The 72,089-nt window shown below is 40.5% G+C and overlaps 2 protein-coding genes across 3 annotated transcripts; one reads left to right on the forward strand and one right to left on the reverse strand.

The window, feature by feature from the left end:
- The first annotated feature begins 21,277 nt into the window (after positions 1 to 21,277).
- DBX2 (developing brain homeobox 2) lies at positions 21,278 to 40,319 on the forward strand. Its single transcript, XM_052668934.1, has 4 exons — positions 21,278 to 21,904; positions 31,787 to 31,882; positions 36,514 to 36,701; positions 39,383 to 40,319. The coding sequence occupies exons 1-4, from the start codon at positions 21,403 to 21,405 to the stop codon at positions 39,698 to 39,700; spliced, it is 1,104 nt and encodes a 367-aa protein (XP_052524894.1). The 5' UTR covers positions 21,278 to 21,402; the 3' UTR covers positions 39,701 to 40,319.
- Positions 40,320 to 47,463: 7,144 nt separating this feature from the next.
- Positions 47,464 to 51,473, reverse strand: LOC128073539 (prolactin-like). 2 transcript variants are annotated; one of them, XM_052668585.1, is made up of 5 exons: positions 51,402 to 51,473; positions 51,106 to 51,269; positions 50,919 to 51,026; positions 49,697 to 49,876; positions 47,464 to 47,860 (listed from the first exon to the last, which is right to left on the reverse strand). In XM_052668585.1, the coding sequence occupies exons 1-5, from the start codon at positions 51,430 to 51,432 to the stop codon at positions 47,666 to 47,668; spliced, it is 678 nt and encodes a 225-aa protein (XP_052524545.1). In that variant the 5' UTR covers positions 51,433 to 51,473; the 3' UTR covers positions 47,464 to 47,665. The 2 variants fall into 2 exon arrangements, with proteins under 2 accessions (XP_052524545.1, XP_052524546.1); XM_052668586.1 differs by lacking the exon at positions 50,919 to 51,026.
- Between the last annotated feature and the right edge of the window lie 20,616 nt (positions 51,474 to 72,089).

A 72,089-nucleotide genomic window follows, 5' to 3' on the forward strand; every position in this document is an offset into this window, starting at 1 on the left:
CAGAGAACCTCCAGATTATAGAGTCACCAAGTTGATGTAATTAGATGAACTGCTGTAAGAATTTACCTTCAGCAACAGCAAGGGAAGTAGGACTTAACAGTAACATTTGGAGATTTTGCTCATTTGTTTGCTTTCAAAGGCAAAAGTTGAGTTTTGACCATGAATCCAGTGTCTAGGATAACATTCTTTGTGCTTGCCAAACACCTAAGTAGAAGCAGTTACCTTAATTAGGAGAAGAAATGGGGTCCATATTGCTGATCATAGCACTTTGGAAATAATCTCCAGGAGTCCTAAGTGCTGAAGTGAAGTAACCATATTCAACGTATTTTGTATTTCACAATCTTCCTCCTCAAACACACAAAGAAATGTTATCTCTGTCTTCACTGGGACAGATTGGCACTTAATCTGACTCATCAGAGTGCAAATCCATTTGTAAATAAAATGAATTCAGACAGCATGCAAGCGTTATTCCGGAGCAATTCAGATCTTTGTTTTTGCCTACAAGGGAAATTTTTCCAAGAGCTATATAAAAAAAATAAAAAAGAGCTAGTGATGTTCCAAGTCCTGATGTTGTCTTTCAGAACCAAAGTAAGGCTTCTCTCCAGCACAGTACAAAACAGATTAGATGTTGGCACAATTTTGCTTAGAGTGTGGAAGTAAGACACTCTCCTGCACTTAGCTAGATGAGAAGGTATCTACTAATACATAATTTGCACCTTCACACTAGGAATAGAAGATCAATTTCCAATCAGTAAAATTTTGAGGATTTGCATAGGTCTGATGCTGGAGTATTTATTCTTCACCTTTCCATTGCTTTTACTTCAGTTCTATCCAAACAGGTAACTCTTGGTTGCCTCTACTCTTGGTAACTTTTGTGGGCAGAGCTCTTGCTAACACTGCTGTACTGAAAAACTGCTGTTAGTAAGGATACCCATGCACTATTTTTGAGAAATCACTTTCTTCCTGTAAGAAATCAAGCTAGTAGAAGACAAGAAGGTTATTTGTGATTTCATCAATTACAATGCAAACTTCAACAGATGCAATGTTTGGGTCAAGGATACACTTGTATCCTTGATTATTAAGAGTCAAGTTTGAGTCAGCCTTACAGTACCCACTCTTCACCAATCAACAAATGCAGCCCAGGATTTTGGTGGCAGCTGGGAGACAAACCTGGCTGCAACCCTGAATGCTTCCTTGCCAGCTGACTTGTCTGTTGGCACCAGTGTGCAGCCTTGTGTGAAGGCTAATGCTGGAAATGCATTTACTGTGCTCTGTCATTGCAAAAATATGTAATGGGATAATGGGTTATCAGTCTTTTTCTTCTGTCATCTTTGTCAGGTAGAAGATTGTACTATGTCTGCTGTTGAACTATTGTAAAATGACATGTGTTATTGATCTAAATATATTACTATGAAGATGTACATTAGACCACTATATCATTCCTACAAAGCTAGAGTTTTGTGTGCTTCTGGCTTTTGGATCCCTTTTCTGTTCTCTATATCACCAGAAGACCACCTATACTAAGATCTGCTCTGGGCCTTGAGAGCAGTTAAAATACTGCTTTGATTGCTGGGTTGAGAAAAATTTCAGCTACAAGCTGAGTGATACATGAAGTAATACATTATTGGAATTAATGTTCACACTGTAAAAGCAAAGGACTTCAAGATCCAAGACACACAGTAATGTATGTTCTCCAGTGCGTGTTCCAGTTGCTCTGTTTGCTAGATCTCTCTCATTTATTTGCATCAGTGTAAATCCAGGTAAACAATGTTTTTGGAATTTAGAGTAAAGCAAGATAGAACAGCATCCAACTAAGTGAGTTTTATTAACAGTAGTAGCAGTATAAATACAATTCAGGAGTTATTCATTTCCAGATTCCCACAACTACTGCATGATTTGCACTAGGCATCACGAGACATGCAGTCTGATTCAGACTGCCAAAAATGAGAGCACAGATTGCTACTGAATCAATGTATCTCAAAGCTGTTACCTGAAATGCCACCTGAAAATTGATCTAGAAAAGTTCAGTGATGAAGCAGAAAGCAGTCTGAGCCTAATTGGTGATTAACATGGAAATGCCATCCCTTTATTTGCCTCTTTAAATAAGGCATCCACATTTTGTGCAATATCTCACATACCATTTGTTCAAGAACTGAGAGAACAGGTTTCAAATCTTCCTCTTAGTTTATGTTAAATGAATTCATGATTTAATGCACAGTGTTTCCTTGCTGATTTCTCTCACTGATCAAAATTGCTTGTAACTTCTAAGCATTTTATTTATACATATTTATACATATTTTACATACAATATTTGATTTTCGTTAAGCTTGATTCATGATTGAATTATTTTGTTGTAGTTAGTTTTCCTGGAGTTGGATTTGTTTCATTCAGATTTTAATTGATTCTGAACTTCTGGGTTAATAATGTTCAATAAAAAGACTCAAATTCCACAGAATTGTTTTCTTCCATGGCTGCAACATATGTTCACCAGCTATGGATGATCAGAAGGAATCTCTGATGATGAACTTGAAAGTCATGATCTTCTGATCTGTCCAATTGGAAATTATTACTGCTCAAATAAAGTTTTCTTTTATTTTAGAAATTTTTGCCTCTTTCAGAAACTCACCAAATCACTATGTGCATCTACACTTTACTTCTTCTAACAATAGAAAGTGGAGAAAATATAAGGTCCTTATCTACAAATAAAATTCAATATAGGGCAATTTCAAATAGAGTGTTAAGCACTTCTGGGCTTACAAATGTATAACCACAAAAAAAAAAAGCTGAATAAATATTAAATAAGCTACTGAACTGCTGATCTCTGTTGCTCCTAAATGTCTGTATTTATGCACTTGCTTTCATTAGAGCTTTCATATTAAAAGGAATGTTGGAGTCAAGAAGGCTCAGGCCCACACTAGTTCATAATTTAGCATGAGTTATCACTTAGCTTCATGAATCAGATGAAACATCATTTGCAAAAACAAGCATCTCAGGGCAAAACTAGAAGTGAGAAATCTCATTCACTTTCCAATAAGATTGTCATGAACTGATCTGCCAGTGCTGGAATCACAGCCACTGAATGCATAAACTGTTTGCTTCTCATATGCAAATATTCTCTTACTTGATCTCAGAGATTAAGAGAGGCTTTCTACATGTAGGTTTCCAAGGTCCAAAATTAATGAGAAATTCTGATTAATATTATTGGCTAGATATGACATTTAACACACATTAATGTAATCAATCATTTAGGGCATGTAAGTAAATTATGGTGATTATAACACAAGGATGCATTGCAAAGTTATTTCATACATGGGGGATTTTCAAAGTCCCACATGATGACATTGATATAGTGCTACTACTCCGTTATAATCTTTGTATATTATTTAAGTGTAACAAATACTTCATTCATTGCCTGCCCTAAACTTTGCATTTGGTGACATTCTTGCTGCTGTGTTAATATCAGGTCTATTAAGCTGGACCTCATGGTCCATTACCCTTTCTTTAGGCCTGACCCCATGAAGTTTAAGGGTCTTGAGCACAGTGTGAAAAAGCAAAAGGTTTCACTCTCACCCAAGGAGCTCATTAGGACTTTATAGAAACACAAAAAATACTCACACAGTACCAACATTTGCACTGAGGGATACTCACCAGACAAACAGCCTGGTGTCAGGAGGAGCTCATTGTTCTCTTTTTCCAGGCCTGCACACCAATTTAGCAGGCTAGCTAAAGGGATCGCTCATTTGTAATCCAGCATTTCAGCCTTTGTAGGAGAGATTCATTTGCCAGCATCTTTTAACTTGGCTTCCTTGAAATTCCAGTTCCACTCAGAATGGTACTTTTGAAAGCACTGAAATCCATCGGGTAGGATGGCACTTACAAAACACTATAGTGGCATTTGGAGGCTGTCATTGTTTGTCATTGCTGTTTCAAGGCAAGTAAACAGTAATTCACAGGATGTTCTTAAAAGGCTTTTCTGCAAATCCCTTATTGACTAAGGGCCAGGCTCTGTGTTGCTTACCTGCCTTGAATAGTGCTTCTCCTCTCCTAGATTTCAGCTGAGTTGCTGAAGGAACAGGGCACAACAAAAGATGTGCGAGGCTGTAAGAGTCCAACCCTAACCACTGTAAGAGTAAACTAGTCTCTTGCCATCCATCTGTCTCTCTCCCTGTCTCTACAAAGTTTCAGTATCCTGGAAAAGGCCCCAGGTACTATTTACTATATAACAGCTCACCATGGATTTGGGTTCTGAATAAGACATCTCCCTCTTTTAAGACACAGTGTTGCTAAGGCTTTTGCAGTACTCTGAGCATAACAATGTAGGTAGTGACTCAATTGTATTTTGAAATGATTTTTAAATGGTGGTGTTTTCTTTGAAAGCTGGTGCTCACGGCCTCAGGCAGTAGCAGGCAGCTCACTGGGTGGCAGCCTTTAGCATCTTATTTAGAATGTGCATAGTTTTTTAAAAGAGAGTTATAACAGACTGGCAAACCAAAGGGATTTTTATGTTTGAGGGAAATGGGAAAGTTCTGTAGGTAATTTTGCCTGACAAAGATTGGTTTTAATACTTTGTCATAAAGCATCTTTCCATCAGAAGAACTTATTTAAATTCCTGGTGACTGCCCACATTCAGGGTGTAAAAAAAGGACAATTGGCATTAAGATAACTTACAAATTTGCTGCTGACCAGAGGTGGGAAGCCAAAGTAAGGGAATTGCTGTGTGTACAGAGCTGGCATCTAGGTGGATTATTCCTCCTATTTCCTGATGCTGACATACATTATGCTATGAAATCAGTGGAGAAACACTTGCATTTGTTACTCTGTTTTAATATATAGGCAACACACAAGCAGTCCTGCACTACATCTGTGGATCATCACTGTGAGCAAAACTAGTTCTGTTGATCAGTTGGATGTTTCCTTCTCTAAAGAGCCACTATGTGAGTTAATTTGGCCCCCATAATGCATAAAATACAAACAAAAAAGTATGCGGAGAAAACAACATATCTCTTCAGGTCCTTCAAAGTGGGCTTGGGGGCACTAGCAGGGATGTTGCACATTTGCTGACATACACATTCATAGTCAGTAAACGCTGCCTGGAAATCCAGGCATGATTTATTGATGGTCATTGTAAAACATACAAAAACCTGTTTGAGAATCATTGCAAACCAAAATCCTGGGGTCTCCATAGCTACTGATTGGTAACTTGTAGCTGCCATGCCATCTTCATAAAATCACCACCTCCTCCTCACACAGATGACAGCTCTCAGCATTCCCCAGATCCACCCCCAACTGTTTCATCTCAACTCACATTTGCTAAGCCAAAGTATTTAAGATAACTTTGAAAAGAATTACAGGGGGAAGAAAATAATGGGTTAAAGGAGAAATCATGTGCCTTACTGAAAGGCAGTTAGAAGAGAGAAGGGAATCGCTGAGAAAGGTACAGTGAGGTGAGGGGATAGAAGAAAGAAGAAACCACAAGTTGCCTGGACTACAGCCAGCACGAATGGGAAGTTCTGAAGACAGTGGTCAACTACAGCTTCACAGCATCTTATACAAGGAGGAAGGCCAAGGAACCAAAAGCAGACTTGTCCCAGCAATTTCAACATAGCCTTGAACCGCAGCATGTGCAAAATATCTCCTGTGAGGATGCGTGTTCATGCAATATCATGGAGATTACGTTGCACAGCTTTTCACAGCAGATTATGTTAAGCTGGTATTTCTGATAGTTGGATTGGGGAAGATGCAAAGCATGTACACAATCTATTTTGGCATCTCTGCTTTGAGGTTGCAAGGGAAGAGGGCATGGCGAGAAGCAGCACTTTTAGCAAGCACTGCTACTTCTGCAGTGAATGTCAGGCTGTGGTGTAGGATTTGGCCTTTGGCCTCCAAATCTATTTAATCAAAAATATGGTCACACCACTATAACCACAAAGGCTCCTTGAGCTATCACATCAATAACATCAGATTTTCACTTTGTTCTCTCAGAAGTGGTGCAAACAAACAAATGTAGAAGCTGTTCTTTCAGCTATTGTTTCTTTTAATTACAATACAGAAATAAAGCTAGGTCAGCAGTTAATTGAACTGAGTCCAGTTAAAGTCATTGCTCTTCAGCAGCAAAATTATATGGCTTGAAGGCTCACTGTATAAAACATAGCATAAAAATCACTCGTAGGTCATTGACAATTTTATGTTTCCTGTATGGATTCTTTTGGCATTCTTGGACACACAGAGGCTGGGCATTATTCTATCAACAGTTTTCAGAGTAGCATTTTTACATCTGATTTGATTGTTACTCACAGTAAGCCACACCTTTACCCCAAGTTCTGTTGTGATCATGAGAATTCACTCTGAGATAACCACAGACGAGCCCTTTGTGAGTCAGAAGCTAAAAACAAGTACTTGATAAAACAAAACTACCAAGAACATATTAAAATCTTAGAGAACAGGACCTCCACTGCTGTGTTTTCAGGGTCTGTGCTCTGAGAGTACTGCTGAACTTCAAAGTTTTCTTCAAACTTACTTGAAATAGAAATTGAAGTTTCTTAGCGCTATCACTCCACAGTCGGAACTTACCTAGGGATAAAGAAAACTCATACTCATTTTTCTATCTGCATATACAGCTCATGGCACAGTGGACCTTGTGTGGGTGACCTCTGGACTTTAATTATATTAGATTATAATTATATTAATATAGACTTTATATTATAGACTTATATAATATAAACTTTAGTTATTATATTAATATAGACTTTATATTATAGACTTTACTTATATAATATAAACTTTAATTACATTACAGATAATAATGTAAACATAATATATTAAGTGTAATATAGTAACAGTAATTATGAAAATGAATGGGGCAACTCGAATTGGTGTAATATAAATTAGGGCATTTCAGTGTTGCCTTTATAAAAAAATAAACAGCATGCACAGAACCAAGACAGGATCATATGTGAAAATGAATGAAATGGAATGAATGAATGAATGAAATTCCATACAATGGTAGAAAAACATTTGGTAATCAAAGACATGAGATGAGCATTGAAAGAGTAGTAGGCCACTTAAAGGAGAAAAAAAAAAAAAGGTGGTATCAAATGGCAAAAAATCATAAAGGCATGTTTAACTAATGCCAAAGGAAAGGATGATAGCATCACATCTGAAAAGAAGGAGAGATTTATTGCATGAAGCAAAAGGGGGTTGGCAGAGGCTCTAATAAGGGCAGATGATGCTAGGATATTAAGAATGTCTCTTCAAGCAGAGATAAGAAAGTGTGCTGAAGCATGGGCACAGCTCTGCTTTCTACGAAAATACCAAAGAGGTGACTGGACTTTGAATAAAAGCAGAAAACCCTTTTTGTAAGATACCAAGACAATAGTAGGAAAAGCTCCACATTGTCAATAGCTGATAAGCTATTGCCTGCAACTGTGAAACAGAAGATCCTGTCATATGATCATCAATATTCTATTCCAAGTTGCTTAAAAGAATAAAAAATGGCCTTTCTACTGAGGATGACATGAGGACAGTCAGCAAACATCATATCCATAAACCCTGCAAGGAGTCTATCTGATGAGCAGCAAAAGCAGACCTTTTGCACTCCCAACTGGAATAATAACTTGGGATATTATTATTTGCCCCAAATGAAATTTCAAGCATATGTTGCCTCTGAAACAAGGAGATGATTTTACTGAAATGTTTCATTTTGATGACAGTGATTCTATCATACGAGTTAGTATCTGAATGCCTTTAGAAACCAATTGTCTTTACTAGCAAAACTTGTTTTCAGTTTTGTTAATTAACTTACTTTAATATTTTCAAATGAGTATTTTCCAACCCTAGCCATTTTGTTAGAAAGTGTTTATCTAGCTGTACTTTAATACTGAAAACTGAATGATTCTTACATGGCACCACTGAGATGTTCATCCTTCTGCAGAGTAAAAAAAAATAAAGATAATTAAATCATGTGAGTGTGTGTGAGAGAAAGAATAGATGAAGTAATTGTATGCAGAGGTAGGTGCTATGCAAACACCTGGCTAGATTACAATCTACTTTAATTGGGTAATTGATCACATCCTTCTGAATTCTATTTTAATCAGCTGGAAACAGAGGTTAAACAGGGGTTACTGGGCATAGTGATGTGCTTTTAGATAGGCAAAGCAGAATCAGAGTTTGTATGCATAGGACAGACTTACAAAGAGAGATAACTTATGTAACACACAGTAAGCATTGCAAAAGGCTGTTTGCTGGCAATTACATTTCTTTGTAACATGAGGGTGTCTCTTAAGTAACTTCTCGCTGTTGACCTCAAGTCTCAGTTAACTAATCTCTGCTGTAGTGCATGCAATCCAGGTATAAATTGTTATATTTAACAAAAATAAACAAACCAACAGAAAACAAAACAACACAAACCCAGAAACTTAAATTCTTTCAGTAATTATTTAGAAAGATAATTGGGAAACGTATGAAAGGTATACACTAGACAGCATGGAAATATAAAGGGAAAATGGTGTTTAACTAATGTAATTAGCTTCTTCATGGGAAAGTCAATGAAAACTGACAGGTGTGAAGTAGGAGACATCCTAGGTTGACTACAAAGAGGGTTTTTAATTTAGCATCACATAAAAGATTGATATGTAACATCATCAAATATGGTATTGATGGTGACATTTTACACTGGGGAAAAATGGTTCCTTAAATTAAATAAGAGAGCAATATTAAGTGGATATAAATTGAAGGACATCATAGGAATTATAATTAGGTACAGAATATTTGCTGTAAGTTATAAACAGTCTGTAACAGACATGCATTTATATAGGAAAATTGGTAAGGCTTGATTTATTGAAGAGAAAGAAAATAAATGGTTGAAAGTGTTGGAGAATAAAGATATTTTAGAGTAACTGTCAAAATTTATTCTCCTATTTCTGCAAAAATAAACTGAAAATATTTTTTGAGTAATAGCAGAAATTCAATGCTGCTTGTCACTTGTGAAAATTAGGAAAGTAAATAGCTTTTTTGCTGTTTCTGTGGAGAGGAAAATGTAACTAAATATCTACAGCTTTGCATGTTGATTTGGCATCACACTGAAAGCAGACTTTTGAATACTAAAGTCGTTGAGTGCAGGTAATAACAGAGTGCATCTCACAGCCTTGCACACTGTGATTCTACGAATCCCATCAGCCTGAAGATATACAAGGTATAACAGCAATCTTTAATGACACCTTAGCAGTATTGACACATGCTTGAAATGATGTTTCGTATCAGGAGAAAGTCATGAATATATCAAGACAAAAGCACTGTTTCAATTTTAAAAGAAATAGCCTTAAAATAAATTATGATCTTTGTACTAGTTTTGGCTTATGATTTTCCCAGAGAAATACCCAAACTGGGTAGGATCCAAAGCAAAGATGAGACAGAACTTTAATTTTTTAGATTTGACTTCATAAAACCTGTGTGCAGCCATGTGGTTAGTATGGAAAATACTGACATTGGTTTGTGATGCTTAGAAAGTAGTTAATTTCCAAAGAGAGTACCCTCATGCTAACTGCAGTCATTCTAGCTGTGGTTAGTTTCATAGCTAGAATTTTACCCCTATGCTTTCAGCCAGATCCTTATCAAACCTAACCTTCAAAGTGTAGAGAAGGCCCCACTGTCTACAGAAGTAATCTACCAAACTTCTTGTCAGCCTTAGGGCAACTACCAAACTTGTATTTTCAAGAGCTACTAAATGCTTTAAGTGATCCACACTGTTCTATGGCCCCTGCCCACGGCCAACCCTCATGGCACAAGTTGTATCCAAGTGCCTACCCCATGCCCTAGGCTTCTTTGGGAGCCACGTTCAGTTTTAGCTTTGTCTTAATCTCTAAAGTTCTGCTTGGTTTGGCAGAATCTGAGTGTGTACAATGGATGGACAACCTTAAGTTTAAATACAATTACTAAAGCCACTCTGAGCCAAAATACATTCAGTAGCAAAGATTATATCCTCTTTTTTTTTCTTTTTTCTTTTCTTTTTTTTTTTTTTTTAATGCTCTAGTCAAGAATATTGCCTTTTTTTTTTTCCTTTTTTTTTTTTTTTTTCCTTTTTTCTTTTTTTATTTAAATGTTTTAGTCAAGAATATAGCTAGGTAGTCTTAGGTTGGTGCAAAATTTAGAAGTGATCCTACAGGAGAACATGCAGAGTCACCCCCAGGTCACAAAATAAAGTTTTCCCTAATGCCATCTTTCCTGCTTACATAACACTTTTTTTTCACTGGGCTGAGTATAAGAGGCATGGACAGTGACACATTAGATCAAAAAAGATTTTGGTGTATTAGTTGTATTTTGCTATCTGCAAAGACAGGATCCCAAAATTTTTACCCAGAAGATACTTAAATACAGAAAGACTGCAGATCCTGGTCATACCCCAGTCCAAGGATCCCTAAGTTAGGGTTGTAGATGTTCTCCAAAAAGATCTAAGAGGAGCCTTTCTTCACCACGCTCTCTCCAAAAGTCCACACAGTAAGGAGTGTTACATGGAATAGTCCCAATTGCTAAAAACTAGTTTGATCTTGCAACATAGTTTACATAGACATGTTATTAAGAACTGTTCTTGAATCATAGAATAGACTCATTGGATAATTCAAGCTGGGAAGAACCATATGAGGACTTCAGTCCAATCTCCTGCTCAAAGCTGGGTCACCTCTGAGCAAAGATCAGGTAGTTCAGGGCTTTATCCAGTTGGGTCTTCAACCTCTGCAAGGATGGAGCCTGCACAGCATCTCTGGATAATCTCTCCCAGTGCCTGACTGCCTTCGTGGGCAGAAAGTTCACCCTTATATGCAGTCGGAATGCCTCATGTCAATTTAAGCCTTGCCTCCTGCTCTCTCACCATGAAGGACATCTCCTCCAGGTTCTGCTGAACTCACTCCAGGTTGTCACTCCCTTCTAGCACAGCTGTGACCAAAATTGGATACAGTATCTAGTGCTGACAAATGAGGAATAATTCCTTCCCCCAATCTCAAGGCTGTGTTCCTGCTGCTGGCTGTCCCCGCTGACAGGGCACATGGCTGGCCTTTACCTGGCTGCCCACTGGACCCCAAGAGCAGTCACCACAAAACTATTCCCAGATGATCCCCTATCTGGGTTTCTGCAGGGGACTGGTGCCCAGGGGCAGCACTGAGCACTTGTCCTCTCTGAATCTCATGTGGTTCCTTTAGTTCCTGTCATTCCCCACCTTGTCCTTTTGGCCTTTCCAGAGGATGGATGCGACAGTTGTCTTTTTCTAGTTGTTAGGGACTTCTAAGTCTGTAGGACCTTTCAAAAGGGATTGATAATAGAGAATCATGTTTTATACATGAGGACACAGTTAAACGCAATTTGTTCCTATTTGCTATAGGAAAAAAATTGTTATCACAATGTTAGAAAGATATCGCTTTGTTCAGACACCTCAAATGCAGAGAGTGAAATTGTGGCTCCCTGGAAGCCTATGGCACAGCTCATTCTGTGTGTGAAGAGAAATGTAACAGCATTAATAGTTCTGTTAGGAATTGAGGTTTCCTCGCTCTGAAGTGTCTCAGTAAAATGAAGCTGTATTTGTCAAAGCAGTCAAAAGCGACTTTTATTTTTTGGAAATATAGCTGTGTTTGCTCTAAGTGCAACTGAAAGCCCCCTGACATTCATGGAAAGACCATAGTTTTTTAGATCAGATATTTAATATGCAAATTTTTGTAATTAATTAGCCATGTTATTGGAGGGAAAAATCCATAATCTGCAGGCAGCTTCCATCTGCCCTCCCATTATGAGGGCTAGTGCTGCTCTAACTCTGTTTGCTTTTTACCTCTGATATTTTGCATTAATTAACTGCAAGAGCAGATGAAATTCTTGGGAGAGATTAACTTTAAATTGATGCAACTTGTCATTTTTTCTAACTAATCTTAACAAACCACGCAGATTTTACTGCTGCAGGAATGCTTGAGCTCTGAACATTTATTTTACTTTGTTTAACTCCCCAAGTTACTTTATCTGAAATTGTCTTCCTACCTGGCAATCAAAGAAATGGTGTGTTCCTGTAGGGATTAAGTCAGGAAGCAGTTTTTAACAACAACAAATTGAAACGTTTACACAAGGAAGTGTTGCTTTTATAAGTGATGGGAAACTTCAAATTTGATTACAAGCAACCTTTGGCTTCCTATCTGTTCAACAATAGGCCATGTTGTTAAGGGCAATTTCCATGCACAGCATGTGGGTCCCATTTTTTCATCCTTAGACATGGTTGTTTACTGTTCAGAACTGTTTATGCATTTTAATCAGGCTTATTCAGCAGCCCTTAATAAATCACTACCAACTGAATGTACCAAAACAAGAACTATTACACAGGATTTGTTCCCCTCACGCAGCATTTGCCGCCCTTAGGTTCCACTGGATATAAAAATAAAGAGTCAATGGGTAATTGAGTCAAAAGAATAAGTATTAGACATATGATTTTAGTGCCTTTTGCTGAGCCGTTGCCTCCAGCAACTTCCGTTAGCTCCAGGAGCCTGCCTTTAAATTCAGCCCAGGCCAGAATGACTTAACAATTGGAACCTGCCTTCAGCTCATGGCACTGAAAGTCTTTTTGATGGGATGAAGCTGACAGCCCAGTTCCTGCCTGGCAGACGTTCACATGAGACAAGACTGAATTCATATAGATAAGTGCTTCAACATTCAGGTATCTGAGGCGCTGGGAACAGTGGAGAGAGTGCTGTGGGTGAGAGGTTGGTATACACCAAGAAATGTGTCATTGCTGTTCTTTGTCTTAGTAGCAACCAAATATATTTCTTTTCCATAGTCTGGTGAATAAAAAATGTTCAGAGGAATTTTAATAAATTGATAGTGTTCTGTGATTGCTCTCAATCATTTAAAAAAATTCAGAAATAAAGCTACTTGATTTTAAATAAAAGAGCATTTAGTCTTACAGATTTTTCCAATGCTGATTTACTGGCTTACTTCACACGAAAAAGAGGAGAATTTTACAGGCCTATAGATTATGCACAGCAAAGATGGCATGGTGCCCTGTGCACATCAAAGACTTATGCCTGAGGAAACAAAAAAGGTAAAACAGAACAACAAAAAGGGTTTCTAACACACAAACTGTCCCAGAAACTACTACTGAAATGCAATATATAATTCTGGAGATTATTTAGTAGGGCCCTTGCCTCTCTCTGTCAATTTGCCCTACTTAAGAAAAGGGGAGAAATTAGAGTGGCTAGATTTGAGCCCTATTATCTTTGTCTGAAGAAATCTTTTTCATTTGGGTCAGTGTGCTTGGTCAGGCTGCCTAGTCCCTACGCTGCTTATAGCAATACAAGCTTTGTCTAGCAGTTCTGCAACATTCACACTTACTCTCCTGCTGGACCAGAACCCCCAGGCAGCTTCATAGTCCTTCTCTTTTGCCCTCACCCCCCAAATTGTCCATGAAACAAGCACTTATGCTTGTTTCTGAAGAAGCAGGATGCTGGGGAGAGTTGTTTCAGTCTGCTATTGTTTACCTTGATAAAGAAGAGTTCTTTTGTGAGGAGAACTGCTACAACACAGCAAAATTCTGATAGCTACATAGTGAGATTTCCTACCAGAAATTATAAGGCCCAGTTTTCCAAAAGCTTAACTAATATGACAATTGTCTTAACTTCACTGGTGCTCAGCTACTATGACTGGCATGACATGGAGCCCCTCAGCCAGTTGAATCAGGGAGGCTCAAACCTGTCAGGAAGACCAAAGTGAAATACTGCGGTATTCTTCAAGGTTCAGCAGAACCTTGGTTAGACTGACACAAAAGATGGTCCCCAAATTGTGCAGTTACTAATACCAAAATGGAAATTGTGCCATTCTTCTTTGTTACCAAGCAATAAGTAGGTAACCCTCTGTTTCTTGTACATCATTTACAAAGCATGTCCAGTTTAGACCAATTGAACTCAATAATCCTTATGGGTCCCTTCCAACTTGGGATATAGATTCTACGACTCATATTCTTCTCTTTGCTGTGAGGTTAGGTATCTTTTCTACATTATTCTGGTAACAAATTTGCTTCTCTCAGTAAAAAAAAAAAAAAAAGAGAGAATGGTAAAGAGAAACAGCCCAGCAGTTCTCATGCAATGGTACCTTGAATGAAACTTTTGCTTCACTAACGGACAACAAAATTGCTTTGCAAATGTTTGATTGAGACCTTGCTGTCAACATTTTCCTTCTTTCACAACTGCAGAAACTATATGGTGCTTTTCTCCACCTTGAAACTTCATTATGTGACCTAACACTTCTGTTAGAAAGTGCCAGAATCATTCAAGTCAGCCACATGGGACCTCACCAAACCACGAACCTTCAGTTCTGAGGGTGAAACACTTCTGAATGCAGTAGACCATGTTCATACACTCCGCTGCATTATGTTACAAACTTTAAAAGAGACTGATGATGTCAATGAAACCAAGAGGTAAATGTAGATACAACATTAATTCTCTGTCATTTCTGTGTTAACAATCACTTCTAACATTAAAGGAACAATGTTTAAAAAAATTACTGAATTTGTCCTTTTCAAAGCAAGTATGAAGAAGGTGCACACTTCCTACATTATCTTCCATTAAGATACATCTTAATATTATGGTACCTGATTCCTTTTTCAGAAGCATTCTCTCTTCTTATTATGGTTAATCTGATTTTGGAAACCATTCACTGAAATGATTACACAAATCTCGAACTGCACCACTTTCCTAAGTTGTCAAAGGTACACAAGAGAAGTTGTATGAAATACCTAAGGCGCTCAGAAACACTCTGCTTTTCATATCACCAGATACATGAAGTATCAACACTGCTGTGTGGAGAGCAAATCACACCCAGGTATAGAAGATGATGCTGGACAGACTATTGGATAAGCTCTGTATTTTACATCAGCAGAGCTGTAAATACAATTTATTCTCAGGAATACAACTTGTCTTTCAAGAACTCAATGTATATTTTATATACTTCATTTTGGATCCTTTGTATCAGACTGGGGCAGTAGATCCTGCTAATGTCTAATTTAATGTGAATTACAAGTTCTACTATATACGCTATCTTTCATGTACTCTATTTTACTCCTGGTATGTCACAAAGCTGAAAAGGAAAACAATCTAAACTGTGAAAATGAAATTTCCAATTAAAATCCTTTAGGACTGCAGTTTTCCATGTGTGGATTCTGCAAGGAGAAGCATAGCTATAAAGTTTTGATCATAACCTTATAACTAGCTCTCAGCATGAGCTAAAATCATGCATGGAAGTCAGGGTGCATGCTGCAGTAAGAATTGGTGCACATCTGCAACATAGCTTGACAGGGAATCAGTTCCTTTTTCACACTTCAGCATTTTACTTCTGTGTGTTTTTTTGCAGCTTGCTGAGATCTAATGGCAAGACAGATTTGACGGAAATGACTTCAGTCATTTGAAACTGAGCTCTTGAAGCTTTTTATGGAATTGGATTGAAAGAATGCTAATTCCATCTGTGTTTGTTAAGAATGATGGTGATTCCTGAGCACAGCAGAGTTTCCTGGTGAACAGTTAAGTTCAGCTGGGATTGCTGTGAAATGCTTTAGCTAAATCTAGACTTCTCAAAGGCCTGACTAACCTGGCAAAGTTTATATTGCTTTCAGGATATCAGGGCTGTAAAAAAAAAAACACAGCAGGAGGTAGGAAGAGAAGCAAGTGTCAGGGAGAACTGCCTCCTCAGAGATGAAAACGGCAGCAACAGGGTGCCCCAAATCTTGTAATGTTGTGGGCTGGATGCCAGTTCTGCTCCTCCCTTGAAAAGCAGCCCTGGCTGGCAAGATCTGGAATCCTTGCAAGTGGCGTGTGTGGGCAGCTAGAGAGGAAGCCATGCAGAATACCAGCCCACCCAGGCTCTCTTCTAGGCTGCCCCTCACTGCTGCACACACAGCAAGACGGCAGCGGAATTTCTTAGTTCGTTTTCTGAGCACTGTCTGTGCCTCTAAATGTGCTGAAAATACTATATGACAAATGGAGAAAATGATGGCCTGTGATAGGACCAGAGCGTGCAAACAGAAGTTTCCTCTCTTTCTTCGCCCTGACTTCTCTGGGAAGAGATTCTGAAGCCTGTGTGTGGGACAGCACATCAGCATGTGGTACCGGTGATACTTCTCCAGCAAAGCCTGGACAGTGCAAATCACAGCAGCATTTTTCAGTGTGAGATGTGCTGAAGAGGTCAGCTTCTGCCAGGTTAATGCTTCAAATCATGCAGCTGTCACACTCTGCATTTGAAATGTGTCCTAAGCTTCATTTTAGAAAATGCAGCAGGTGTAAATCAGAACAGTTTAGATTATGTAGAAATAAACTCAAGGTCATAAACTCTTCCTGCAGAGCAGCACCTGTGCCTGCTCTACTTCTGTCCCCACTCTTCTGCAGTGTATCCAGGCTGGAGTTCTCCAGAGTGATTTGCACCCAGGTTAGCAAAACAGGACAGTGAGAGGCTATCCCAGTCCAGGATATTCAGCCTACCCAAATACCATTATCACTGAAATGTCAGTGGAGTGATTTTTGAACAGGGAGGGGAAATTCAGAGTAATGGCTAAAAGCTGATAGCAGCTCTGCACTGATATCACAGCCTAGCCTATGCTTGGCAAGCTGATACTATTTTGCAGAATGCACTTTTCTGTACTGATGTCTACCATGCTTAGGTTAGACAAAACAATATGGGACATCTATTTCTAAGTGTGGAAAATACATCTCACTTACAAAACGGCAGATAACTATGTTACGAGAAGTGAATTCTGATCTTTATGCCCAAGGCATTTAGTAAGAATTTCAGGATCAATCCCAGGAAGCCTGTGTATTCTCTTGCAGGCTTCACACTTCCTCTGGCTGGAATATGTCACTCCAAAGCTTGCAAGCAGAAAAGTAGAGAGCATATGGCAGTATTTTTACTGGAAAAGCTAAGTTGGAAATCGTTAATAACTGGTTTAAAATAGATGTCTCTAAAGTGGCATATAAGGAATCCAGTAAAATTACGACTGCGTAGAGCTGCCTTTGGCATGCCCAAGCAAACAGAGCATTAGAATTACCTCATCTCTGTCTCCTGCAAGCGTGTGTCTGTTTCTGTATCAAGATCCCTGTTCTTGGCTATACCGAATGAAATGGCACTAATACAATCACAGTATCTCAGGCTGCCAAGGAGGAACACTGAAAGCATAGAGGCAGACGGCTCACACCACATGAAGTCTTCAAACCTACAAGTAGCAGGTGTGCTAAAGTTTCTGTGTATCTGAATTTAATAGAATGTAAAGAACACCTGAATGACTTATTTCTCTTCTTAAATCAGCCTCAGACATTTTATCCACTCTGGCTGTAGGCACATTTCAGAAAACTCAGTCATAAAAGAGCATAAAAGAGCAGTGTGAGTTTGACTCAGAGTAGGTAGGACTTTCCCTGTTTGCATGATTCTTTTGAATTCCAAGGCTTCTCAGCTGCTACTGTCACAAGGTCCTGGAAAGTGCATCTTCTCCTGAGATAACCATGTTGCTTGTTTACAACATAGTTTAAGTAGTAAAATAAAAGAGCATCCTTTGAGTACATTGGAGTAACTCGCTGGCACTGAAACCTATGCCTCAGCAGCTTAAGCCTTCAGCAAGTGTCTTAGCCAAGAACATTCTCCTTGTTAAATAGGGCTTGCAAGAAAATTAAATCTATGTAAATATGACAAAAAAAAAGAAAAAGAAAAAAAAAAGAAAAAGTGAATGTTGACTGAATCTGGTAGAGTGTAAAATAAGGAAATGAATAAAGAATTGTTTCTTTGGATTTTGTGGTTGATTGCTGCAGCTTATTGACTAGTCATATACTTGGCAGTTTTAGAAGCAAATCAAACATGCCAGCAAACCAGTAAGAAATTACTGGAAAGAAAGCTAAAAGAAGTGTCTGACTGCTAATATACATGCATCCAGTTAAGCAACTGAAAGGACAGTATGAACTAAAGCTCAGCTTAACATGAGTTGGGGCTGAGAAGGAGGCGCAAGGGAGAAACTCGCTGGCTCAAGGCTGGAAATGTCACCTGAGAAAGAGCAGAAAAAATATAATGGGGGACACTTTGATTTGGTTGCATGGACTTTGTGCTCAATACATTAAATACTATGCCTTGGCTGTACCCTGGATTTACAGTGAGAAAGGCATAACAGAGTGCTGGGCATTTCATGCATGTTCATATCCATTAGCTCTGCAACCTGAGAAGTGTATCTTAACATTTTCCAGCCTCCTCAAAACAAGCCAGACTATCCAGTTAAGGAAAACTTCTGATTGAATCTGGTTAAAGCAAAAGTAATTTAATAGATTGGCAAAATTCAAATAGCCTAAATACCTTCCAAATTTGCTGGACCGAATGAAATGAGAATACCACCTCTACTTGCTGAATGTATCCAGGTAAAAAGCACGCACTTTCCAGCTCTCTGGCAAAGGATCTCCTTGTCACAGATATCCAGGCTGTATTCACTGAAAAGGACCTCGATTTAAGGATACCACCTGTTTTTTACACCCATATTAGTTCAGGTTTGAATGAGTAATTTGTACTTTTTTGCACTGATCTCTCCAGCTTTGGACAGATAATAGCTCTTGGGCCTGACTGTACCTTTTTCTCGCATACCCTGAGGACACAGAGAACTCATAACTGCTGCTCAGCAGGGCTACAGAGCTGTGCCCTAGGGCAAAATGCTCAGAGGCTTCCCTCGTTTAAGGAGTTAATTCAGCCAGTTCTATGCTACCACCCTTACTTAAGCTATCTCAGCTGGTTTTACCCCTCCCTTGGGAATCTCTTGAAAAAATAATTTTTTGTTTGACTGTATTATTTGCAACTTGGAAGGGCCATTTCAGCATTCTGTGGCCCTGCCTGTGGTGGGGGGGTTGGAGATTCATAATCCTTGAGGTCCCTTCCAACACGGGCCATTCTGTGATTCTGTGATACAGCTGTGGAACCAGAATAAGAGACAGGAGAGAAGGGAACTGCTTAAATTCATCACAATGACTCAGTTGCACCTTGGAACTAGACAAAACCTGACATGAATTATTAACTGATTGTGTGGAAATTGATCACTCTCTTCCACTAAGCAGAGCTGTTGTCAAATTCTACAAGTGTTGTCCTTCTATTTCACGGAAATGTGCAAAGTGTTAATCAGGCCAAACTACACAGCTGAGATTAATACAATAGTAGTGACTTTGGCATGAGAAATTGCTTCAGAGGAAACCAAATCCTGAGCCCTCACTGAAGGCTGCTGTCATTAACCATATTTTGCTTGGTGAATACCTTTTATTCTTGCAGCACAGCTGGATGGACTAACTGCACTTTCCTACGTGCTGAGTTATGGTTCCCAGTGTCTCAGGCCTTTGGGAACTCTGTGAGAATTTGGTCAGTGAAAGGAAAGACAGAAAAAATCCTTAACTGTGAATAAATTTATGAGACGTAATTAACACAGCAGCTACTTGAAAAGTTTGAAAACAGGTGCTCTCCTGCGAGGACTTGATTCTTTCTCTTAGGAACATGGTAAATACATATCCCTGTATCTTACTATTACAATGTTACATATTTGCTTTGAATATGCTGTTGGCTGCACTGGGCTAGAATCTGTCCTTTTCCATAGCAAGAGGCAACTCCAGTCACAAAGTACACGCAGGTAAAGTACTTGCATTAATATCCAGGCCTCACAAAGATGATGACCTTCAGATCTGCAAATGTAAGTGCTTAAGCTTGAGCTGAGAACATTCACAGTAAGGGAACTATATGTGTTTTTTGTTCTTATTCTTCCTCATACTTACAGCCACTGCTGAAGACAGAAGATGATACTCCATCTCCATGCACCTCTGGCATGGAGCAATTCTATCATGTTCATCACAGATACCACTGTCATGGTGCTGATGGAGGAAACGCTCAAATTCTGGCAGGACCAATCTACCCAAGGACATGAAGGGAGGCCTGGGCTGAGTGATGAATTCACAACTCACAAGTTATCACCTGGCATCACAGTAATTCAATCTGTGATTGAATCTGTCAATGATAGAATAATAGAATTGTTCTAGATGGGACTCTTTCAGGTCATCTAGTCCAACTCCACTTCAGTGAACAAGGACTCTCACAGCTAGATCACGTTGCTCAGAGCAATGTTCAGCTTGACCTTGAATGCCTCAAGGGATGGGGCATCCATCACTTCCTGGGGCACCCTGTTCCCATGCCTAACCACCGTTCTTGTAAAAAACTTCTTCCTTATATCCAATCTAAATCTCCCCTCTTTTAGTTTGAAACTCTTGTCCTATCACAACAGACCCTGCTAAAGAGTCTGTCCCTAACTTTCATATAGCCTCCCCTTTTAGCTACTGAAAGGCTGTTATTAGGTCTCCCCGGAACCTCTCTCTCAGCGTGTCCTCGTAAGGGAGGTGTTCCATCTCTCAAATCACTTCTCTGGCCCTCCTCTGGACATGATGCAACAGGTCCACATCTCTCCCATATTGAGAATGCCACATCTGGACACAGCACTGAAGGTGATGTCTCACCAGAGTTGAACCATCCTTCCCATCTGATGTCTAAAGATAGAGTTCCACTTCTCCAGCTGGCTGCAGTCACCATAACCACCCTGTTACAATGTGCAAGGCTACTGCTATACAATAACAAGGGACAGATCTGCTTCAGAAGGTTCTGCATAGAATATCCCTGAGACAAGCGAGTTAGCACCTGCTTGAAATAAAAGGATTTCTCTGCAAAAGAGGAAGACGACTCCAAGCCTTTGGGAACAGCATCCAATTTTGACTTCCCACATGTGTGTTTTCACTGGAAAATGATACATCTCTGCCATGTTACATGTTTTTTAGGTAAATAAATAAGAGGAAGATACACAAGTAGAAACAGAGCCATTCCTGCCAAAAGATGTTTATGCCTACAGAAACCATCGTCCCACATCTTCGGGAAAATATGATTAACAGCACTGTGCTGATCTTAATCAGATTTATTGAGACAAATGTTAAAAATCCAGCGGGGAGGGGGTGGGGGGGGGCATTAAAAATATATTGAAAAAGCAAATCGAAATACCCAGAGGGAGTGAGCTAATGACCGTCTTCCTATTACCTCATGAGATCAGGAGGTCGGCCGATCCGGCCGCAGCGCTGCGGTCAGCACCGCGGCCACCTTCCCCCGCCCGAGCCCGGGGCCGCGCTCCCCCCTGTCCCCTCGGCACAGGTTGGCCGGCAGCCGCGGGCCCGCCGCCATGTCGGGACGCCGGGGGCGCCCTGAGGGGTGACATGGCGGCGGGTAGCAGGGGGCAGCCACCCCCGCGCGAGGACGCGGCCGCACCGCTCCCCGCCCTGCCCCCCTTCCCGAGGGGCTGCCGGGCCGGGCGGCATTGTTGGCCGCGTCCATCACTCCCCGGCCCGGCTGACATAATGAATGCGCTTGGACACACCTTCCAGCCCGACGGAGAGGCGCGGCGTGCCTCCCCCGAGCGCTCCGCTCACCGCAGCCCTCCCGGCCCCGCAGCCCGGCGCCCCGTCCCAGCCCAGTGAGGGGCCGCGGCGGCCGGGCCGGGGTGGGCCGGGCCGGGCGGCCCTCGCTATGCTGCCCAGTGCGCTGTACTGGGACCTGGTGGGCTCCTCGGCGCTCCTCAACCTGCCGGCGGCGCCGGGCTTCGGCAGCCTGGGCAAAAGTTTCCTCATCGAGAACTTGCTGCGGGCCGGCGCACCGCAGAGCCCTGCCCAGCTCCGTCCCCTCCCCGCCAGCCCCGTGCCCCTCAAGCTGTGCCCCGCGGCGGAACAAATCAGCCCCTCGGGGGGTCCCTATCCGACCAGATGGGCTTTCCAAGTGCTTAACCCCTCGGCGGCGGACGGCGGCCGCCTACCAGCGCGGGCTCCGGCGGCGGACAGAGGCGGCGTCTTCCCGCCGGCGGCCACAGGTGAGCGCGGGGACGGGGAAGCGGGCGGGGCGGCCGGGCCGCGGCCAGGCTCTCGCCATCCGCGGCTTTGAACTTCGCGGAGCCGCGCACCTGTGGATGGAGCGAGCGCGGCGGAGCGTCGCTGCTGGCCGTGGGAGTGGCTCGAATTGCTTTTTTCGCAGCTCCGTACGGCCCGAAGCGGTCCGAGAGCCCCGCGCTCCGTGGCGGGGAAGCCGGGCGGCACTGCCGCCCTCAGAGCGGGCTGACGCGATGTTTCCGAGCCAAGTTTATTTCCTAATGCGCCGCGTGTGTTTTGCCTGAACGGAACCGCTGTAAAGCATATTTAGGAGTGAGAGTTTCTGTCAGTCGTTAAGCTGGTTGGGGCTGGATTACAAAATCCCTAAAATTCAGCCATGGATGTACCCTTTATGTTCGAATGTATCAATTTATTTCAGCGTTCTGTGGTGTGTTTGGAATTTTAATATATGATCATTCGGTCTTAAATGTGCCTAAAATAAGACAGACGAAAGCCTGACTGTTGAGCTGAGGATTTCAGGTGTGAAACGAGTGGCTCCATGTAGAACCGGAGTTGTTAAAAATTATTTTCTTTTCCAAGTATACTTTTATTTTAATTAAATCCTACAAAGTGTTCTGCAAAATCCAAAACGTTTTTTGTGCCTTTAGCATTTCCGGGCCTTGGTGATGTGAGCGTGTCTTAAGCATTTCAGTTATTGAAACATATATTTGCGTTTCCCAAGACACGATAGAGGACAAACCCCATCCCTCTGCAATTAGCTGCACATTCCTTTTCTTTATTCTTACTTATTTATTTATTTTTAAGTTGTAGAGCCAGTGCTGCTTTTCTATGTACAAAGCACACATAGAAGTAGGACAGCAGATCCCCCAGCACTCTCACACGTTACTTAATGTTGAATTTTTCAAGTGCTTGCTTCCAGAGTTTGCTTTCATCGACCTACATGGGTACCTGTGAACTTAGCAAAGTGCAGCATGGTTGAGCCTTCCTAGTAATGACCCTATATTTTTTACTAGCCCATAACTAGTTTCATAGGGAACTTTGGGGTAAAGCACCAAATGCTTACATTTGAGCAGTGAGAAATACTAGATTTCCTCGTGCATTATGCACTCATTCAGAAAGTCTGCTAACGTAGATGTACAACAGGAGTGTACAGGTTTTAGCAAGGGTAGTAGATGCTGGTCTGACTGATATCTTTTAGGGTGATGGGCAATCTTAGGATTCTGAGTTCTTGTCAATATCAGTTAAATCAGAACAGCTCTGCTGAGCCAGATTTTGTAATTTCTAAGGAGTTTCTTCTCTCTAGCATCGGCATACTCTACAGGAACTGTTCACACACTGGTCAGTGGTAATTCTGAGTAAGGCTGTAGTTCCTTGCTTGTACTCTGGTAGGGAAAAAGGCTTCTTTTTGTCAGAGTATGGATTTTCAGTGTTTACAGAAGGTATGTTAACTAAGGAGCTTTTATTAGGTAAATCACAGAATTATAGGAGTTGGAAGGGAACTTTAGAGATCATTGAGTCCAACCCCCTGCTAAAGCAAGTTTTGTATGGCAGGCAAGGTGGCTTTTTAATTTAGAGATTTTTATCTGGACTAAATATTTGTTTGGAGGAGTAAAACATTTCAGTTTGGACTTCCAAATCAATACAGCATTTTAGTCTGAGTTCTTATTAAAGATTACAGAAGAGAATAAAGCAAATTGCTTTTTTAATTTTTCTGAGCTGGCAAGTATTTACATACTATGTAGGGACTGAAAGTGCTGTAACAAACTAGATTTACACAATTTAAGGTGTTTAAAGTGAGGGGAAAAAAAAAAAAGACTGAAAAGTATCATAATTTATTTGGGATCAGTGATCTGTATTGCTCGTGTAGTCCCAAATTCTGGTGTGGCTACCAAAATTTTCCAGAAAGCAAGGCATAGCAAATCACAGCAGAGACCCAACTTGACACGCTGAAACTTTTTACAGATCCAAAACCAACATTTACCCATAGCACCCGTTGGGGAATGACATGAGCAAAGCACGCTGTTTTGGGATATTATTTATCCTTATGTAAAAGTGCCAAGGAATAAGAATCCTGTATTCTTTTGCAAACTGGAAAGCTCTCATCCATGTATGCCATGGAGTCTGCCTGGGATTGGACTGTTGATGGGTGCCATCTACTCGTGGTGGCTTTTCCCTTTGTAACTCTTCAGCAGCAGTTTTATTAGCAAATTTTGGTTCCTATTACTTACAGATTTGTACTGATACAGTTTTATCATTCAAGTATTTATCTGCTTATGTATTTTGAGTTCCCCTAAAAATAATCCTTAAGGAAAAACTGAACAGGTACTCATGAAGTATTACCCTGTAAGATGCATCGTCTAATGAGTGAAAGAAAATTTGATAAGAAATATCATTATGCTCTCTGTAAATTTTAAAATCACTTTCCAGCATTGCATTGATTTTTATAAATGAAATCAAAAGAAAGGTTTTTAAAACTTAGCTTATTTTTACTTAAGAGTACAACCACATGAACCAGCATGTTTCACAGAGTTTCGGAAGGAAAAGCAGAAGGAATGGTAATGGCAGATGATCAACTTGGTTTCTGCCATGTTTGCCTTATAGTCTGGATTCCTGCACGCTGCCTTATGCCTTTCTCTCAAGCCACTGTGTTGTGATAGAATGTTGAACTGGGCCCACCAGCTTCAGAGCACATGAATCACTGTTTCTGTCTAACTGAACTGAATTTCTCTCAGTGTCAGTGCTGTGGGCCTGGTTCTTACTGTTTAACACCTTTTGCCTTAATAAAATAGAAATTAAATCCTACTTTGGGCTTTGTGAGAACTATGCATACACTGTAACCAGGGCTGTACACACAGTGTAGAGCCTGGTTCTGCTTTTTAAGCACTGGGTACCAGAAGAGTGTTCTTCCTATGTTGAAACATTTAAAAGTTGCACTGTTGTAAACCAGCTTTTCCCAGTGAAATGTATTCCAGCTATGCAGCTTATACTTCAACCATGAAAGGTGAGGGAAGCTTAAAGTGGAGATTTTGAGCAATCTAGTAGAATCTGAGTAGGAAGGAAGTCTGCAATTTTTTGCTTGCTAATCTCTGATTTGGTTCTTATCCTTGTAGTCCAGTGCTATCATCACCTTCTGGTTGTAATGGAAGACTTGAGGGTTTCTTTCAGCATTTTCTGGCATAGGAAAATTATCTGGAGTGTGATGAGATGCAGCTGGCTGTACCGCGGACTTTAAAGAGGTGCTTTACATTTCTTTCCTTGTGACTTGATTTCCACAAGTACTGGTTGGCACCAAGTTGGAGTGACCTCAGTGAGAAGAGTGCTGTTCTCTGCTACCTGAAATTATTTTCCACAAAATCTCTTATTTTCTCAAAGTAACATGCCCTGGAAGGAAAATGCCAGTAAGTTCTTTGCAACCTGAGTATGCTCACTAGTACATACATGGCAATAATTTGGCTTTCTACTTTAATCTTGGTATTTTGATAGATTAACAGAGAAAAGAAACTGAAAAGCATAATGAAACAAATAAAATAAACATAGTAGTGAGATACTTCCATCATAAAGCTTTCTGAAAAATTAAGCTTATGGGATTTTTGCCTAAGGCATCAGAATACAGTAGAAAAGAATACAGTGCATCACATATAACATGAAAGAAAGCAATTAGAGTAAGTAAATCATAAACATAAAATGAACTTACACTAATAAACATCTGTTCTACAATATGGATGTGGCTTCTGTTTCTCCAACATTTGAGTACTTTACATCTGAATGCATTTATCGTGGCAACGTGTCAGAGAGGTATGAGAGACCTTTACTGTTAGAGGAACAGCTGGAGCAAAGGAAGTAACTTGCCTAAGGTAATACAGGAAACTGGTAACATTACAGGGAAGTAAAACCAAGTCATCGTCTGCAGGCTGACTCTCTGGGCTTGTGTCTGTTTTTTCTCCTCAGTGTAAAGACAGTAATTCTGTCCTATAATAACTGTTTTGCTTTTTTTCCCCCCTGCTTTTAGTAAAATTCCATGCTTCTTTATGACAACCAGGAGATAATTTAAACTATAGCATCTTTTCCTACTTCCAGATAACTCTTTGAGCCATTTGATAGAATTGGTTTGAGGTGCCCAGCGTGCCTTAAAAGAGTGGCTGCACAGTGGCTCTTAAAGCTGCCTCTTCCCTCTGTGCAAGGCTGCCAGAGCTAGACCTGTGCCAGCCCTACTCCCACCCAGTACAACAGTCTGGGCACAGTGACAGCTGTGGTGGGGGAGTGCTGTGGCCTCTGATGGCACTGAGAAAGGACAAAGCTCCAGTCTGAAACTGATTTGGATCTGGATTTGAGTGCTGCCAGGAGATCTCAGGGTAGCATTGAGAAGAGCAGTAGTAATGGTCTGCAGAAAGGCAGTTATTTGCTAAAGGAAAACTGTGGAATTAATCATGCCTACAGATTGCAAATTCATTTCTATAAAGTGCCCTTTATACTTCAGATTGAGGTCTTCTGAAATTTCATACTGTATTCGTTGGGTTTTTAGAAAACAAATGAAGTGATAAGGATTAATCTCATCAGGCACGTTCTCTACACAAGTGGAGAATTTCATCGAGCCTCACTGTGCCATCATTTTTTACATTCCTAAGAACCCCGTGATTTGGGAAGGCAAGCCCTTTGCCTCTATTTGCCACTGAAAGTGTTTCATAGAACATCATTCTTGCTTAATTCACCTTTGCAAACCAATTTGTACTCTAATGTTTCTATCTTTGTGGTCAGTCATAACCTATAACAGAACTGAGAATGAAGTCTTTTCAGAATGAAAACAAGTTCAAGTATGTAAAGCAGGAGGAGGCTCAGGTAAGAATTGCAGCTCTTCAGTGCATACTGCTGGAGTAAATGATGCATTTTAGGCAATGGTAAGATTTTGAGTTGGGGCTGCAGTGATGAAAATGGGTGAACTGCCCTACTGCAGCATGTGAGCCTAATTTCACCTTGTTTGAGGAAATTATTTTCAAAATGTGTTGATAATCAAAGAAAATAATTCTTTATTTTATGAAGTTTATCATTGTTTCCATCCTGCTTATGTCTGTAGAGGTGGTATCATTTTGACAAGATAAGAATGCCATCTTACTTCAACTGCTTAAAAATAAAGGGGTCTTGTCTAATCAGGTTGTCAATGTACCTTGTCTAATCCATTGTTGATAGAGAGAGACACCTCCAGAGAATGACACAACTTATCTTCTTAAAACATCTGTTTTAAGGGGCTGAGTCTTTATATACACTGCTTATCTCTTCTCACTGACTGTACAGGATGCCTAGGGAAGGAGCTTAGCACACCAAACTTTTGGACAGAGAAGTGACAATAATGCCCTTAAAATGAGAAGAGAAAAGAGAACTAGTAAGCAGAAAGTGCCGTGGTTGTGCACAAGCCTTTGGGTGTCTGGCAGAAGCCAAGCAAGGCAGGAGATGAAGCCTTCTGGATTCACATCGTATCAACAGCAAAAGCATTTACAAAGCATGGAGAAGGTAGAAGGAGCCTTTATTGCTGATGCGGAGAGGTCTATGTGGGCTTTGGCACTGGTGTGGGCTGTGGATGTTGTCCTAGCAATGAGTTCTGCATGCTTCTTCCTTAAGCAGAGAAAACAATCATGTACAAAGCGTGCCCTAATAATAAGGCATGCAAATGATACCTCTGAAAACTGGTGGGTATTATGTGATCTGAGCTAATCCTCAGTGTGACTCTGTCATCTACTACATCGCTGTAGGTGCAAAGAACCAATAATCATTCTGTTAGCACATTTCAAGCCCTATTTGGTGACGTAGCCTTTCTGGAGTGACTACTCTGCTGATTTTTGAAAGCCCCATTGAGACCCATTATAAAAATGCAAGCCTGCTTCTCATATATTAACTTTTCATGCAGAATTCCCAGATACATTTTTGGAACTACAAAACCATTTATGTGAATATTTGCTGGGGTTTTAAAACTGATCTGTGTATTCACTCAGGTCTGCCTGTGTGTCTCAGCTTCCTCTGAGCATTCACACTGCCTGGTTTTACAGGAGAGGACGCAAAGCAAATAAGCAGGGATGGACAGCTCTGAGGTATGCTGCATCACGAGTTCTTGAAGTACATTTTGACACATCTGTGTGGTGCTGACCTCCTACAGTAGGAGATGGCAGCAGCTGCCGCTTTCTTCTATGGCTAGATGCCCCCAAGGGCTTGAGGCTGCACAACCTCTGCCATAGCACCAGACTGAATGCAGTGACCACAGGATCAGAGCTGTGGCCCATTTCTGAGGCCCATGGCTTGTGTTATGGAGCAGACAGTGCTGTGTGGCTCAGCTGGACCTCTGACCTGCCCAGTCACTGTTGGTCTGGCTGCAGGGAGCTCCTCAGGACATGCAGCTTTCTTGCCTGCTTTAGTCATTGCCAGGAATGAATGTATGTGGGAAATTGCAGTTTACTTTTACCCACTTCATAGGCAGAAACTGTTCAGGTTTCTCAGATGAAATGGAATCATTTTAATGCTTAAATATTAAATTTTCCTACCAGGGCTAGAGCCTCTGGGGAAAGCAGTTCACGATGGCTTAGCAATAGTTGGAGAGTGCCAGGGCTGTATTCACACAGCTTGAGATCTGACTTCATTCTTGTGCTCAACACTGCTTGTTGCTGGCTCTATTCTGCTCTCTGAATCATCCTTCTGAGGTGGTTCTGCTCTTGTCACAAGATTATACCATGTTTTTACCAGCTAAATGTGAAGAAAAAACATGTAGTGAGGGAGGCCTGTGCAGAGAATACCAGAAGTGCACCTTAGGTTTGCTTTTCCTCATAGCAGTTTGTCTTTTGCCTCTTCCCTGTTGCCTGCTGGTGGCCTGTACCATTACTAGTGGCCTGTACCATTTCTAAAGTCATTTTGTAATGCTTGAATTAGGAAAAACAAACAGTGTATTTAATAATAAGACATTTTAAAATTACCTATTTATTTCAGTTGGATTGGACTTAGGAACCTTGCTTTCAAAATGGCACAGGAAGGTTTTTGAATTCAGAATATCTTCATAGTGGGGAGTATATTTTGAAGTACCTCACTTTTGTGAACTGCTTGGATTTACACAATATCTGTTTTAATGAAATGGGAATGCTAAGCAGAAAGAGAATTAGGTATCTCACATATGAATTATTAGGATTTAGCCCATGGTTAATGTTAACATGACTTGAAACAAAAGCTACTGTTTTGTTATTGTATGCTTCCTTCTGGCCAATAAATACAGAACTAATATTCTGACATTTCAGCAATTTTCAGCCAAATAATGTTTGCTTTGAGTTGCTTGACCCCAAATATCAGTAGAGTGGCCATGATACATGTGACCACAAAACGAAAATATAGGCAATGTTTTCCATATGTATTAAGGTGAAGCTTGAATGTTTTTCTCTCCATACAGCTCCCGGAGTAAAGTTGAATTTATAATTGTATTGTGTCACATTCTTTACCACTGTAACTTTGTAACTCCTTCACTTTGCTCCTAGTGCAGCTGCTTCGGAAGACATGACCTGGCAGTGTGGTTAGATAGATTTAACAGTTTACACACGGATCAGTGTGGTTGAAGCACATTACAGAAGTTTATAAACTAGACATGTGCATTGGCTATGGGTTTAGGAGAAATACTGTCATTGGCTATTCCACAGGATCTATAGTGAATCAACCTTGAGAAATAGTCTCAGGAACCACTTGGTTCAGAGTTGTATGAAGATATCATTTTGATTTACTACTTAGTCAGGCACTTTCCCTTGGAGGAATATGTGCCATGCAGTCAAAGAAATCCCCCCTCACCCCAAACACACTCATACAAACAAACAAACAAACAAAAAGCAGGAGTTGGCTGGGAAATGAAGTAAAATGCTGCTTGCTATGCATTAAATCATTGCCACAGCATAGTAGAAGTGTGGCTAGTTTGAGGTTTTCTTAAGCAAGTTGTACATCAGTATCTTTGATACTGATCCATTTCCTGGCCTTTATGCTTGTAGCTCATTTGTTGAGAAGTTTACTGAATTGAGGAAACAGACCTTTTCATATTTCTCTATCTTTATTTAAAGGAGAATGGTATCTATCTGAAGCAGTAGGTCATTCATTCCTTATTTATCCAGCTGTCTCCTGGTACTCATCTATGTCATGATTAGTACCACATTAGCAAAAAAGAACAAGCAACTGGAGAGAATTAAGGACCCATAAAAGGGAAAATCAAAGACAGGCCAACATGACAAAAATCGTATGACATGAATAAGATGCTTAAGCTTTGATTAATAAGAATAAGACAGTATAGAAGTCAAGGAATATTTGATACATGTGAGAGCTTCAAAACTGTAGCAGATAACACATTAGCAGCAGATAGGAAGTATTCCAAAGGACAAACTCTCGTGTTCAGGAGGAATGCTGAGATTATCTGGTAGGTCTTTTCCTTTTCCATCTTCTGTGCTTCTTTAGTTACTGTCCACATTATGTACCTCTCCTGCTGCACTGAAGCCCCTTAGATACATAGACAGATAAAATGGCTGCACATTCTTGACTCTTTGAAGCTCTATGGGACACAGTTCCATATTTGATGGTCTCATGAGAAAGAGAAGCTTTAGAATACTAATGCCTGGCATAAATCATTACCCTTTTTGCAAGCGTGCAAATATAGGCAATTAGTTCATCATGGAATATATTTTTATTTCATTAGAAACAGCAGTGTTGGTGAAAAGCTGCAGTAATACAACACTTAATCATTTGAAAGACATTTTCACCTAAGCTTGTATGAATTCAGATGAAAAGAGGTAAGTATTTTCAAAATGTTTGGACTTGGGCTTCTACAACGATCTTTCATTGCTTTGGAAGATGGCAGATTTGTATGTCAGAAAACTTACCGAGACACCCTAATATGTACTCAAGAACCTAATTTTCTGTGATCGTTCATTTTAAATTCAGTTGGAAAACCTTAAAAAATGAAGAATGCTGCTTATATACATTTATTTTTCTTCCTTCCTTGTTGCTGATTCCTTAATTTTTTATCTGGATATGGAGTTACTTTTTAAGCATAGGGGTCTTGCGGTTCGTTGTTTCAAAAAATTCTGTAGAAACATTACCAAATATTACCTAATTCTTTGTATTAAGAAAAAAATACATTAATACATTAAATTAATAAATACATTAAATACATAAATACATAAAATTAATTTAATACATGTATTAAAAAAATTCAATTTTGCAGTTTTATTGTATTAAGCAGAGCTGTCTTCAGCAGGTGGCTTATTTAAATTTAGAACACTTTTCAGAAAGATAGAGCTCAATATTAGGGAGGCAGAATCAGGCCCTGTAGTTTTCACCTGGGTTGTCTCATTGCATTTTATTCTTCAAGTTTTCTTAGTTATCAAAGTCTTTATTGGTTTGAATACAGTATGAGCAGGAGAGTTGGGGATTCACTTTTAGAATCCCTGTTTGTTTTTTTTTTTTTCCTGAGATATTATGCCTATTAGAGTGATGTAATGTAACTTTATGAGATGCATTATACTAATTATTTTGACTGCATTATTAAAACAACATGTTCAGTCCTAATATTTAGGATTACAGCAATTTGAAATGTAAATTTCACATCTGCAGAGTTTCGTTCTTATAAGAGAAATATTGTGAGAGTTTTGCATATTATATTTAAGCAATAGATACGAACTAACCTTGTTAAAATTAAAGAACGATCGTTGGTTTATCACTGTTTGCCTTAAAAAATACCACCATCTTGAGAAAAAGGAAAAAGAACTTGTGGGGCAGGACTTTACACACTGACTTTTTGGACGACTGTTGTTATGAATATCACCCACGCTCAATGGTAATCAATTAGATCTATGCTTTCTTTGCAGCTCTTTCCAAACACTTTTTTCTCCGAGCCCCGCCATTCTACTCAGCATGCTGCGGTGGGTCCTGTCAGCACCCTGCATCCCCCACTGCTTTTCCAAGTAAGTTTTTATGCTTCATCAGTAATGCTTGAGTTATTCTGTAAACCAAAGCAGCAGGATTTAATGTGTTCTGGAAAGCTAATTGGTGATGCAATGGCAGCGGCTAATTCCTTAGTAAAATCACAGCAATCCTATTCAGAAGGTTTCCAAAGATTTATCAAACTTAAGTACACTGGGCAATTGTGAGAGATTTCTGATGGCATTGAGACGCCCAGACAGAGCTAACCTAGGAAATCTCCTTGTTTTCAATTTACAAGAAAAGGTTCTTTTAAAAATCAGTAACTCTTTAAAATCTGTCAATAAACGTTTGCAAATAAGAAAAGAGCTGAAAGATCATAAAATGGATGCTGCGTTTTAATGGCAGGGATAAATTATGATTCAGAAAGCTCTAGCATTATTTAAATAAAATAGTCATTCTTTTTGGAGCAGACAAATGCATGCATGTGTTTAATTTGTTTTTCTTTTTTTAAAATTATGATATAAAAATATGAAGACAAATGTTGAAGAGAATTTTTGCCAGTGTACCCTTTGCACCCAGGATTAAAAGCTGAGATACATTGCCATTCAAATCTAAATTTAACCTTGATTGTGAAGTTTGCATGCCCTGTTGTATTTTAAGAACATATATTCTTAATTTTACATGTTTATGGCTCGGAAACATACAGAAGACACGTCTTCTGCTCTTTCAAAAAGGAGAAAAAGCACAAACCCTTTGTCAGATCCAAATGGAAACTGGAGTTCATGCATGCTGTAGTGTATATTTTTTATCACAGTTACATTCAGACCCTTCCTGACTACGTGCGTGTGTTTTATGAACGTTTCAGAAGAGCAGTTGCTAAGTTGAATGATTCTTGACAAGTGAGGCAGCAAATGCTGGCAGTTTAATGAGCTGCAAGTTTCTGAGCACCTCTTTAGGGGGCTGACACTTTCCCACAGAGCATTTTACATGGCCCCGGCTCTCCCACAATGGCTGACAGCACCATGACCAATCACCACTTTCACTTTACTCATCCACACGCGACCTCACCACAATTTTTCACTGTGCAGATGAACTTTAGGAACCATTTCACATTGAAAAGGCCTGGGCAGGGGTCAGTTGCCCTTTTGTATGGCCATAAAGCAATACTCTATGTGCCAGTCTTTTCTCCTGTCTCACATTCCAAGAGATTTTCGGGACACCATTTAAAGCACTTGACTGAAAAATAAAGCAGTGAATGAAACTGACTTTTATAGACTCATTCTAGCTCATCTTCCCATATAACCCTGTCTACCTGAAAAGGGATTTAGTGGATGAGCTGAGTGTATACAGGGACTTGCTGAATACATAGGCCTATTATCAACTGTGGGGATTGTTTATTAACCAGGACTGATACACTACTATTTTGGAAGTGACCTATTAATTGTCCATTTAACTAGAATGTATTGAGTTCAAATGAAAAAATGGAAACCATGACTAAAGCTTTTACTTGCTCCTTCAAGGTGGTCTCTGCCATGAAGGCAAATGAAGATTGTTGCACAGATTAGGGGGGACATTTATCACTATATACTAGGATACAAACAAAAGTCTTAAAAAAAAAAAAAAACACACACACAAAAAATAAACTGGCAACATAGGAAAAGTTTGGTAACAGATTCACATTTATGTCAGTAGAACATGAAGTCTTTTGATGCACGCTCACAGCAACAGGTTTCAAACTAACTCACTAACAAAGTAACAAACTAACTTCATTTCAGTGGAGTTGTAGTGAATGAATGAGTGAAAAATCATTTAACTGACTAACAGAAATGTACTTTTTGAGTGCAGAGTCAGAATACATCTTGAAATATGGAGATGTTCTTGAAATCTAGGCTACTCAACTGTGAAAGAGTACTTGTTATCTCAAACATGAGTCTCAATTTTTTTGACTCCATGGTGGATGACCCAGCAATTGCTTTCTGCTGCTTGGATTCTTCTGTTTATGATTAAATTTTGTTCAGTTAAACTTTTAGAATCAGTCACGTTTTGTGCCTTAGAGTGTGTACATTCTTCACTACTACATTACTCTAATGCAAGTGTTAAGCTGTACCCTGCATGCTGCCTGTAGAGGAATTAATTGGCACCTCAGGAGGCAGGCAGGAGGTTGTTTCTTTGCTGATTGACTGTGAACAACCAGCCAGGCAAGACAAATTTTAAGGGGTCACGTAATCTGGCATCCTGTGTCCTGGGTTGACAACTCCATTGTGGAATTCATCCTGGGTGTCAAGGGCTAGCCCTATGAAGCTCACTGGTATCTCTTGTCCTGTGAGAGAAAGTACCAGCTCTTCCACTGTTATACTGTACCTTCCAGCACACTTGAAAACTGCTGATGATTCATCAGAAATGACTTGGAGGCTCTCTGGAAAAAGGAACCTAAATTTCCCATACTCCAGAGAGATGTGCATAAAGCAGAAGTAAGAAGGAAGGGCTGGTGTTTGCAGCCAGCTTTGTGAGCAGGATCAGATCATGGTGGGAGAGGCTTGAAGGAACTATGTGCTCTTCAGAGAAAGATGAACCCAGCTGGCCCTTTACAGAAACCTCCGCTGTGACATTTTGACTTTTGTTCTGCAGATTGTTTGTTTTGGTTTGGATGGAAAGTCACTGTGTAATAAATATGAGGACAGTAGCCAGTAGGTTATGGTTTTTTGTATCTGGTTCCAAACATTACTTTGAAAACTGAAAAACATCCATATAAATTTATACTTCTTAATACCGTAACATTTTAAAACAAAATAATTACTTTTTGCCAGACACTGTTATAAGGGACAAATCGAAAGATAGTTTCTTAAGGTGTGGAAAAGATTTAAAAAGGCATGTCTAGTAGAAGCTGTTAAAAGCAGTAGTTCCTAAACAGTAGTGCTTGACAATGATCTTTAGGAAAAGATCACTATATACTTGCTCAGCTATTATTATTCATCCTGTGCTGGTCACACTTGAAGGCGGGATACATGGGTAATGTATATAACATCAAACAAGTAGAACATGCGCCATGGAAGTAGAACAAGTCAACTTTGCAAGACATACATATACATACTTTAATTTTTCACTGTCGTACCTACACTGTTCTACAGTGCCCTCTGTGTATGTGTGGGTTTTTTTCTCTAATGCTGTTTAAAGATGCATTTACTCCTGTGTATTTATGTGTAGCATACAGAATTTGAAATGTGGTGTAGCCGCAAGGAACAGTTTGTGAAAACTGCATCTGGATTCAATTAGTGTTTTCAAGAACACTGCATTTATTTAACAAATGTATTTAATTCATCTCCACTACTTTCACGGTTGACTAGAATAGACCTTTTCATGAAAGAAATGTCCAATGCTTTAAAAAATCTGGTTTAGATAAGAGTTTTGCCGTTGGCTTTGATATGGAAATGATTAAATCCTTGGCAGAAATTGAACAGCAGCACACCTTTGCAGTTGCTGTAGCTCTAAACTGGGACATCAGTCTTCACTGGTGCTTGTGGGAAGGTGTCATCAATAGGACAGCTTACACCTTTAAAGTCCAAATTGCAAGTGACACAAACCAAAGCCACCTTTGTGGCTGCCCTCTCATGGAAACATCATAGGTGTCTGTCTTTATGGTATGGCATGAATCAAAGGACTGCTTGTTGTAAGTGCCTCATGCAATTTCACCTCTAATGCTTGATGACAAGCCCGATTCAACTAATCTCAGGTACTGCTCCCTGGGTGAGTATCTGGGGAAACTTGTGACTGCTGGAGGCATGCCAAGCTTCACTAGGACTGGAGGTTTCCATTACACCATATCTGTGGAAGAGGGAGCATGAGAAAGCACTAGGTCTTTGGGATTTAGTGGGCATGAGGAAGGCAAAACATTTATTTGGATTTATTTTTCATGTGCTCATTGTAAGACCAGTGAAAAGACAATATGAGTACTTCCACTTTTCCACTGTAGTTCTGTCCCATACATTTAAGGTCGTTTTCTAGGGTAGGCTCTCCTCTAGGTGTAGATCAAGTGGGTATGATTAAATTCATTTAAATCTGCCTTACTAAAGACTTGCTATGGGATGTCAAAGGATTAGAAACTAGAGTGAAAGGAATAAGTTCAAGTACTCCCCAAATCCTGTAATAAAGAAATTGCTGTGGTTTCCAGAATAAGTAAGTGAATGGACAGGGATTTTCTGTGAAATAGTTCACTCTGAAAGCCTTTCATTAGTAAACAAAACTAAAGAAAGCCTATTTAGATTCACTGAATCAGTGTTACAGACCACTTTTTATCTGGTTCTGCATCTCACACAAGAAAATGAACTAGGAGATCTTACTGTGGTTTACCCGATGATAATGTGCAAAAGAAAGCAGAGTCGTTTCACCCTGTATTTGAATTTTACAGTAGTATGAGTCCAGTGTTAATGTTCCTCTATGAACTCATCTGATTTACTCTTTACCATGTCAAGGGGAGACTCTTTACCACTGACAACACCTCTAGATCCAAGAGAGGATTTAGCCCTTAATGAACATGACTGAAGCATTACGACACACTTCTAACACCAACAAATCAAAAGTGGGACAGTGGTCTGCTAGCATTTTAATGAACAGCACTTAATATTTCTCTAATATGTGTTAGTTGTTATGTGAAACTCTCATTTATTTCCACTAGGAGAGGAAAGTGTCCTGCCTCTTCTGACCCAGGAGTCTAACTCCAAAGCCCGGAGAGGTATATTAAGAAGAGCTGTCTTTTCTGAAGACCAGAGGAAGGCTTTGGAGAAAATGTTTCAAAAGCAGAAGTATATCAGTAAAACAGACAGGAAGAAACTGGCCATTAACCTGGGCCTAAAGGAGTCTCAGGTAAGGAATGACAGAAAATCTGTAACTTTTCATCCTTTTGAAGAAAAATTTTTAAAATGGCCTTGAAAGGGGAAAATTGAACAGCACAGAGCGAGCCCTGAGCTGCTTCAGCCCGACCTCAGTACCAGGGAACATTGTGGAACAGATCACCTTGAGTGCAGTGACACGGCAGGTGCAGGACAACTGAGGGATCAGGCCCAGGTAGCGTGGGTTCATGACAGGCAGCTCCTGCCTGACCAGCCTCATCTTCTTCTATGATTGAATGACCCGCATAGTGGATGAGGGAAAGGTTGTTGATGTAGTCTGCCTAGACTTCAGCAAAGCCTTTGGTGCTGTCTCCCAGAGTATTCTGGAGAAGCTGGCAGCCCGTGGCCTGGATAGGTGGAGTGTACCTGGATAGTTACACTCTTTGCTTCGAAAGGCAAATGGGATCCTGGGCTCCATCAGGAGAGGGGTGGTCAGCAGGGAGAGGGAGGTGATTGTCCCTCTCTACTCGGCTCTTGTGAGGCCCCATCTGGAATACTGTGTCCAGGTGTGGAGCCCTCAGTACAAGAAAGATATAGAGATCTTGGAAAGGGTCCAGAGGAGGGCGACTAAGATGATCAGGGGGCTGGAGCACCTCCCCTATGAGGACAGGCTGAGGGAGTTGGGCTTGTTCAGCCTGGAGAAGAGAAGGCTGCGGGGTGACCTCATTGCAGCCTATCAATACCTGAAGGGAACCTACATCCAGGAGGGGAGTAAACTCTTCAGAAGGGCTGACAACAGCAGGACTAGGGGAAACGGATCCAAGTTGAAGGAGGAAAGATTTAGGTTGGATGTTAGGGGGAAGTTCTTCACAAGGAGAGTAGTTAGGCCCTGGAACGGGTTGCCCAGGGAGGTTGTGGATGCCCCGTCCTTGGACGTGTTCAAGGCCAGGTTGGACGGGGTCCTGGGCAACCTGATCTGAATGTGTACGTTTGGTGGCCCTGCTAGGCAGGGGGGTTGGAACTACATGATCCTTGAGGTCCCTTCCAACCCCAGTGATTCTGTGATTCTGTGATTTGCTGGGTAAAAAACTGGCTGGATGGCCAGACCCAGAGATTGGTGGTGAATGGAATCAAATCCAGCTGGCAACTGGTCATGAGTGGTGTTCCTCAGGGACAGGTATCAGGGCCCATCCAGGAGATTTTGAAAGTGCTAGAGTAGACATCTATTTCTGGAGTGTGGCTGAAAGAGAGTGAGAGTTGACAGTGTGGTTGAATTTCTTTGCATTTGGCAGCAGTAAATGTGCTTAAGATATGTATGGCAGGAGCTGTCTGGTGAGCAGAAAAACCTGGGAATGGTGATGAGAGCCCTCATCTTTTTTTTTTTTTTCTTGGAGATTTTCAGAACTTGACAAGGCCCTAATCAGTTAAATCTAACTTTGCATTTGGCTTCATTTTCCATGGAAGATGAGATGTGATTGCTTGCAACCTGAATGACTCTGACTCCATCTCAAACCAGCTATAAACAGTAAAATAAACAGTATGAACGGTGCTGTCATCTCTGAAGGATAAACTATTTTGGTTCAATGAAAATGTGCAATTGCACTCACGAGTGAGCTTCCTAAAGAATCCTAGCATATAGTCAAATTCCTAATATCACAGCTGTTTTTACTGAGATTTTCTTCTACGTTCTTGATATTTAAGAGAGCCCTGGGAAATAAGAAAATAATGGAGTGAGACTCAGATAACAGCTACCACAACAGGAAAAATAATTTTTTGATATGGATAGATGATACCCATGTCTAATTATTTTTTTTCTCATAAAAAGAAGAGTATCATCATGTAACCATGTAACCGTGAACCATGAAGGTTAGTTCAGTTATCTGACTGTACTGGAGTAGCTGTTCCTGCCAGCTGTGGCAGTGACTCTCAGTCCTTTGCAGGTGTATTCCCTTTGCCTTTGTATCAAGTATCTGAATGCTAGAACTTCATGCAGATATTTAAGAGAAAAAAAGAATATAATGTGAATAATCTGATTGGATTCCCTTCCACAAATGCTCACTCCTTTTCTTAATCTAACAGTTCCTAGGCGCTTATTTCCCCAAGCTTTTCCCAACATTTCATTAATGTCTTTGAGCACCCATGCTTCATCAATAAAAGTTTCTAAAAAGTGGATTTTACTTCAGAAGCACATGGTTCTAGGTAACCCCTTGGAAAACTGTATTTAGACAGATAAAATATCTTTAAATTGGAACTTCTGTGTCATTTTAAAGCTTTATGATGACCAAGCTTTGCTTGCAGATGAGATAGTCTTAGCTCTTATAGCCTCTTTTAAAAAGAGCATTTCCACCTATTTTGTTAATGACAGTGCTAGTTTACACTGAGAATTCTTATCTGTCTAGAAAGATGGTACCGAAGGAAACTGCAAAATCCCTAGCATTGGTCTTTCATCTTTCCAGTTTACACCAAATAATTACTTGCTTGAGGTAGGGAAAGTCAAAGACAAATATTTAGCTCAGCTGTAGCAAATAGGAATTGAAAAATGCCCAGCTAGTGTCAATCAGTCAGCTTAACTGGATCTGCTATAACATCAAATAAAGAAGGAACATGAAACTAAGAGATGGAAAATTAAAAAAAAAAAAAAAAGCAAGCATGTTATTTAAAGCAATGTTATTTAAAGAAAAAAATGCTAATAAACTCTCGTTAACTTGCAAACAGGTAAAAATTTGGTTTCAGAATCGAAGGATGAAGTGGCGAAACTCCAAAGAAAAGGAAGTGCTTTCAAACAGGTGCCTCCAAGAAGGTCTTCAGGAAAACTACCTCTCACAGTCTGCCATGAATTTTGCCTCCCCATGTCCCTCTGTGTGGGAAGTGTCACAGGAGCAGACAAGTCCAAGGTGGAGGGAGAAGTCTCCAGGAAACTCTGAAAGACTGGCTAGTATACAGCCACCTCCAAGTGCAAACTCATCACAGAGCCCGTTGTATTTGTATCCTGACCATGACACTGCAAATAAGGCAGTTACATCATCAACCTAAGAAAGTAGGGCCAGTTTGTAAATTGAGTGGAGAGTGCAGGCTCCAAATGAGAGGTCTTCTGAGACTAACAATATTTGGACACTGTAAAGCTAACTAGTTATGTCTCCTAAATTTGCTAAAGTCTAACACCATTAAAATGACAACTAATGACTTAAGAAATATTTTTCAATACTCAGTCTTTTCATGTCTCTTTTCCAGTCTTGTAATGACCTTAAATGTGAAATAGAAATTGATGGTAAGTAAAACAAAGTGAAACTGAAGTTTTGCTCTGAGTTAACATCTGCACTGTGTATAGATTTTCATTAAAACACACTGATAGAAAACCACTTCTATCTCTCACTGCATTTAGAACAAGCAATTTATTTTATGCATGAGATGAGAATAACCCTGTTTCCCCAAAGATAATAAGTTGCTTTGGGTTCTTTTTGAGATTGATTAAATGACACAGTAGGTGTGTATTAGACAAATGTAAGCATTTTTAGTATGTTTCCACCATCTGTCCTCACCTGTATCAGTATCCAGCTAGTTGTAAATAGCGCAGTCGCACATCAGCCGATAACCATAGAGAAGTATGCAATAAAAAGACAAACAGCCAATAAAATGGACTGTGTTTAAGCCATTTTGATTTGGATACACACGGGGAAATACAGTTCACTAACTCCTTTATTTTTTTTTCCTGTGGGTTAAAACTGAAACCATTCTTAACTCAATTTCAGTGGATTTTGACAGATTATTAGTGCAATCTCTTATAATCTGTGCTGTATTTCAAAATTGTAATGGCTATATGCAGAATTACTGTCCAAATGGACTAAGCAAGAGAGCTAAAATTGGAAAATCTACCAATGAAGCTTCTCTTAGAGAAGTACTGAAGGAGCTGGCATGCTGCAGTTGTCTGATTCCTGACTTATTCCTCATTAAACTGGTACCCATTAGTACATGTCAGCATACATCTGTATCAAAGGCAGGACGGCATTCTGTGTAAGGCAAGGAGCTTGAAATAGTAGTATTAAAATTACTCAACTTGAAATTATTTGCTTGCTTCATCCAGTTGAAGGAAATCACTTTTGAAGGTAATTATCAACTTTACTTCATTTGAAAGGCTTTGGAGCTCAAAATGGGAGCAGAAGGGGCAGCTTTTTGTTGTTGTTTGTTTGTTTATTTTAATCATACATTTATGGTTGCATCTGTTGAGAATAAAAATGGAAGGTATTTTATCCTGCAGGCAAAACCTTGTGGAGAACATTTTGGCTTTCTAAGGACAACATCATCTGTGTCAGATAGCCAAAAGAGATGGTTATAGTAATCTCATCTGGCTTTCCTCATCACGTATGTTATGAATGTCTCTAATTATTCCTGCCTTTGAGCTCCAAAAGCTTTTGAGCTGCTCTGCGTATCTTCCAGAAAAACATCCAGTTGTTACTTAATGTTTAACCCCTGGAGGATCATCTACTACTGCCTTTGTTACGTGGTACTTGGGAGCTAAAGTTTAGATGCAGTTGCAGTTAAGGAACTTGAGTTGCAATGACAAAGCTTGTATCATAAACTGTATGCATAATTAGATGAGTTTTGTAGCCCACTGTGTGCATGGTCTGTCTTTGGAGTGCTCAGCTCTGCTGTCCCAGTCTCACACAATATGTCTTTCTTTGCCTATGCTTTCCTGGGCTGTTTTTAAAGGAAAAAAGGCGTTACAGAAAAATTCAGAAGTCATCTCATCCTCTGGTTGCAAACCCTTGTTACTGTAAGGTGTCTACATCCCTACCCTAACAGAACCTTGAACACATGTAGTACGCCCTGTGTTATAGTATGCCCTGTGTTATATGCTCTTCAGTACTGTGAAGAATTTATTCCCATCCTGCAATAGAAATCCTGGAACTCACTCACACTTTGTCTGAAATTTTTAGAGATGGATGGACAAATCCACATCCACACATGAAGATGAATTTACTTTCTAATTTTCCTGTGGAAATCAAAGTCCAGCCCTGCTTGACTAGCTCTTGCCTGAAAGATAGTAACTGTTAGTGGGCCAGAGTCTTAGGAAATGCTATTTGCTGGTGTCTGCTGACAGCAAAAGGCATACAAATATTTCCAAGATGTCATCAAGGAATCAAGTGGAGGTACACGTGCTTCCCATTGCAGAGGAAATTGGTGTGTGGCATGGGAATTTTTTAGTTTTTTTTCCATCTCCCTTTTCATGGAAAGCAGTCTTCACAACTGCTCATATTTTTTTCCCACAAGTCAATCAAGAGTCAGTGCTAAAATCAACATAGATTTATGGACAGAGAAGATGGGATTCAGAGTCCTCCCAGTGAAATTCATTCAGCTGCTGATGATATAAGCATTGAATGGGAACTGCTGTCAAACCTTCCAGCTGATGTGCTGGGCATGTTGTGACCTCACTGAGGCAAGGATCAAGCAAGGCTCATGCTGAATTGGTTTCATAGTTACAATGTGATAAGTCTTTTAAACTGAGCAAGTCCTGCTTTCAGCATAGCCTGCTACTACTCCATGCTCTCCGTATCTCTAACACCTCCTATTGGTGTACCTATTCCAAAGCTAGAAGAAAGTTTCTACACATGAGACAGTATTCTTTACTTGAAAATGCTTACCAAGCTTTCTTCAAAACCCTAGAAATACACTTGGTGAATTTTGAATTATGTATAAAACAGTTTAATGCAATTAGTTAAAGTAGACTTAGCCCATGAAAAAATATACAACCTTGATTACTCTTGTTTTAAGCAATCTGAAGAAGTTTCCCTTTGGTTCATCCCATGGAATGTTGGTAAAGGAGAATATGAACACAGAAAATAAGAGAGATTTACAGTAGCAGTCTTTTCGTGTGAAAGACCAAGTTGTATGTATTTGTTTTCTTCAGTGTATGAACACAAGTTGTAAAAGAACAAAGCAAACACCAATTCTATGCAAAATCCCCTGCAGGTGTTTTAAGCACATCATGACAGGCACATTGTGAAGGTGTAGAGTACAGAATGCATCTGGCTTGGTATTTTGGAGAGACCTAACAGAGACTGATGACCTCTTACAATTAAAACCAGGAACGTACTACTTTGACTTCAAAGGTATGGCCCAGTGGGTGACCTTGCACCATACTTGTAGGATATCTGAGGTACTTCCTATGCATGGTATTGGAGAATGTATATGGATCACACCTGTAAAATACTGTGAAGGATGTTTGTTGGGATCCCAGGGCTTAGCAGGGTTTAGGTACCTCAAATTCTGAACTTCAACAGAAACCAAACTCTGTAGAGGCTCTAAATAACACAGATGCTTTTGCTTGCTGGGCACCTCTCTGCCTTGGCAACTTCTCAAAGCTAATGTAATGTAGAACAGGAGAGGGAAAGGGAGGAAAGGTTGAGCCTCAGCACTGCCTTTGCTGACACAGCTCAGGCTGTGGTGCTCTTGGGCTGTGGTGCTGGAGCAGGGACCTTGCTGCACACTGCAGCAACCTCAGGTCCAGGAGAAGCATTTCTCTCCTCACCTACTGGAGATTGTCCGGATGGAGATCCTGAACAGAGATCCTGAAAAGGTGTTCTTGGGAACTCAATTGTTCCGTTACTGAACCGGGAGGTGCTGATTTTCATTGCTGGCTCTTGGTCTTGTTTTATAAAGGAAATCACAAAAGAGTGGCAGATTGCAATTTGCTGACTACAGCCATGCCAGCACTCACACTTTGACTGTGCACTTTTATAGCATTAAATAACTTTCAAAAATGTGTCTTGCTTTTACTAATTCTCTGCCAAAAGAAGCTGTGATGATCTGCTTAAGGAAACAGGCTGCTTTAAGGCACAAAACTGCATTACTAACTTCAATGTCAGAGCAACAATACAGTGGTCAAATGTCACTCCTTAGCTGCACTAAAACATCACATTTGTTTTATCCACCGTGATTTACTAGTACTGGGTTTTAAATGCCAGTTGCCATTGCTGTAGCTGCACAGCTCCTCTGATGAATATACGTTCCACAGTCAAAAGCCTGACATAAATTAAATCCATTCACTTGCTTCAGCACCCTCTACCAACAATACCATTACTGATCTTCACAGAAAAGAAAGGAAGACAAACCAATTTTAAGCAAGTTAGCCGTAAATTCAGTGCCCAAAGAAAGGCACGGAGAGAAATTAGGGCCCAATTAACTTTAGACTTCATTTTGAACTATTACTAAAGGGCCCCTGCAGAGAGAGGTTCACAGTCTTATGTGGACTAAGTTGCCACTGACTACAGAATTCTTCAACAACTATGCTTCTAGGTGCATGGTGACTGGTGCTGGGTAAAATATGCTAAGGTATGTCAGCTTGAGTCTGAGATGCTCCCAATGCAGGCTTGTACTTCAATCATTTGCTGGCCAGAAGACAGCACTCCTTGGTTTCCCATAGATAACTGACTGGAGTGTAAGCAATAAAACTTTATGGTGGATGGGAACATCTCACAGCAACAGCTTGATAGTGAACCTCCAGCATTCACCCAAACATACAAATATCAAGTGTTGTATAAACACTCCACTCTTGAGGAATTCCTGAGATTTTCCAAGTCATTTTGTCTTTGTATGTCAACATTTGAATGTGATACGAAGTAGCTGAAAGTTAATGTAGATCTTCAATGAAGTCCGCTTCCATCTTTTTTTTCCTATTCACTATCATACAGTTCTAGATAAAAATTAAACTGTAACAAAAGTCTCTAAATTCTTTCACTTAATCTGTCATGCCAAACATCAACACATTATCAGACTCAACCTAAATTTGAGATATATTAAAGCCCTTTAGCACATTATGAAAAAAAACAATCAGTCACTGAAAGAGTCTACATATACTTCATCATCCTGAAAAAATGGAAAAATTACCATTAGGAAATTTCCTAATGTACAAAAGCAACTTCTAATAATTGAAAAAAATAAATGTGCTATGCATATGGGGCTGTGCTGCAGTATTTCATTTAATAAAGTCTGAAGAAGAGTGGAAATATTTTAAATTCTTAAATTCATTCAGCTGATGAGGAAAGTTAATCAAAGCATACTGTTCCACTAACACAAATTACACTGCGACTCATCTGTATCACACCTTGTTGCACACTGAAGCATACAGGGTAGTTTGGTTAGGTTGTAGTTGGACTCAATGATCTTTAAGGTCTTTTCCAACCTGAGCAATTCTATGATTCTATTCTATGATTCTACAATTCTATTCTATGATCTGAGCATTTAACTGGAAACAAAATCTTCTGATTTTCTATTAATTTGCAAAGCTGTGTCTCCTAAATTAGTATTTTCAGCTGTGATGATGCATTCTTCAATGTAAAAGTGTTCAATTTTAGTGCACATTTTTACATTTTCACATATTTCTAACTAATTTCATTGCTGTCTTGAAGAAAAATCATGCAGAAGATGTAGTATTCCCCAGTGTAAAAAGCAAAAGCAACCATCACTGATATTTCTACTTGAGACATCTGTGGCCAGAGGGCAAAGCATGCTCCTTTCAGCCAGCTGGTCAATTGTTTTCTTGGTGAAAATAGGAAGGAATGTGTTGGTGGTCGTACAGGAAGACTTTTGTCTCACCATCATGCCTCACTTCAGCCAAAGGCAAATCTTGCAATACAACACCACTCTGTGGCAGCAAGTTAGTATGAATGACTATAGACAATACTTGGGTGCATTGCTATTTCTTCTGCGGCACTTCCTTTATCATTTTCTGTTTCCATATTTCTCTACAGCAAGAATTTCCAGAGCTTTGCTCTCTGCAGTATATAGGAACTATTTTTAGGATCTGCTCGACTTGCAAAATGTTTTCCATGTGGCAACGAATGCAACCAATAGCATATCTTCCTATCTGTGAAGGGACCTGGTAGCAATTGGAGTTCGTTTTCCCAGTCCTTGCCAAGTCATCTTGCACACTGGAAACCAAGAAGCCTCCTCTTTGTAGAGGCAGTGGTATACATGGCCCTGGGCATGACTCCACTATGCCATCTCTCCTAGAGATACAAAAACCATCCAAAATCCACAGATAATACTCCATCTAGACTCCAGGGCGTGAGCATTCTCTCTTGGGGAAACAGGGATGAGTGCTGGGCACCACAGTGCTTGCCAAGCCTCACTCTGCCCTTCCCATGTCCTTGCCCTCACCCAGGCTGCCCGGGGCTGGGTCCAGCACCCTGCAGGCCCTCAGGGATGTGGCAGCAGTGTGAGCGGTGCTCGGGGCAGCCTGGGGGCAGGACAGATGTGGGGTAGTGGACCTTCAGCCTGGGCAGCAGCTCAGAGTGCAGGGAAGGGAGACCTTGCCATGCAGTGGCTGGAGGGATGGTGCCCTCCCTTCTGCTCTTGGTAGTGTTGCTTCCTCACCCTTCTGTGGTGACAGAAAAGACAGTGTGCATACTTGTATCAAAGTAACAGGAACTGTCATGCTTTTGCCAAGCCCTTTATCTGCAGGACCTGCTCACCATGTGTCTCTTCCATCAGCTTTGCTTTGACTCAGTAAGTTCTCCTGTGTCTGCCACCATTTGTAGGACTATTACTAATCTCTTGTGGGCAATGTCCTCCTTATTGGGAAGGAGTGAGGTTGCATTCCAACACTGCTTTTCCCTTTTATTTATGCACGCTTTCAGTTATGGCATCTCAGGTGCAGTAATAATCTCTGCTGTGACTGCACCAGGTGATATTATGCACCTCCTATGCTCACCCACAGTTAGAATGTTTTTCATGGGCACTTCTCAAACTGCTGCCTTAAGAGGGTTTGAGAGTGAAATCACTGAAAGCAAGACACAGAACTCATGAACTTTGTTCAAGAGCAGATGATGCAGTTGACAGAAATGAATGACAAAATTACTAATTGCTCCATTGCTTCCTGGGACTGTGGATAGATAGAGGCACAGCTGCGGTACCTCTCTGTTTCTGCCTGCTTGCCCAGAGGAGCCCTTCCTTTATTCTATTTGGAGACATGTTTTGTTTCCAGGATTTTTCAAATGCAGCTCTTCAGCTACATGCATTAGTGGCACCCTCCTGTCTAAGGAATTGCAGGTAGTAACTTCTTTGGGGCAGGAACTGTGTAGCCATTGCACTTCTAGCATATCTAGGACAAGAGATACACACCACGAACATTCACAGCCTATAGCTGAAGGAATATGTCAGTATTTGGGTACCAGCAGTTACTGAGATGTGACTGAAAATGTTGTTCCTTTGCTTTGCATGTATGTTCCTTTGAAGCATTTCCCCATTTTCTGAGTTTCTCAAGACCAAATCCAGCATCAACATGAAACAGTCATCAGCATTTTACTCTACATTCTTGGCAGCCTGAGCTTCAGCAACTGTCAAAACCATCAAGATCAGAGGAGGCCAGAAAAGAGCATTTAGGGATGAAATAGCCAAGAATGCTAAAGATAAATCCATGTTGGTTATAAATTTCTATTTAAAGGGCTCATTTAGGATGTGAATGCAGAGAGTTTTTGTTCTATAAACAGCAGTTAGCACTACTCCACTGGTAGGGAAATGTGATTACTGTAAAATCTCTGACAGCTTTCAGATTTTTATTCACTGTGAAGTTTGTCAAATCCAAGCACTGGGTCAGGAAACACGATGGGAAGGACTCACTGCTGCATCAGCCATACCCAACTCTCACACTGAAATGGGACTTCGACCAGAATTGAGCAGTCTTTTCCATATGGAAACGTGTAGTATTTAGATATATCTGTACCAAGGTTTACCAAGCTAACTTTCATTTCAGCAGCGTGTATGTCTAAATTGTGCCAAAGACATGGCTTCATCCTCAGCCAAAGTACTCCTTTTTGTCTTTATGTCTTTACCCACGTACACACATGATGCTTTATTTAATATTCCATCAGCATACGATAACAGTCTCAAGTACCTGCCAGAGTTTCCAAACCTTTTTCCTAATAAACTTACTATAAATAAATTATATTTTTCTATTTAAATAAACAGCATGCTGAAAACTGCTTGCTAAGAGATTACTACTCAACAACTGTTTTCTGGCATAATCCTACATTTCAGAATTTTTAAGTAGCTTTGTACTTTATTGGAGTCTCTCCTGAAACAGTGAATGAAGTCAGAGTCACTCATCACATTTGCTTCATTACTAATTGATAAGCCAGCACCTTCAGATGATGCCATTCCATGTAATGAATTGCTGATGATGCCCATTGACTGCATCTGTATTGGAAACAGGAAATGAAGAAGTAGTTACATATAAACAAATCTTTACAACACTGGTGCACAAGTCAAGCAAAGTGTCACTGTGTTGCACTGTTCTACCCCAGCCCTTTCACATGCACACAGAAAGCTCCTTACAGAGAAACAACCCTGCCTTTTCTTCCTAGCAATGCCTATACCTAAGACTGGCCTGAAATTATGTGATTGACCAGTAATGCAGGAATTACAAGGATTACAGAATCTAAATTTAAGAAGAAACCACTGTTTGCTGATGGTAGTTTGTTCAAAGTAATACAGTAAATCTGTCTTTAGACCTGCAGTCATTTAATTTTTAGAGTTTTGTCCACAGAATTTTGTGATGTGAACATTTGCCAGATGTTGTTTAAACTGGTGAAATCTGAAGATTGTGATTGCCTCCTAGAGGCAGCATCTTCACTGTATGAACCAAGGTTAGAATTAATGTCTTATCACAAAATAAAATACTCCACAAAGAATCCCCCTCCTCCTAAAATCAGCAACCAACCAAAAACAACACAAAAACCCTGCAGTACTGGGTTATATTTGCATTGTTTGCTTCATTTTTTTAAATTATATGTCTACTGAGTAACATGTCCATGGTATGTGAGAGGTCAGAATGGACATACATCACAAAAAATTCAGTGTTCATTTTAAGTAATTCCTTCAGAAATAAAGATAAATGTATGAGAAGCATGTAACTAGTTCAGAACTTGATGGCCTGTTTCAGCTAGACTGAAGCAAACCTGGGTCAAGGTGTGGAATACCTCTGAACTTTAAGACAACCCAAATCGAGACCTGGGGCTGCACTTCAAAGATGAATTTTGCCATTTGTAACTCTCAGAACCATCCTAATTAAGGCTGCATTTATGCAGTGATGAGTTGTTTATCATATTGAAACTTATGTGTGCTCCCCACCTGTGCTTGTAAAGATGAAAGATGATCCACTTATGCCAGACAGAAGTTTATCATTCACTTTTTAGTCAAAACGGGCCCCTTGCTAAGTGTAACCATTTCAGAGAATGGACCCACAGCCCTTATTTGTCTACCACAAATTCCAAACAAGTCTGGATATGAATGCACAAGTAATACTAAGATTACAACTTCCAGCCAGTCACGAGAAGATAAAGATGAAAAAATTACATGCATTTGTTACTTAGCGATCAGAGTTCAGAAGGAAGTTTTGAAACAGCTTTGTGACTGGCATCTGACTTAACTTATACCACTGCTGCCTTGAAGACCCAGCCTCAGGAACTGATCCCTTAGGAAGGAGCTCACTGCAGCAGCCAGCAGTGATAGCTGAATTAGAATATGAATCAGAATAAAATTGAAAACAAAAAATTCAAGTATTTGTGGCGATCAGCCCATGTCTCCTCCATATCCAAAGAAAAGTAAAAGCATTGCTGGCTCACACATGAAAATGTAAGAAGTTCTACTCTTTGTGCTCGCCCCTTTGTTTTCTGTTTCATATGAATAAAACATTGATCTACACATTATGAACATATATAACGTCATCTACCTGTCTGTCACTGCATAAATTCAGCTGCATCCTTTGGCTGAAAACATGCTGAATCCATATAATAAAGACCACTATGCTTTGTTAGTATGACATTTTGTGATCACTCAGTGACATAAGGCAATAACGCTTCCAGCTTCCAGGAAGCGTTAAGGAATCTGAACATGAGCTGCCAGGCTTTAGGCTGCTGCTGAATCAGAGCTTCTGCTCATAGTAAGGCTACAGCTCAACTGAGAATACGCATCAGCCCCAGAAGTCACCTGTGTCACACGTGTGGTGTAAACAAGTTGCAATGAAAACCTTACCTTTTCTGTCACTTTCTCAACCCCTGTCTCCAGCTCATGTACCATGCTGCTGATTTGTTTTGCTTTGCTAAGGCTCTCACCAGGTAGCTCCTGAAAGTTTTCAATGTGCTGATTAAAGTGGGAAAGTGGCTCTTTCCAGGCTTGCAGAAGCTTCAGGATCAAGTAGGCTAGTTCTTCTCTCTTATAAATTAAAACAAAGAGTTTCTTTTTAGTTTGCAGCAACTCATATGAACTCAGTCTCACAATCTCAGCAGGGTTAAGAGTTATGTATGCAATCCAGTAGTTTTCAAATATACAGGGACCACTCTGTCTTCAGCTGTTTGTGGAGATTTAAGAAACAAAAATCTTATTTGTCTTCTTTTCAGCCTTCTCAGACTCCTGTGTTCTGCAGTGCAGCATGAACAAAATGGTGGCAGTCCTGTCCAAGTTAACAGGGACCAAAAACATTGCCTCCTGGGTAGCCCAAGAGGCTCCATCCAGACACCAAATCTGCAATACCTGCATGGAGTTTGCATCACTTTGCACCTCACACAGGCTATAACTATGTCATTAAAGGTGTACTGCAGACATACTTCCAAGGAAAGCACCTGGTGCTCAGGGTGGCTGCTTCTTTAACAGAAACCAAGTGGCCTTATGAACTTTCTGGCAACCTCAGCTCAGAAGTGATTCTGCAGGCTCCCAGCACAGGGCAGGACCGTATTTCCAATTCGCTTCCTGTGTGAGCTCAGCTTTGAGGGAGAACTTCCATGTCACAGCGGAACAAAATGCTGACATACATCTCACTCCATCTCCTCCTGTAGGAGAAAGCCTCTCCTGCTGCCATACTCTCGGCTTTCTCAACTTCTGCCTAAAGAAACTCTTCCTGACTTTCTCCAAAGAACGCTTTTTTCTCTTTGCCATGATGTGTCTAAAACAATTGGCTGTTTTTCCCCTCACCTATTGATTCAGAGACAACAACTGTTACATCTTTCTCCCCACTGCTTTTTACACTTCACAGTGGTACTGATCAATCTAACACGCATCACAGCCACAGCTAAGTTTCTCTTTCGCAGACAGCCACAGACAGCAAGCAAAGGGATGCCTGTCACTCGGATGAAGCACCACCACAACGCCTCCACTGCAATTAGTAATAGCAATTAGTAAATAGGAAATAATGCACCAAAAACGCATCTTTTTCGACAGGACAGGATAACAATGGGCATGCCTGCCCGGCGTGCCTTACCGGGATTTTCTGGGCGTACTCTTTGCCGTTGGGGGTCAGCATGGTGGCCGTGTGGCACTTCCTCGCCGGCCTGCCCAGCACGTTGTTACGGGGCGGTAAGTATTTCTCCTGCGGGGAAAGAAAACCTCAACAAGCCCACGGGCCCACCCCGGCCCTCCTCCCATTGCGGGGTCAGCCCCGCACTCACCAGATCGGTGGACAGGCTGTGGATCCTGCCCGAGTGCCGGATCACGCGGTCGAAGAGGTCGGCCACGCTGAGGAAGCGGCAGCCCGCGTCCCCCGGAGGGCACATGGCCGGGGAGGCGGCCGCCCGCACCAGCAGCCATAGCAGCGCCAGCGCCGCGCCGGGACCTGCGGGGAGCGGGGCGTCGGGGGGCACAGACCCTCAATTCTGTCCGCTCTATCCCGTCCCGTCCCGTCCCGTCCAGTCCCGTCCCGTCCCGTCCCGTCCCCTAAGTCCCGTCCCGTCCCGTCCCGTCCCACCTGCCCGCTCCGCCGGCCGGCCCAGGGCCATGGTACCACGGAACCGCCTGCCCCCGCGGAGCGGAGCGGCCCCGCCGCCCCTATATACGCGGTGGGGTGTGCGCGGCGGGGGGGCCGCTCCTGGCGGGGCCCTCCCTGACGTGCGCAGCCCGCGGCCGTCGTGCGGCATTATTGCCCGACCGGACTGAGCTGGAGAGCTATAATTGGAAGAACTGCCGCTTCAGCCTCTCGCAGAAAAGCACATGCTGCAGTGTCTTTTTCCGGGACTTATTCCTCGTTAAACTGGTGCCAGTAAGTGCACATCAGCATACATCTGTATCAAAGGCAGGACATCATTCTGCATGAGGCAAGCAGCCTGAAATAGGATTGTTAAGATTGCTCAACTTGAAGTGATTTGCCTGCTTCACCCACTTTAAAGAAATGACTCTGGGAATGCAAGGATCAATTTTTGTTCATTTGAAAGGCTTTGGAGCTTGAAATGAGAGCAGTAAGGTCTTTCCTTCCTTTTCTTCTTTTCCTTCTTTTCTTCTTTCCCTTCTTTTTTCCCTTTCCTTCTTTCCTTCTTTTCCTTCCTTCTTTTACTTATCACACATCTAAGGATGTATATAAAAACAGAAGATAATTTATCCTAAAGACAACACCTTTTGGAGAACATTTTGGCTTTCTAAGGACAATTTCATCTGTGTCAGACTGACAAATTTTATAGCTTAAAAGAGATGGCTATGATAATCTCATCCAGCTTTCCTCATCATGCATGCCATGGATGTCTCTAAGTATTCCCTCCTTTGAGCTCCAAAAGTTTTTGAACTGTATTGTTTATCTTAGACTCACAGAATAATAGAATGATTAAGATTTGAAAAGACCCCTAAGATCACCTAGTCCAGCCATGAACATATCACCTCTTAGTAGATAGTTTTTTTTTTCCAGTGATCTTCCTGTCTTTTTCTGAACCCTTGAGCATTGTATTTTCTCCGTCTCTTTCTTTGAGTTTAACATGTAAACATGGAGTTTAACATGATGAAACCACAGTGGCCTGCAGAGAAAGGCTGAAGGAGGTAGAGTTGCTTGTTATCTATCAGAGAAAGGTGAGGTGACATAGTTTTCAGATGTGCAGAAAGCAGCAGCAAGAAGGCAATTATTCACCACATCTATTATACCCACAGGATATCACAGGATTAAACTGCAATAAGGAAAATTTAAATTGGACATTGGAAAGAACTTCTTAATGGTTAGGAAAGTTAAGGAGTGGAACAGATTGCTCAGAGACATTGTGGAATCTCCAACATTATCTAACCTTCCTTATAAACCTTCAAACAGCTTTCAGGAAGTCCGCAGCAGAGTCCGTGCTTCTGTGAGTAGAAGAGGAATGGGCAACATTGGACCTCCCTCCCTTCCAGTCTGCTGCAGCTTTATAGGGCCAGGCCAGCAGGAACTCTCATATTCACTCCCAAATTTAAATCATGAAGAGTAAAACATGAAATGATTTGTTTTAACCAAATACTGTCTGCTTTTTCCCATAAAATAGTCATGTTTAGTCACTGGAACAGGCTGCCCAGGGAGGTGGTGGAGTCTCCTTCTCTGGAGATGTTCAGGACCTGCCTGGATGCCTTCTTATGTGACCTGGTGTAGGGAACCTGCTTGGCAGGGGCGTTGGACTCGGTGATCTCTGGAGATCCCTTCCAAAACCCTACGATTCTGTGATTCTGTGATGTTTTATGGCTCATGAAGGGGCAAGTCACACTCTGCTCTAGAAATTAATAATATGAGTTCTTCAACAAAACAATCTGTAAATGATGTAACTTGTACCTCTGAAGTGAAATGCAAAAAGAGTTCACTACCCACTAGAAACCAGTTTTCCAAAAGCTGGGTCACAAATATCTCTTTTTTTCTAGTTTTGTAAATCAAAAGACACAGTTCTGCAAGCAGAGCTGGAGTTGTGGGAATCATTTTTAAACATTCCTTCTGCTTTGCGTTTCCGGAAACCGAACATTTACAGAAGATCTGCAGTTTGTTGGAGTAACTTATAAAACCATGCCAACGGCTTGTTTTGGGCCTGCAAGAGAATCCTGTCTTCTTAAGGTGCTGCAGCTCCACCTCCCCGCTGTCTCTCATACATGCTCCTGCCGCTTGCCCTGTTCTTTGCTGTTGGACTGGGTGCTCTGCTGAAGTCTTGTCTGGGAGCCGCGCTCAAATGGTTGAGCGTACATACAAATGTACATTTTGCACACTGGTTGCAAGTTGGATGACACTGGTTGCTTTCCTTAAAGGCCTTAGAGAACGTCTGTAGATGTTTCCATATATTCTGCTACAGCTTTCTGAAATGGGAAAAAAGAATCGTGGAATCAGTGTTATCCCTGGAATCATTCTTGTCATGAGTGGCCCAAAACCAAATGGTGTCACCACAAAGTTGAGTGAGTACTGCAATACTGAGCTTGCTTTTTGGAGCACTGAGTCAATTTGTTGTTCAGTTTTCCCCAGTATCTGCTTTTACCTCTTCATGTAGTAGTCTTTGGCTTTTTTCTCTTCTAACATCTCTTTCAATAATATTTCACTCACTGTAAAATTGTTCACTTTCATTAACTAGATTTATTTCTCTTTTATGCTCTTTTAAGTCTCACTTTTCTGTTTTGATAGTCACTGGATCTGCTTGGCTTATATCTATAATGAATTTTTAAAGTCAAAACTCAGTATCAGCTCTCCATTGGAATCTTCAAGATGTCACCCTCCTGCCTCCTTGTCCTCTCTTGACTTTTCCAACTACATCCTTTGCTGGTTCTCCTGCTGCTTCTCTAACTTCTTATGCAGAGAATCCTCATCACTTCACCGGTTTTATGTGAAAGCTCTACAGGATTCTGTCTCACATTTTACAGTTTCATGAGCAAAAGCAAGAATTCAACTACTGCTGCTCACTGCCACCTGAAGGCCTGTCTTCCTGCTCTGTATTGGTATCCTTATGTCCAAGCATTTATCTCAAGAGACAAGCATGCATCTTCCACATGTCCTTTTTGGTGCTCAGCTCAAATGTAAAAGAACTTAAAGAAAACACAGTTTCTCTTCTTAACATTTGCAAGCTGAGGAGAAAGGCGTGTTCAGAGCATGCAACAAGATTCTCTCTCATGCATTCAGGACAGGATTTCTCTCTGATTTCTGGTATTGTGAATTTAGAATTGGGCCCTTTTGATGTTCAGTTGGATTAGACCAGCATACTGCTATCATAGCTCCATTAACTTGGATGTCTTTACTTTTTGTTCATATTGGTGTAACAAAGATTGGGTTCAGGTCCTGAGTCTGTGTTACTAATAAGCACGCACTGTTCAGAATGAACTTTAACCCCAGAGTTAGTTCTGTAATACCCATCTGGAAAAAAGTCCATGCTATGATGTCCTCTGTTTATGAAATCAAATTATTTAGACAGTTACTTAAGTAGGAGAGAAGGCACTAGTACCACCCTGTGTGCTTCTTATATTTTTACAGGACTGCCCACTGATTTAAAGTGATTCTTCATTTAAATTATGACTTCCCATCTGCCACCATATTGAAATTATCATTGTGGAAGAGAACCGTGTCAGATGTACCAAAGCTCCAAGATTTTTATGACTGTAGAATGAACATAAGTTAACTGCAGTTCATTTAACATCTGGCTAGTGCCAGATGTTGCCAGGCTGTTTTCCCCACTGGCATGGTAATATCTTACAGCAGAAAGTACTTGGCAAGTTCTAAATCTTCATTTTCTTATAGCAGTGTTTGTAAGTCCGTTTCATCAAATACTTTGGAATTTCTGCTACTTTCTTTTCATGGTCTCAAATATTATAAAGAAATTTGTAATTATAAAATATTCCTCACTGCATTTGACAATATTAAGTATGCTATGGAATCTTCCTTATGCACTCATATTCCTAGTGCATACAAGCATAAGAACCTTAAGTGTTATGATTGAATTGTTATTTCTTTTTTTCCACAGGATTTCTGCTTGATTCAGTATACCATATTCAGCTGAATAAGCAGCTATTCAGTTTTGTTTTTCTTTTATTGTTCACTGTGTGCTCCCATGCCTAATTTACTACACAATTTTCAAACCTGTTCTGAATATATAATCATTTTCCTCCTGAATACTCTATTTTTCATTGACTACCTTCTCACAAGCATTCACTAATTTATTATCACAGCATGTTCCTGAAGTGAGGGCATGCTGTCGTACCCATTCTACAGGTAAGCGAAGAGACACAGTGCAGTCGTTTACCCATTTGAATAGTCAGTTTGAGATGGCAGGAACATCAGTTCTTGAGGATTAACCTCACATTGGATTATGCAAAATTTCTTGTGTAAGCACTACCCTTACTGAATTCAGGTATAAAAATCTTTTGTCTGGGTCCCACCTCTCCTAAACTCAATATAATTTTTCCTACTATGTGAGAGAAAATGCCTACCTGAAATAATCCAACTCTACCTGGAACCCTGCAAAAAGTTTGTAGACTTTTTCCTTTTAAGCTACAAATTTGTCAGCTGTGCTATGCTGTCACCCTTTTGCAGGGAAAGGGGAAATATCTTTGTTTGCTCTAAGTGAGACCTGGGAGCATTCTATTGCATTTGAAGTTGTAAGGAAGGCTGTGCTGTAGTCAGATACAACTCATCTCCATTTCAATCTTGTCTCTTTGGTACTGAGACATAAACACACCAGAAAAACTCTCTTCGTCTGATATCCCTAGCATCTGGATATTATCCTCAGCTTTTCTCAGCCTCTTTGTTTTCGGATGCCTTGTTTGACCCCGTTAGACCCTTTTTTCCTACTCTTCTATCAGTCTTTCATGTCAAGCATAGCTTTAAGTTATCCTATCTTCAGTAACAGGTAATTTTCATTGCCATCCCTGCACCAGAATTTTGCCCCATTTGATGTGTCTTCTAGTCAGACTTCCCCAGATTAACTGGTTTATAACTCCAGAACAGCTCCAGTTCTTCCCAGTCGTAGACTTCTCTCACTAGTGCCAGTCAACAAGAAGTGACAAGCCCACCTGCTCAGATTTAAGCCATTTCTCCATTACCTATGTTGTGGTTCAACCCAACATCAGCTCAGCTCCACACAGCAGTTAGCTTGTCACACTCCCTATCCCAAGTGAGATGAAGGAGCGAAATGGAAATAAAGTAGAACTTGTGAGCTGAGTTAAAAACTACTTACTAAGACAGAAAAGCAGAAGAGAAGAAAAAAGAGATGATAACAATAAATGTACATATATATATTCATAATGCAATTATTCATGACTTGATGTCTGCCCAGCTGACAGAATAACTGCCTGCTGACTGATGCCCCACCAGCAACACAATGTCTTACCACTCAGTGACTGACACCTCCAAGCAGAGCCTGCCATAATCAACTCCCCACAGCTTTATGGCCTTTCACATGACTCCACATGGTATGGAATAACGCTTCCAGTGTCTCTTCTCTGCCTAATGACCTGGACTGGTTGTGCACACATCGCTCAACAACAACCAAAACATTGGTGTGCTGTTAAACTTGTCCTGGCTGAACCCAGAACCACTTGCTGCATACGAACATCTACATTGTTATCATAGGTAACTGAAGCCCTGAGGCTTGGTAGGACAAATTCAGGCCTTCTGTCTGAACAGATTCCTCTATCTCACAGACTACTTCCCGAACTGCTCTACTCAGAACCAATCCATGTGATATCTGTATCTGAATCAGCTAAATTCCTCTTCCAGGTATACCAGAGCACAGACATGAAAGCAGAGGAGAGAGACTGCAATTGAGATGTTGCATACTCTGAATTCAGTTTCATGGCCAAGTTCTTTAATCCCATAGTAGCTTGGAGTTGTATCATCTTTGTGATTGAAGGTGCTGAGTTCACAGTGGGATCTGTACACAGTGGGATTTCTGTTGGAAAGTTTGCAGCTATCACCAATAAGATACATGGCATGAAAAAACACGGAAAAACCCTTTCCAAAGGGTCACAATTTGGCTATCTGAGAGGGGACAAAAAATGTCTGTCGTGGGTATGAAGATGTATTCTCATATTGTTTCTCAAATCTCTACTTTAAGAGAGTAAGATAAAAGGGGAATACTGGCATTCTGTAAAGCAAATGTCAGATTTTTCTGGAACATAAACAAAATGACTTTTTCTCCCCTTTATTTGGAAAAAGCCACAATGATTCAGATGTAAGTATTTCAGAAAATCAATAAAGCTTCAATGGCTCTTTCTACTATATCCTTTGGATATAGAAAACAAACAAGGATTTGTAAATTATAAGGAACCGAGGATCAGGAATGCGTGTAGCCTTCTTATAATAAGCACTGCTTAGGTAACAATAAAAATGAACAGAGAAAAGATGAAAAGTCACTTTGAATATGCAATCTGTCTTTGAAAGTTGTGTATCCAAGAAGTTCTTCAGACATGACAACATTGGTGCTTTTCCTTTGTTTAAAGGAAGGTGGCTGAGGATTTTCTGAGGTCCTTCTCTGAGAGATATTTTCTTATTTAGCCCCACTATGATGCTAGCATGTGGACTGGTGAGTGTGGGAACATGGTGTGGTAAGAATTTATTTTCCAGGTTTTTGAATTCATTCACACCAAAGAGGAATACAAGTGAGCTAAAAAGGTGCTAGCCTTATTATACAGAACTATAACTAAGTAGAAGACATGTTGCCCAGAGAAGCTGTGGATGCTCCATCCCTTGAAGTGTTCAAGGTGAGGATGGATGAGGCCCTGGGCAGCCCGATCTAGTGAGGGGCACGGAAAAGGGATTGGAATTAAGGGATCATTAATGTCCCTTCCAAGCCTCCTGTGATTCTATGAAAATTGAGATATATACATTTTTTTTAAATTTGTTTTTATTTTTAACCTTCCCTAAACATGGGTAGACAAGCCAGAAGTTTATACCTGCATGAGTGAGAGGACAGTTTTTTTTTCCATTTTCCCCAGTACGTGTCTCCTGCACTGACAACGCTCCTACTATTCCCTGTTCTGAAGCTTAAAGGACATGTATTTATAGTTTACAGCTGTCCTATTCATGATCTCTGCTGAAGTTCTTGTTCCCTTACCTCAAAGGCTTTTCTTGCCCTTCTCACCACATCAGCAGAACCCAGAGACCATGTGAAGGTAGAGAATCAGACCTCCTTCTTACAGAACATAATCAGTATGCAGCATCCCACATAAGGATTAGGAGACTTTTTTTGGTTATTTGCTGATGGAAGAAATGCTGGGTAGAAAAGTGACTTATCCAAGCTGATGCAAAGTGTTTTCCCATCAAGGAATAAAATTCTCACCTTTTGGTCCTTGTGCTCTAACCTCAGGAATCCTCCCCTGAATAGATGGATGCTCATTACTGAAAGAAAGTTGGAAGATAATTAAAAAAAAAAAAAGTTCTCTTTTGTTTTCTATTTTTCTATTTTTCTATTTTTTTTCCTTTCTAAATCACTGACTTGTATTTCCATTTCTATTTACATGCTTATGGGCATTATTCTTTAGACATTTCCTGACTGCAGCCATGTGGCAGCATAATGATAGTGAGAAAGCCTGTAGGTTTTCTTACCAAACTGCTGCAAACCATGTAATAGATCGGAAAAAGCAGCTAACTTTCCACTTTCTTATGTAAGATGATGAACACAAATTATTTATAGAGACTGTTCTCTCTAAATTTGTTTATTGTCACATGGAATGTGTGTCTTTCTTTCATGTGTCTCTGTGAAAGCTTCTTGGAAAGTATCAGCATACCACCGAACGCTAAGGACTCACTGGTCTTGTTGTGTTCTTGTTGACAAGTATGAAGAATGACATGGAATGACATACTTCTAATAAAATAAGTTAGAATGAGTAATTGTGTACGTGTATTATATTATCATGTTCGTGTGCTTACATCAAGCTCACGCTAAAGGAAGTGATTAAATAACAAATTATTATAAGTTAAAGTCCTAATTTCAGTGTTTCCTAATAGCCCTTTGGGTTCCAGGAAGAAGATTTTTTCTTAAAATGAGTGGTCAGAATGTCCTTCCAGATTGGAGAAGCAGTATGCAAGGTAGGATTTACTTTCCTCCATAACTTGTACAAAAAAGCGAAGTAGTCAAAGTGACTGAAATGTGGCCCCTTTTCTTCCTTTTCATTAGGACAAGAGGCAACCATCAGAAGAAGAAATGGAGGAAAGAACAGGTTATGTGTGGCTGTGGCATGGAGGCAGTGCAAAGGCTAACATAATTCTGCCAGAATTGTCCTGGACTGTACTGTGGGGACCAGTGTGTCACTTGACAAGAAATCCACAACCCTTGAGAGAAATTCTTGAGGTCAACTTCTTGTTCCAGCTGAGCCCAGAATCCAATGGGAATAGGAAGCCAAGCACTTGTGCACTAGCCCTCATCTAATGCTCCTCGTGCTTCATTGGTGTTATGGCTCTGTGTGTATCAGTGTACCTGGTCTTGTCAGGATCCAGGGCTAATTTGAATGATTCATGTTAATCAAAGGGAAGGATTCTTAGCTAGAAAATGCCTACTGATGTTACTGGTAAACAGAATACATTTCCTTTCATCTGTTAGTTTATTTCTGCTGCCAGGCATGAGTTGTGAAGGGATGCTATTCAAAGGGACCTGAACAAGCCTAAAAAAATGAGCCCTTGTGAACTGAATGATGTGCAACAAAGCCAAGTGCAAGGTGTTGCACTTTGGTCAGGGCAATCCCAGCTATGTGTATAGACTGGGAGAAGAACTCCTTGAGAGCAGCCCTGTGGAGAAGGGCTTGAGGGCTAAGGTGGATGAAAAGCTGGACACGAGCCAGCAGTGTGTGCTTGCAGCCTGGGTTGCAAAAGAAGAGTGGCTAGCAAGGCAAGGGAGTTGTTTGTCCCCCCTCTGCTCTGCCCTTGTGAGGCCCCACTTGCAGTACTGCTTTGAGGCCCAATAGAAGGAAGGTGTTGGAAAGGATCCAGGGAAGGGTCATGGAGATGATCAGAAGGCTGGAGTATCTCTGGTACGAAGGAGGACTGAGGAAGCTGGGCTTGTTCAGTCCAAAAAAGAGAAGGCTATGGGGACACCTCATTGCAGCTTTCCACTACTTAAAGGGAACTTATAAGCGGGAGGGAAGTCAACATTTTACATGTTCTGATAGTGATAGGAGAAGGGGGAGTGGTTTTAATCCAAATGATGTTTGTTAGATATCAGGAGGAATTTCTTCACTGAGAGGGTGTTGAGGCAATGAAACGGGCTTCCTGGAGAAGCTGTTGATATCCTATCCCTGGCCAGGTTGAATGGGGCCTTGGGTGACATGGTCTGGTGGGCGGCAGTCCTGCATGTGGCAGGGGGTTAGAACCAGATGATCTTTGAGTTCCCTTTCAATCCAATCCATTTTGTGATTCTATGATTCTGTGATTCCACCTGCAAATAGATGCAGCAGAGAATGTTGGAATAAATGGGAATTACTTCTCCCAGCAGCCCACAGCCAAATGGAATCTGTCATAGAGGAGACCTTTTCCTTCCCTGACTTCTCTTTCTATTCAGGCTAATGTCTCTGAGTGTGAAACAGAAATAAGAACATCAGCTTTGAAGGAAATGCCTATTGTGGAGTGTAATGGTTTGTGCTTCTGATTAACTCCATGTTGTTTTAAGACTTCAAGCCTAACTAGTTTTCAGTCTTTTTATGTTCCAGGATGTGACCACTCTATTCACTGCATCGCTTTCTGAGAGGTTCGTAAGTCTGTCAGAGGTGTAGGTGGCTGATATCTGTAACATTAAGGTTTATCCAAGTAACACTCAGCTCTTTTCTGGTTGGGTGTAAATGATATGGCATTGAAAGAGGGGAGAAGAGTGAAAAAAAAAAAAAGATCCAGAATAGATATGTATGGGCTAAGACAAACTTCAGGAAGGTAAAAGTAAACAGTGTTACCAAAAAATGAAGGCCAGCCAGGAGGAACTGGTAGACTTTCCTGCAAAAATATTTCTAATTGTTTTTCCTTGTATTGTCTAAGGAAAATCTGAACCCTCAAAGGAATAGGACACATCAGAAGGAAAAAATTTGAGAGCTAGCTACTTTAGTGAAAGGTGGAGGATCCCTGAGGGGAGAAAAAATTCATAATTTCAAGCTCATTGCAAGGCTGATCTGTCACTCAATAAGTAAGAAGAGTGAGCAGAATTTTTTGAGCTCTGAGATAAGCCAGAGAAAGCTTTGTGTTTGCATCCCTGCTGATATACATCGTCTTGACAAGCAAACTACGAACAGTGTCAGCTGGAAAATATTTTGTAAGAAGAAAAAAGAAGCAAAAACTCAAGACTATACTTTTATTCGATGGATATGTTGTCAAAGTTGTTTAGTTGTGTTAAGTATGCAGGTATTTTAGTTCATGTTTGTACCAAAATGAGCAATCCATCGCATGATCATGTGGAAAAGTCTACGTGCCATTATGAAATAAGTTACAGTTATGTGTCACCAGCTGTCATAAGTCTTTAAGAACTGGCAATTTCCATCAAAAATATTGTTCTAGACTTTGTGGTGGAATATGTGAATCCTGAAGGAAACATTACAGGCAGACTTGTTAGTAACTGCTCATTTTTTTAAGCTACAGGCAGAATACACTGGCAGTGAAACTTAATTGCCAAGAATGTACTTGATTTAGAATTACTGAACCAAACACTGGGAGACTTCTGCAGGGAAGTATGTTGTCACACCATCTCTCTCATTTAAGAGAAACCATTAATCATCATGCTACAAATCCAAAGCTTAGGAAGAACACTTCTGTTCTTTTGAGTGCGTATAGATATTGAACTATAAGAAAATTTTTGTATCCTGATGTAATATTAATAATTTGTCTCCCACTCTCAGGCTTCTCATGGAAGTTTGCATTATATGTGTAGAAGTTACTAAGCATGGGATTAAAGAGTGGTACTGAGCAGCATTAACTATTGCCTATAGGCTTGAAATAATATAACTAAAATATCACGTTGCCTGTTGTTATCAGAAGCAGAGTATGTTGTTAAGAGGGAAAAACCGTCAAAGAAAATGAATATAAAGATATCAGCTCTGTAGAACTTGAAAACATACGTGTGACTATAAATGTGTGCTAGCTGGGCTGATCAGTCTGATAGCTGCAGAGTTACTCAGTGACATTTGGATACCTTTTTGAATTGAAGCCTGAAATCTTAGGGAGTAGATCCAGAGTAGTCTGTCTGCAGAATGGGAAAATCCAGGCCCTGCAGGTGGTGTGTAGGGTCAGCAAATGCAAGAAGGCTCTACAGAACCTCTGATATTTTAGCTCTGATTTTTTAGGAGATTGTAGATGAAATTAAATAGTCATAGTTGAGATTTTCCTTTGTACTTGGGGCTCCCATTCACATCCAGAGCTAATATAAAACTTAATAACTCCAGGCAAGATTTTAAGGGAGTTCTTCATTTGAAGTAATGAGTGTGCTACTAGAAATGTGACAATATTATTAAGCTGAATGAGCATTAGTGAGATCTGCGCTGCTAGTGAATATGTTGGTTTGCTATATTCTATGTTTTCTGTTTTGTACCTTGTGTTATCCTATAATGTGAGAGACTCGTGTTTTGAAATCACGTTGTTAGGCACAAGTAGTCTGACATTAATTGGATCACTTTTCAAAGAGAAGGAAAACCATAACAACAAAGAGATAGAAAAGAGGATGACAGTCAGAGTCTTTGAAAATGATCTCTTTTGTATTTTAGGTAATGTGTAAATAGTGCCTGAGAAGTTCAGTGCATTGTTTAACAAGTTAATATTTTGTCTTTGCCCATTAGCAAATATTTGACTCATAGAATTTGAATCATTAAAAGCATGCTTCAAGCATGAGCGCACGTGGAACTAATTTTTGACTGGTGTCCTTATCATGATTTTTAGTGATTAGGAGGCATTGCGTGAGTCATTTTGTAATGTAGGGTTAAATAAAGATGACCTCTTCTAGGGTTTATTCTGTCTTGAGGAAAGGGAGATTAGAGCATTGGGTTTTTTCCAGTGCTCTCTAAGTTCACTTTAATTTTGACATTCAGCAGTAGCCTCTAGTTAGACAACAGGGAATTTCAGTTTTATACTTAATTAATTTTTAGTCATCCTTTGACGCTGGATGCTGGTCTTGTTGTTTTTGTTGTACTTTGTCAGATTTGTGAGTTGCATGACAAAGCTAGACTGATCTAAAATAAGGGCTACCACAGGCTATCAAACTCTTGTCAATTTTAAGCAATAAATTCAAAGATGCTACAGTATTAGTGGTTTATCTTGTTGCAATTAGATTGTTGGTTTTTTTTTTTTTCCATAAAGCAAACATACTTCATATTGCCCATGATATGTGTTGGCTTTACTGTTAGTTCAGTTGTCATTGTTATTTGATGTGCTCTAGCATTCGATGTAACATGTTGATTCCACAGTAGAAATGAATTTAACAAAAACATGGAGGGCCTGTATTCAGTATTTTCAAATGTAATTCTGGGGATTATCCTTGATCCATCTGCAAAACAGTCCTCCTATGAACATTCTTCATTCAACATTTCCTTATTTTGGTAGAACATACTTAATTTGCTCTCAGAATGGTAGTCAATATAAGCCTCAAAGGATACATTTTTCCCTTCAAAGCTGGTATAGGCTGTTGTGTAATCAGACCAGGCAGCATTTGCAGCAAGAAATGAAAGTTGGATACCTCCATCTTGTAGATTAGGTTCTTTTCTCTCTTCTGCCAATAAATACTTCATAACACTTGCAAAAAGAGAAAAGGAGGAGATAAATCAACAGAGCAGAGAACAGTACAGTAAAATCATAGAGCAGTTGCTAGATACTAGATAAAAATTAAGAGACAGTCTCCTTTTATACACACCCCAGTAAGTACAGTAGTCTGGGGACAAAAAGCAGTGGCACAGCATTTCACACTCAATTGGAAGAGTATAAGCACCTATCAAAGATGAGGGTGGCAAGACTGGAGATGGTGACATGGTATAGCTAGGGAACTTGCTGTTAGTACTGGGCAACTTAATGGATTCAGTGAAGCTGAAGATGGCTTAAATCAGAATAATGAATAATAATAATAAAGAGATGCAGGAAAGTATAATGGGAATGATAAGAGAAGATGACAAATTTGACTACCCTGGGGAACGGTGCACATATCTACCCTGTGACACTGTTTTTGCAGTCAAGGAATCATAGAATGACTTGGGTTCGAAAGGACCTTAAAGATCATCTTGTTCCAACCCCTGCCATGGGCTGGTTGCCAACCACCAGATTAGGCTGCCCATGGCCCCATCCAACCTGGCCCTGAATGTCTCCAGGGATGGGGCATCCTCAGCTTCTCTGAGCAGTTGTGCCAGTGCCACACTGCCCTCTAAATAAAAATTTCCTCCTAACATCAACATATTTTTCTCTGGTGAGGTGAGTCTTATGAAATTCCAGTAAAGAGACACAATGCAACTTTTATTTAAGTTGAATGTTTGCAACTCTATACATTCAATTTGAAAATTCACTCATATGTGGGTAGGTTGAAATACTATTATCAGTACTCACTGCGTTTTATTTATCAAGCAGCACAAGCACAGATTAAGTGTAATACTTGTGGGTTTTGATTTGACTCTGTGTGTGTGGCAGGTGCAAGAGGCAGAGTTAGCACTGCTCTGTACTCTCCCATCCACAGTGTTCTGTTGTCACTTATGCTGCCAGTATTGAGCTATGAGCAACTGACTCGTGACAAACATTGCTAGAAGTCAGATAATAATTTTAAAAGTCTGTAATTATTTAGGGCTGCATTATCAGCTGTCCAGGGCTGTGTGCTGCCCACAGGCCATGGGTTGGGCACACCTGGTCTATAGGAAGGGCAACAAAGAACATGTGAGTCAGCGGAAGCCCAAAGGAGGAAGATGCAACAATTCAGTCAATTTATGAGAATATTTGTGAACTAAGCTAGAGAAAAGAGCACTATTAAGCAAGAGAAAATGAAGAAGAAAAGTGCAGTTGTTTCTCACGTATGAGTAGGGTGGGTCACTGAGGGTGGCAGAACTACCAGAGTTAAACAGATAATGTTTATTTTGGCTCCCAGAAGCCAGTCAGCCATCCGTGTTGATGAAAGTTGTACATAATATAAGAGTAAAGTTAACTGAAATTACATGGCACTCAACAGATGAAAGCAAGATGATTTTTTCTGTCCTTCTGGGAGGATTAAATCAAAACCAAGTAAACGTGTCAGTTTTCTGGAATAAAGCAAAGAATAGTTCAACACGGTTTCTAAACATGGACTCTAAGGATTCATCTCACCAAATTGAAAAGCTATTCAGGCAATGGACCCTCAACTGAATGCAAACATGCCAAGCTTTCCTGATATCTGGAGAAGATGTAGTTTAAGAGTGTATGTATCTATTTCCACAGGAATACAATGGTATAATAGGTGAAGAATTGCTTCAAAATAAGCACTTTTATTGCCAGAAGAGATTAGCATTTTTTCAGCTAGGAAAAATATTTAAAATTATCTTTACATTCAACAATTGCTGAAGAAAATATTTTGCATCCTCTTAAGAAATTCACAAAACTGCACTTTCTTACCATAATCCTAAAATACATCATCTATTGTCAGATGGCATGCACTGGGAGCTGTCCTTCCTAGCAGTTTGTGGAACAGCAAAATGACTTAAAATGTTTGCAGACAGTATTATTATAAGCTGCAAATTGTGTGAAAAAATATTTTACAGGAAAAAACTTGTAAAGCAATCAGTGCTTATATTTCACTTGAGCCAAATGGCAAAAGAAACAGCATTTTGATATTTAACTCTGCATTGTGGCAACGTTTGTGTTTGCAATCAAGGATCTAAATGTCAGCACTCTGCTTTTTATTCAGGTATGAATGCAGGGGTCCTGGTGAGGTCTCTTTGGAGATGTGACCTACATGTCTAGGGTGTTAGTGATAATACATTTTCAAAGACAGAAAGGTAAAGGGGAAATTGAGATTCAAGCCTAGCTATAGCAGTTCAAGCAAAATGACTGTTGGGAGAAGGTCATGTCTTCATATGCTGCTTCACTGCAAATGTATGCCTCCTGCCTGTAAAACATATGTGGATAGTTAACAGAGGATTAGTAAAAGTGCAGTGCACCCAGAACAAAGAAAAATAGCAAACATCCCAAGCAAACCCTTCTTTCTTTAATGCTGAGGATTTTTTTTTTTTTTGCTAAGGTGAACACTGGAAAGCATTCCATTCCATTCCTCCTGTTGTTTCTTCTTCATCTAAAAAACAAAATAAAATAAAATAAAGAATACAGGCTATTTTTTAATTTGGATAAATCTCCTGAAAATTTAAAGCTGCCCTGATTTCAGGTGGGGGAGAATTAATTTTCTTCGGGTTGGCTGGTATGATGCTGCATTTTGAGTTTAGGAGAAAAACAATGTTGATACGCAACCATGTTCCAATTGTTGCTGAGCAGTTCTTACATTAATTCAGCTTCTTGTGCTGCTCTGCCAGTGAGGAGACTGGAGGTGCACAAATTGCTGGAAAGGGACAGAACCAGGACTTCTGATCCAAACTGACCAAAGGGAATGTCCCATACCGTGCAGTGTCATGTATAATGATAAAACCATGGAGAGATGGCTGGGGAGAGGGGACTGCTCAGGGGCTGGCTGGGCATCAGTTGGCAGGCGGTGGGAAATTGCATTATACATTACTTGTTTTGTAAATATACATCTATTATTATTACTATTATAATTTCCCCTTTCTTTTCTGTCCTATTAGACAATCTTTATTTCAACCCATTTGTTTTACTTTTTTTTCTGATTCTTTCCCACATCCCACTGGGAGGTGAGAGTGAGTGAATGGCTGTGCAGTATTGAGCTGCCTGCTGGGTTAAATCACAGCAGTCTTTGTAGTGCCCTACTTGGAGCCCAAAGGGTTGAGGTAAAGACAAAATTTGTTATGAACATTATATTAGTTTACTGTATTAGTTCAACTGCTTCTGGTCATAATGTTAATTTATTCATAGAATTGTAGAATCATTGAATTGCTCACGTTGGAAAAGATGTTAGAGATCATCAAGTCCAACTGCAACCTAACCATACTACCCTAAGTAACATTGACAATGTTGTTCTATTTGCTTGCTTTCAAGGTTTTTTTCTTAATTTCTGTCATATTTTTTATCACTGCTGGGAGCTGGTGTAAGTTTCTTTATGGTTTTGGCAGCTTGTATATATAGCATGCACTTGTGTTACACCAACCGTGGACTTAATCTGGTGTTTGCACTCAGTATTGCCATCATTCTTACATTTCAGGAACTTTATTGTGGAAACAATTAACAAGCACAATCTTTACTACAGATGAGCTAAAATATTTTTTTAGAATCTTAAATACTCTTGGACTGATCAGACTAGCATGATCCTATTACTATGTTTCCTGCTTATGTTTCTAGTTTTGTCTAAGGTTATACAACTATTAAAAATATCATACAAGGATCTGCCCTGAGGCGAGATGGTTATAGGTAGCAAGGTATGTGGAAGGATGTGGACAGGTATCTGTCATAATTGTCTCCCACATTGTCTCCAGGACCTGGAATTTACCTCTAAGCAAGTGAAGGTTCCTAAAAAGCTGACGGAATGTTTTCAGATATTGAGCTCTGGCAGTCCAGAGATTTATAGCTCTCTGCACTGTGCTTGGGTCTGTCCTGTGTCTACCAAACACTGTTCAACACAGTTCAGCATCCTTAAGAGCAAGAAAAACACCTCTGGATATTATCTGACTCCTGCAATTGGTTCTGTGGCTGAACCAGAGAACCAAAGTGTGCCAGTATCAGTTGCCTCGATACAAGAATAAACAACGGATTTGAAAGTCTGTTCATTTAGTAAGGGAAGAAATTCCTACTAAGAATGGGAAGGAGGAAGAAGTGGACAAGGAAGGCTGCAAACCAGAGCCATCATGATTACAGGAGGAAGAAGAGGCAGAATTCGTAAAGGAGACAGTAGCCACCTGATCCCTATTCCCAAGTGAACTACAGGATATGTGGGCGGTCATCAGGCTTCGTCCAGGTCTGCACATTGTCATCTGGCTGCTCTGATGCTGGGAGAACAGGGCCGGTAGTTTGAAATTAGGGGTAGAGAAGCCAGGCAGCTGAGGTTCCTCAGGCAGTATAGAGAAAGTCCCTTTTACTCTCTATGGACCTGTGTCTTGTTTGTAGAGAAACTTTCCCAAGAGGTCCAGCAATTCAAAGAGAATATACCTTCCTCTCCACCTACAGGATTCAGTATCTCAACTATTAAGAGTAAACGTTTCTCTCTGCACAAGAGACAGGATATATCAGGTACACTCCATGTGCCACCCTACAGTTGTCTGTGACCATGAAGAGGATATGAGGAAGTGGAATGGAAAATTCACCTTAGAGGCATGGCTACAAGAGTTGCAAGGCAAAACAAACACAAAACAGTGTTCTTCCAGGAAAACTGCTGCTCCAGTTTCCAGTGCTGTTTCCAAGACTAGATGAGTCAATCTTGCTTTTGATATCAATAAAGAGGCTTCTGATTTGCATTTACAAGAACTGAATAACAAATACAATGACCCAAACTAAAGGGGCCACTAAAGGGGCCCTTCCTGCAGTCAGGTGGAAGAAAAGAACATCCAGATAATTTGATTGTGTGGACTGAATGGCCTGAGACATCAGATCCATAAGAGTATCAGGCTTTAATGGATACCAGTGCAGAATCCATCTGCACTGATGGAGTGACAGGGGGACCTCAACAACTAACTGTACTGGAGGCCAAAGTGAGCCTAACTGGAAATGAGTGGCAAAAGCGCCCTGTTGTAACTGGCTCAGAGGTTCTGTACATCCTTGGTATGTGTTACCACAGGAGAGGGTACTCCAATGACCCAAAGGGATACCAATGGATTTTTGACATAGCTGCCTTGGAGATGAAGAACATTAAGCAGCTGTCTACCTTGCCTGATCTCTCAGAGGAACCTTCTGTTGTGGGGTTGCTGAGTGTTGAAGAATTGTGGGAGCCAGTTGCTACCACGACATGGCACTGGCAGTGATATCACAGTGAGACTCCTTGATCCCCATCCATAAGCTCATTTGTTGACTGGAGAAACAAGGAGCGATCAGGAAGACTCGTTCATGATACCCACACATGGCCAGTGTGAAAGACTAACCGTGGACTATCAGGGCCTGAATGAAGTCATGACACTGCTGAGTGCTGCCATGCTGGACAAGCTAGAACCATATGAACAGAAGCCAAAGGCAGACAAGTGGTATGCCACAACGGATATAACAAAGACAGACAAGTGCTATGCCACTATTTGATATAACCAATGTGTTTTTCTCAATCCCTCTGGCAGCAGAGTGCAGGCCACAGTTTGCTTTCAGATGGAGCTAAGTCCTGTACACCTGGGTTCTCCTGTCCCAGGAGTGGAAACCCAGCCCTACTGTTTGTCATGGCCTGGTTTGGAACAGGGGGAAGCTCCTGAGCACCTACAACACACTGATGAAAATGTGGGCTCTTGGTTCAGGGGACCATATCACAAACCATAGATAATTCAAACACGTTTGCTTTATTATTTACAGCACAGAAGATCATTTAATGGTAGATTTGACATCTCAGCTCGTTATTAGGAGCTCTTTCACCTCTAAGCTTTTGGGAAAATTTTCATGGAACTGTGGTGAAGAACAATGATATTATTACCTTATGCCAGTTTTTAGAAATTTTCTATTGTAGGATATTTATTCCTTAAATCAGCTAATCTGCTTAATTTTTAAGATATTTAATTTTGTTTCCCTAACCACCACAACAGGGAACCACAATTTTAAATGGACTTCCTGCCACACGATGGCACTGCAATCCTTTAGATATTAGTAAGGGATGCTGGCAAAACGTTTTCTTTCGACACAGAAACTTTCAGAACTTCCACACAAAAGAAGGCTTTGAAGAGACAGTTTCCAACAGCTGTTGGAGTCGAAAAGAGCACGAGAGTTGTTTCAACTGCTGTTATTCTCAGCTATGCTCAAAATAATTCCCTATTTGCCTGAAAATGCACAATTACTTTTTAATTATTTAGCTCATAAAACCAGTTCCATTTAATAGATCTGCAGAATAAACGAGGGATTGTGGGGTGACACACTATATATGCATTCCAGAATGCTGCAAAACATAGAAGTCTTATTACAGTACCTTTATTTTGAACGTACCTAAATGTAATCTCCTGCAGCCTGAAGGAAGGTGGGATCATAGAGTGTGACTAAGTGCTCTGTGGGAACAAGAACTGCTTTCTTGCTTGAAGTCTGGCACTTACTTAGCTTTCCCAAACTCCCTGCTGCAGGGTAAAATTAACTGCAAGAGCATTGCTGGGTTTTGTCTTTCTTTTTTTCAGTGTCCCAGAATTTTCCATCTAGTCACCAGCTGGGATGAATTCTGTGAAGAAATGAAGAATCCCAGCTCAGAGAAATCCCAGCTCAGAGAATGAATCAGAGTTGGCAAGGTAAGTCAATAAGGTGAGCCTGGGACCACAGCTTACTCCCCCCAGGTGCTTCCTTCTTCATATTGTGATAACCTGAATAAGATGGAAAGCTCCACAAATGAGTTTTCCCTTCTTTTAATGTGCATGTAGAAGCACTCAGAGGTGGTTTGAAAAGGTTAACAAAGACAGACAGACAGACAAACAAACAAACAACAACAAACCCTGCTATGCTAAGAGTTTGAAATATAATACCTGCTCATCAGTACATAATCAGTGCGTAGTAAGGGCAATTAGGGAGGCAGATTTGTTTAATTAAGTATAATAAGATATGACAAAATGTCTCTAGTTAAAAATTCTGCATTGACTTGCAAAAGCTGCTCTAGGTAGGATGTGGTTAAAACCTGGGCTTGGCACTCAGGAGGAGTAGAGTGCAGTGCAGTTGTGCTTACTGCCGTGCTTCCACGTGACCTTGGAGTCAAGGAGATGTAGAGAAGAGCAGGGAGAGCAGTTTTTCTCTCAGCATCAGCCATCGTCTCTGAAAGCAGAGTTACAATTCACCCCTACATTCTCATCTGGATATCCCAATTCTTTTGAGTCTGGGTTCTTTAAATTGGGTACTGCTTCTGCTTCTGCACACCTACAAAATTTTCTGAATGAAAATGTATCTTCCAGCTACTCCTATGATACTGTCAATAATGCAGTTAAATGCACTGCCATTACAAGAATGAACTTGGGTGTGAGAAGGAAATCTTGTGTTAGATAATACATTTTCTCATGGATTTATGGTGCTGGTTCAGTGTTATGGGCTGTCCTTGTTTAGATGCTTGCAAATATGTGGATTTTTCTCTCCTTAAATACTGAAACTCATCATTTCGCTCTAGCAACATCACACTTCTCTGGCAATATAAAGTGTTATAAACAGATTTTTTTTTAGTTAGCTGAGTTACTATCAACAGTCAGAACAGCTGTAAGTGAGGTTAATAGGAGCTACTATGACATGAACATCAAGTTGAAGTCATGAATGCTCCATTCCAGGAGGTGTTCAGGGCCAGGTAGGATGGGACCCTGGGCAGCTTGATCTGGTCCTGACAACCCTGCATTTGGCAAGGGGATTGGAACAAAATGATATCTGTAGTTTCTCCCAATCCAAGCTATTCTGTGATTCCATGATTCTATGACCAAGTCCTGCAGTATAGTATATATTCTGTGACTGATGAAGCAGAAGCTCCAGAAGCAGCATCAAACAAAGATCTGGAATGCTGAGGGATATGGAAGTAGTTCATGCTGGGAT

Source organism: Tympanuchus pallidicinctus, unplaced genomic scaffold (assembly GCF_026119805.1).
Source record: "Tympanuchus pallidicinctus isolate F22 unplaced genomic scaffold, pur_lepc_1.0 scaffold8, whole genome shotgun sequence".
NCBI classification, from domain to species: Eukaryota; Metazoa; Chordata; class Aves; order Galliformes; family Phasianidae; genus Tympanuchus; species Tympanuchus pallidicinctus.

Excerpts from the sequence above, each read along its gene's own strand:
- DBX2 (XM_052668934.1), top strand. The coding sequence starts at position 21,403 with ATGCGCTTGGACACACCTTCCAGCCCGACGGAGAGGCGCGGCGTGCCT. Across the intron at positions 31,883-36,513 it reads ATCCCCCACTGCTTTTCCAA|GAGAGGAAAGTGTCCTGCCT; the intron begins GTAAGTTTTTAT and ends TATTTCCACTAG. Across the intron at positions 36,702-39,382 it reads TGGGCCTAAAGGAGTCTCAG|GTAAAAATTTGGTTTCAGAA; the intron begins GTAAGGAATGAC and ends ACTTGCAAACAG.
- LOC128073539 (XM_052668585.1), bottom strand. The coding sequence starts at position 51,432 with ATGGCCCTGGGCCGGCCGGCGGAGCGGGCAG. Across the intron at positions 51,270-51,401 it reads CCGGCCGGCGGAGCGGGCAG|GTCCCGGCGCGGCGCTGGCG; the intron begins GTGGGACGGGAC and ends CGCTCCCCGCAG. Across the intron at positions 47,861-49,696 it reads TTGAGAAAGTGACAGAAAAG|ATGCAGTCAATGGGCATCAT; the intron begins GTAAGGTTTTCA and ends TTTCCAATACAG.